Genomic DNA, 72,089 nt, shown 5'->3' with positions numbered 1-72,089 from the left:
TAACTGCTTTTAAGAGGAAATATGATGTTGACGTTGATTTTTTAGATTATTTTGGAATGTGTCATGCGGTTAAAAAAGCAGGTTGTCAAGAGATGTATGAATAATATGGAAAAGTTTTGTCAACCAATATCAATATTTCAAATTTGGTTATAAAACAACGTAAAGGATGTTCACATATTTATGCTGTTTTGTTAAAGAATAGAGTTCACGCATATCAATGTATAAGGATTTTTAAAATGGCGACAATTGATACAACTTGAAAAAAAGAAATGGCAATCTTTTTCGTTGGACCCGTTCAAGAGTACGGAGGATGTTAATTTACGATGGTTTCAGTTTAAAATAGTTAATAGAATTTTATATACAAATAAGATGTTGAATAGAATTGGGTTGGTTGAAAGAAAAGAATGTTCATTTTGTTATGTGTATGTTGAGACTTACATTTTTTGAGTGAGTGTCAAAACGTTGATAGCCAAGTTGTGGGTTGAAGTAAGAGAATGGATTAAAAAACACGGGGTTAGAAATAACATTCACGACGGAAAATAAATTATTTGGTTTTGGGGGTATTAACAATTCGGCATTGAACTGTATTACTATGCTTCTGAGATATGAAATTTATGTTTGTAAAATAAGAAAAATAATACCTCGTTTTGATCTATGTAAATATAGTATAAGGGAATATTATGATAAAGAGAAATTCATTGCGCCAATATAGTTAGATTATTATAATAGCTGTGTTACATTATTTGTTACTAATGGCTTTCCATAGCCACTGTTATTGTTACGCACGTTGAGTTTCTGTGTTGGCCGCAAAGAGATTTTTCTCCTCCCCACCACTAGAGGGCGGACTCTACAATGGAGTCAGTGATTTCATGGGGGCCGCCATAGCTCACTTAACAATGGCGGACTTTGCGTACTATGTATACATTTCTACAGCGCGTATTACGCGAACTTCTGAACTTTTACGCGAGTACGCACTTGATTTTGGCTGCTCCTCGGTTGCTCCTTTGCTAGCGTGTTAGCACGAAGGGTGAGCCTACCGTTGTACCGCCTCGTTGTCATCCAATGCTCCCCCCCCCCCCCCCTTGCGCTCACAAAACAATAGTACCGGGCGTATGAAGACTCCGCACTCTAGCAGTCACTGGGGAAAATCTCTTTGGTTGGCCGTAAGCTCGTCTTGGCCACGGCAATAAATCGTTTCAACTACATCCGAATCGTCTGTTGTTTCCTTCTTCGGTAATGGCGTGGTGGCAGTTCGGATTTCGAATCTAACGCCGCAGTTCTGTTCTCCCAAGTTCCAAGACAAGGAGGAATCTCGCCCAACATAGTGGGGACAGGCGCTCCATTGATATTTTGGTGATAGTTTGGGTGTAGGTATACGATTGGAGTGATTTATAGTGCGTTTAGTCCCGTCCGTAGACATGCACGTTGCATCGACGAAGCGATGCGCCGCCGTGGCCGGGTCCAACTCCGGCAACGCTCCAACGCAGCGAAGCACTGCCGCTACCGCAGGGGCATCAGAGAGATGGTGTCCGGTCGGTGTCGCGCCGAGCGACGTTTGGAGACCCCGGAATGAATTTCCGTGTTTCCCAGCCAATGTCCACTCGAGTTTGGACACAACCGTGCAAATAGGGGTTAAAAGTGGTTCGACTGTAAACCTCATTAGACAAACTACTGCAGATGCTTTAGGCCTCGATGTGGTGGTGGATGATTTTGGTTATGGTGATTATTTTGACCTTGATTCCTCCACTGACATCTTGAAACAAGGCATTGTAGGCCTCGCTTGCTTTTCACTTGTACACAATCAACAAGACATGTGGTTTGATGGTCTAGTTATTGATGATGACACCATGGAATTGTACACACATGACACTGTCATTGATGTTTTGGCTGGTGCTCCATTTATGGAGGAAAATGATGTGTCGGTAAGACCCTCTAAGCATGTCATCATGTTTGGTGATAGTTGTGTTTTTAGTTACGGTGCCGGTACTACGTCTGGTCAGGATGGCCACCCTGGTGTTCGGTCAGATGTGGCGGATGTTGTTCACAATACTGACACTGAACACGATCGTGTGATGAACAGCGAGTGTGTGAATGGATTTGTTGGTGGGTATGAACATGAGATAAACAGTCACAATACACACAGAGAGACAAACACAGGCAAAGCCACACATATAAACAAGCATGGACATACCGATTGTGATCACATGACACGTACTGTCACTGATAATACCTCTCACTCACACATGCATGGATATGATTGTGACCACATGACCTTCAACCATGTTGGCACAAAGACAGAGTGTGTGGAGAATGAGATGGGAATGGAGAATGAACATGATCATGAATGTGTAGAAAATGTGATGGGTACAGAGAATGAGCATGACCCTGAATGTGTGGAAATAGTGATGGGAACAGAGAACGAACATGTTGATCCTGATTGTGTGGAAAATGTGATGGGAACAGAGAATGAACAAGTGGATCCTGAATGTGTTGGTAATGTGATCGGTACAGAGAATGAATGCAATCCTATGCTCATACATAATGTGATGAAAGCTGTAGGTGAATGTGAGATGATCATCAAATTTACATCAACACACAGTGACACCATCACTGAACACACTGGTCTACACAAGGACAAACATACTAGTCTACACAAGGACAGGGATGATATTCATGACAACATGGAGTTGTATGTAAAGTCGTCAGAGTACTTCAGTTACCTGTCAGGTGTTGATATAGATTCATTGGGTAGCAGTTCCTCCGTTCACTTCCCACCTGGTGTATCCGCAGACGTTGGCTGTATCCCCATTTTTTATGACTCTGATTGTTCCTGCGCTGGGACAGATGTTGATAGCAATTGTCTGTCCACTGAGTGCTGTTATACTGCTCCACGCATCAAGCTTGCTGAGCATAGTGCAGATGCTGTTGAGAAGTGTTCTCACACCGACTGTCGTGTGGGTGACTGTCCCAGCCGGCGTCGCGATGCTGGCCAGCTGGGTCATGTGGGTGGTGCTGGTGTTACCCATGGCTACAGTGCTTCTCAGGTCTACAGAGAGACTGGTATGAGCACCCTGGACATCTTGACGCCGACCCATTCTCTCAGTAACATGAGACCGCCAGTTATACCTCCACGGCAACACCTTGATGGTCCTAAGGACAGTACAGGCAAGCCTCCCGACGAGACTACACCTTCAGAGGCAGATCTCACACCCCAAGGCGCATCTAAGCCTGGTACCCTGACTTCTCCAAATGCCGATGATGACACTGAATGCCTCCATCCACCTGGAATGGATGATGTTGGCTCTTCTGATAGCGACACACTCCCAGCTTGGAGTCCCCCCTGGACTAGTTGCCTTTGCCCACCATCATCACTGAGTGAAGGAGGTCCTTTCCCTCGTCCCCACCTTGGAGCTGCACATGCAGAAACTCGGATGATAGCCACTGCCCATCTGGGAAATGTCTTCTGCGCTCCTACCCGTAATCGTGCTGGCCCTGATCCGATGGACGTCCGCCATCTTCGCGTGCTCCAGTTTCCCCATCCCTCAGCACCCCCTGACTACATTGGACTGCCAGCAGTACTCCATTGCCCTCCCATGCCCCCGTTGACCCCTGGTTGAGTGTGGCACTAGTTACATGTACCTAGTTTCCTTATACACTGCCCTGTAAACTCCACACTGAAGTGTATTTGTAGTTTACATACATATGATTTATTGGGTATGTTATTTGTACTTGCACAGAGGACATTTTAAGTACATATACCCAAATCATGATAGTTAATTAGGCCATTTGTTTCATGTTTTTAGAGATTTTTTTTTAGTGTACAGTGTTTTTTCAAGACTTTGACTACTTATTATTTTTATTATAATGATAGATATACATGTACATAAGTACATTGTAAATGTATGTGTACTTTGTTTATGAAATACACCAATATTTTTGTTAGATTATGTGTGGTCTTTAATATTCCGATACCATAAGTGGTGTAGGATAATACTTTATTTCTGGGCCACATGATGTTTGTACACCTTATTTCTACAATGCGATACTCCTTTTGTGAGACTGGTACGCTGTGGGTTTTCACTAGCTGGAAATTCAATTTGTTACATTAATTGTTTGTTTGTTTGTTTGTTTTTTTGGTCATGCAACAACATATTATGCATAGTTTCTTTAACGACTACTTTCGAGGGGACCTCATATCTGCGATTTTTTAGGGTAAACAGAAGATGGTTAATATGGATTTCAGTTGATGTATATTTTATTGATGTGGCTCATCCAGTGTACCTATCCCACTTTGTATATTATTATGCTGGTTATTATGTGCATATTGAATTTGTGCTTTTATTTTTAAGTATAACCTTAAGGGCACAGGTGCTTACTAGTGGTTGTAATTCATATGCTGCTTTTACCCTGGTTGCAGGCTGTCATGAAGGGTTTCTTTCCACTCCGTATGTTCTTTTTATGAAAGGATTATTTGTACACGTTGCTTGCTACACCAACACTTTGGTGGGTTTTTTTTTTTATTGTCTTTGAGGGCATTAATTGCTCGGGCTATATTATTTACGTTGTAACTACAAGTTTTGTCCCGGGCATATCCTGTGTGCCAGCTTACACGATACACAGCATATACATGTACCTTTGTTTTATTATGTATACCTGCCTTCAACATTATTCGTGTACCTGCGAGTTTCTATAACTTAGGTTCCAACGCCCATAATCCTCATTCACCCACATAGATTTTTAAAATGTTAGTTAATGTATTGTTGAATTTGAAATATGTACAACGTGTACACCTATTTTCCTTTGCCTTATGTTTTATTTTGTGCCTTTCAAGTGGAGGGGTCTGTGAGGTTCATGGTCATACCCTCCATAGTTCCGAACTGTTACCTATACACGCTTGCCATGTTGTTTATAGTATTTGTGGGTTTTGTTTTTTAATTATGCACACATTTTTGTAGTCTGTGTCCTTTTGCATGCACTATGTCCCATTGGTTGTGACAGATGTAGTCCCCTCCCCTGAGGTGAAGGGTAGGGAGTAGGAAAACTAAGGTGTGTTATTAGTTGTGACAGATGTAGTCCCCTCCCCTGAGGTGAAGGGTAGGGAGTAGGAAAACTAAGGTGTGTTATTTTGCCATCTTTAATGGTGCAGCCTCACTTCCTTAGATAAATATGCATGACAGGTCAGCAATATGATTATGTTATTAAATCCAGTTTTATTCAGGGTTTTGTATTATAAATGCACATATATGTTTGTTTCGTACATATATAGAGATGAGAACGTTGATAAGGTGATTTTATTTTTGATCTATTATATGAAGATTGTTTGTATACGAACAGTTATTGGTAGGTAAATTATTATTATATATGGTAGGCGCTGTTTAATAAAGAGTTCCTCATTTCTGTTAGTGTATAAAACTAGTTGGATCCATAATATTGCCGTGTAGAAATGGTTTCAACAATTTGTAATTTTTGGTAGGGTAATGTGATTGTTAGAAAATTTGATTTGATTTATACATGAGTATATATTTAGGTTTAGAGATTGAAGCCTTAAATAGTCGTTTATTTGTTAGGCGTAGCAAATCACATAGTGGAAATGAAAGAGATAAAAAGGAAAGAAGAAGCCACGCCAATATAGTTAGATTATTATAATAGCTGTGTTACATTATTTGTTACTAATGGCTTTCCATAGCCACTGTTATTGTTACGCACGTTGAGTTTCTGTGTTGGCCGTAAGCTCGTCTTGGCCACGGCAATAAATCGTTTCAACTACATCCGAATCGTCTGTTGTTTCCTTCTTCGGTAATGGCGTTGCAAGAAATAATCATAAGTTGCAAGTGTTTCAGAAAAAAATGGTGTCTGTTTAGACACCTGTTTTCTTGATATGTATTATATTGTATTGCATTTGAAATAATATGATGTTATTTGAAATATTATGATGTATTACGTGTACAGATGAAAGAGAATAATAAACATCCCAGTGAGGGAAATTCTGGATAGATCTCATGATTATGACTGATCTCTATATACGATAAGAGATCGGTTAATTGAGTATTTATAAATGATTTATTAACCAGAGCTACATGCGTCTAATTTCATGTGGTGCATGTTTTACAACAATGGAAGTAGAAATCGGAAAAATGCCGTTGGACCTCAGTATAGATCAGGGGGGAGTTTCATAAAGCTGTTCGTAAAGTTACGAACGACTTACGAGCGACTGGTGATCAGTTCTTGTGCTGAATTATGGAAATTCTGATAAGTGTAGCACATCAGAACTGATCACCAGTCGCTCGTAAGTTGTTCGTAACTTTACTAACAGCTTTATGAAACACCCCCCAGGAGCCATACCTCTAATGAATGACAAGTAAAAGGCTTAAAAGATTTATTCGTAAATGATAAGAATCGCCCCTTACGCGAAAATATTCAAGACTATCAGCAAATTTACAGAAAGATAAGACAACCTTTTGGACAAAGGACAGTAGAAATGGATGTCAAAATCCATAAACTCGTGGGTGCAATAAATATCTCCTGTTTAGAAGTAACTAAACTCCAAAATCCACTGTTAAATAAACAGAAATCCAGTATACACAATATGACAATCCGTTGTTTCTGCTATAAACAGCGTTGGAAAACTGCACACTTAAAGGGGCATAGTCCCGGTAGTGTAGAGGGCGCTGTTGATGATACTGCCAAAGAGATTTTTCTCCTCCCCACCACTAGAGGGCGGACTCTACAATGGAGTCAGTGATATCATGGGGGCCGCCATTGGTCACTTAACAATGGCGGACTTTGCGTACTATGTATACATTTCTACAGCGCGTATTACGCGAACTTATGAACTTTTACGCGAGTACGCACTTGATTTTGGCTGCTCCTCGGTTGCTCGTTTGCTAGCGTGTTAGCACGAGGGGTGAGCCTACCGTTGTACCGCCTCGTTGTCATCCAATGCTCCCCTTGCGCTCACAAAACAATAGTACAGGGCGTATGAAGACTCCGCACTCTAGCAGTCACTGGGGAAAATCTCTTTGTGATACTGCCGATCACCGTTAGCATTGATACGAAGATTACCGAAGTTGAGCTGTCCTCAAGAGTAAAGTGCGTAGGTGTTGCTAAGTAACGTTGCCTTCGTTGTCCTCTCTGCGCATCGCGCAGTCTGTAGTAATGCCAAAGATAGTAGAGATATAAGATACGAAGGCGCGCGATAAAGATGGACACAAAATGGCTACCCTACATGACGATACAAAAGAGAGCTAAGTACAAACTCAGTACACCTAGGAACATCATTCATTTCCAAAGGTATAGTGGTATCTTTATCATTTTAAAAAGATTTAAAAATTATAGTCGTAGCTTTTTTTCGATTAAGGGTATTATTTTGAAGAATGGGATTTTAAAGTAATAAGGCTTATTTCGTGGAGGTAAAAATTTGGCAACAACGTGATCTCACAATCAAAGACGCTTGATAAACAACAACATCTTCAAAGACAGCGCGTCTCAGGCAAAGACACACATCACCTGAGACGCGCTGTCCTGAAGCCGCTGCTGTTGTTTATCAAGCGTCAAGGGAGCGCGTCTCAGGTGATGTGCGTAATACGCTTGAGGTCCGCGCGCTGTCCATTTGTTTTGTACAGGATTAGCGCGCACTTTCGTGTCTTATTATTTGTTAGTTAAGCGTCTTTGGTAATGCCAGGGTGAGTGCATATGCGCTTGTTATTATGACATCACAAAAGAAGTTTGCTAAAGCTGCCATCCCCCTCAGCCGAATCATGAGCCGAACTGTGATCCGACCACTGACTACAGTGAATCAGACTTCTTCGGACTCGGGGAAAGTGGGCCAAAGCGTAAGCGCTAAAGAGGAGTCAATAGTGTAGGTCTCTATAGGAAACTTGCGCCGTGCGCCCGCGTACGCATTTGACTAAAACACCGGGACCATGCACCTTTAACTATAGAACAAAAATAAGAGAATATAATTAAACGGATGGCTCAAAGTCCCCTGAAAATGGGGGTGCACTTTAACAACCTTTTATTTCCACCGAACAAAAAATAACAAAATCATATAAAATTCAATATGTATATAATTATGTTCCTATATATCACTTTTATTGACTTGGATATTGCATAAAAACGTGCATACTATTACGATAATCATTGCCGACTATCTCCCCGAGCCCTATGAAAAGAGGAAAAATTGCAAATTATTTTAAGAGAAATAATCGGCGAGAAATTGTGCATACATTTTCGTTATCGCGCGGGTTAGCTCACCCCCCTCCTTCCACTCAGGTTGATACTTATCACCGTATATATACGCGCTTCCGATTTTTCGAGAAGAGGGGTATAGGGCCTAATAATAATAGGGGTTAATCGTCTGCTGGTATATAGGGTTTGGGTATAGGGACCTATTATTTTGAATGGATTTGAAGTCAGTGGAATCACGGGAAAAGAGCTGGGCCATGGACGAACTAAGGCGAGTGTAGGCCTACATATCGGAATTGTTTTGAATAAGGCAAAATATTGTACATTTTTGTTAGAATAGGAAACATTTTTCGAGAAAAGTTGTAAATTGGAAGAAGCAAAATGAAAATTACTTCCTGTTAAACGCACCCAAAGAGACGTTTCACAATAAAAATATTAATTGAAAAGAGAATGAAAGAATCTATGTTAGGCCTACATCCACTGCGGATGGGAAGTAAAAGTGTACAAAACCTTAAAGAACTTCATAATAAGCCCTATGGATAGATATGGGCAGCTGCCCCACTTGTTGGAGTACCAGAAACATTATCTTTAGACCTCATCTCTGCCCTATACAAATGATTATCAATTATCCCTATCATTTAAAAAAAAAAAAAAAAAAAAAAAAAAAAAACCACCAAAACCCCAAAACGTATCCGATACGTGTCATGGTTGAAAGAGCTTCACAGTGATGCTAATGCATGTGTTTGTTTGTTTATTTGTTTGTTTGTTTGTTTTTTTTAAATAATATTACAGAATGTTTGCATGTTGACACTCCATGGTATAAGGCCTAGGCTTACTGTTTGGGCAATTGATGACGTCCCTTTTTATGACGGCATTTTCCAAAGAGTGCATTGTTTGTGAAATGATGTTACAAAGCAAGTTTATGACATCACGCACCCTTTGCTTCGCGTGGTTCCTTTGTGAAAATGTTACAATCATGACTTAAAAAGTAACTAACGTCGTGCGCAGCTTTGTACATTCACCAAAGAGATTTTATATAAATAGCTGCCGGCCTATGGCATCCAACACACTCACAAATCTCGCCTCATTTCCTCCTTTTTGTTTATCTTTTTTTTTTTTAATTCAAAATATTTTTTTTTTCAGTTACTGGTTATAGTTTGTAGAAAGAAGAGACAATACACTGTATTTATTTTCCCGGGGTTAGCTGTTTTAAATAAGGCTTAGCGCCTTCTCTTAACCCCTTCACTTGATAAACTTTAGTTGTTTGTTTGCTTGTTTGTCTATTTTGTCACTTTTCATGTTATACTTGTTATACTATTGTCATATTTTTATGTATGCATGTTTTATTAAGTGAAAATAAATGAAATGAATGAAAAATAAAATAAAATATCCCCTACTTCATTTCGAGTTTCTGAATAAAAAGAACTGTTTACTTCGGTGCCACACAGAGGGCGCTGTAATACTGCTGCCATAGGAAGAATTCGCCTTGATTTCTTTTTAAATTGGGATCACCAGTGCTCTGTCATTTAAGTTCGTTAATATTGTGTTTCTACCAGCTTTTAGTTGAGAAACTGTTTTCTCAAGTTATTATGATATACAAATGGACCCTTTTTTTAATATTTCTTATACATTGAGATGCAGTATGGAAATAGAAACAAGATATCGCACTCATTAATACAATATTGAATACGGTGATCTCAAAGTATAGTATCAATGGGTTAGATAATAGAGACGAGTTTATTATAGTTTGTATATTATGAAAGCAAGTTCCGTTTTTTCAATATAACCTGGATATTATAATTATTATGTATGTATGTGTGTGTGTGAGTGTGTGTGGGTGCGTGTGTTCGCATGGGTCTCTGCATGTGCTGGATTTCGCATGCAGATGCGCGCGAGCGCTTGTGTGTATGTGTGCATGTGTCTTGACATAATGTGCTAGACTGTGGGCATGCGAGTGCCAGTGTGGATGCGTGATTATGCCTGCATTGGATTAAAGGAATTATGATATAATTATATATATATATATATATATATATATATATATATATAATATATACATATATATACATATAATTATTTTTTGGGTAAAGAATTATTGATTGAATCATACTCATACAACCTTACACACTGAATAGATTTTATGATTTTTTTTGTTTTGCTTTTTTTTTCTGTGGAGTAAATATGTGGTAATTTTTCATGCGATATATTTCATGTTTAATTGTGATTTCTGATGCGGATGTTATGTACGGTTGAATGTTTTCTATTTAACTTGGAAGTATTTATAATAATTTATGTCATTGCAATGTATTTTAGCCTTTTTTTTAATAAACCAAATAAACCATTCTAATAATTTCATTACTCTGTTCAAAGTTTAAATCCAAACTCTAGGCTACAGAGTACATTTTTGTATGTAGGGCCTACTCGTAAAAAGGTTAAAAAAAAATGTGACCGATGCCGATTTGAACAGTGCCACTCTCAATCAAAACACTAAAATCAAAAGAAGGTCATAACTTTCGAAAATCCATGCTGTTGTTTAGTCTAAAGAATTAAGCAACTAGAAATTCATGCAGAGTATACACTGCAGTAGTAAACCTCTCAACCTCATTTATAACATGCCCATCCGGATGCCCACGAATGCTGTAAAAATGTGTTTTATCTTTTGTATTTGATGACATTAGATAAATTGAGAAATGGGAAATTATTCCAAGATGAGCGCCATCTCACTGCGGATAAATGTACATGCCTCTTATCTCCTCTCCTCCGCGGATCCGCATGTTTGTCAGCGCGTTCTGGCTGCAGCTTTTTGACAAGATCTGCTGAGGCTCTGAAAGGAGACTGTATAACAGAGTGATTGAAGGCGAGGCAGAGTAGATATTACAACAGCAGCAATATTACACCGCACCGACCGAGAGAGATATTCATTCCTCAGACATGAGGTCTTGTCAAAAGGCTACCAATTGAAACAGGCTGATCAGAGTTTGCCATCAGCATGCACCAGAACTTATTTGCCCCAACCGTATAACAGCAGACACATAGCTCGCATAAAAATGATTGTAAAAAGTTATTTTTTTTTATATTTATTATATGTAAAATAATCATATTATAAAGATAAAGGTGTAAATATTCATATTTGAATGACGCGCCTCAAATACAAAAACAATAACAACAACAACAACAACTGTACGCAGCTTTCTTCGTTTTTGTATTTTGTTTAATGAGTATAGAAATTTTTGAAACAATTAAAGTTGAATTTATCCCCAAAACTTTATAAAACTAGGCAAGAGTTCCATATTTACCCCCGCTATGCATTGTGTATAAGTGACGTCATGATTAAGTTTAGGTGGTTTGGGGATTAGGATTAGAGTCTTTTCAGTTTATGATTAGGGTTAGGGTTATAAGGGTTAGAGTTAGGGTAGCATTGTTCTCAGTGTCCTATAGCTATAAGGTACAGCTGTGTTTCGGACTTCAGAGGAAGCTCTAGTATAACGTAGGTTTAAATAGTTGGGGGTACATATGGAACTCTTTCCTAAAGCTATTCATAATTATTATATGATTTCAAGTATAAACAAGTCCCTGCAATTAATTATAAATAAATCCACCGTCCATAGTTGAAAAAAAGGCAAACGTATTAAAACAGAAATAAACACACCATTCCAAAGAGATTTTCCCCAAAGTGGTACAAATCTATTTGATGGCAGCCGCAATGAAATCACTAACACCATTGTAGAGTCTGCCCTCTAGTGGTGGGGAGGAGAACAATCTCTTTGTAAACACATGCAACGTGCGTGGTGGGTGTGTTGTACTTGTGTGTAACGCGTGTGTGTGGTGGTGTGCGCGAAAAATCTGAAGGAAGGTAGATTTTCCCGGGAAATCTGATTTGATGCTAGTGATAGCTCTTCAAACGAGAAGGTGTGTTAGAACGCTCGTGAATTCAACCGGTTAGGAACGCCCCCGCTGCTTTTAACCTACAGCGAACAGGACCCAGGTAGGTACATACCTATTCATTATGCTGTAAATGACTAATGAACACGTATACCGGTACCCGAAGTAGCTAAAAATACCGGTATCCCTGTCGCGCGCTGTTTGTTGTTGCGCTGTCTGTACAGCAAGTTGCGGGACGCCGTACCTGAGAAGAACGGTGTCTGGTCGATCGATCGGCGCCCGCCGCCGCCGCGGCCGGGCTAGTTGTTTCCTACTCGGCGGTGTATACGTAAATTTACAAGTGTTGAGGTCACTGGTGCGGTTTTAACGTTAGATTCGCGGGTCCCATTTCATAAAAGTTGATATAAAGTTTATGCATGAGTGCGATAACGTTTGTCATGGAATGGCAATTACTTTCCATACCAACAGCCATTCAGGAAGCTGGATTCTTGTCATTACCTTCCATATGACAATTGTCATTCCAAGCTAAGCTATTAAGGCCTGCCCCTGTTTTTATGAAGAGTTAAAAATAAAATTGATTATATATTTATAGAAACCTATATCAATCATTGTAGTTAGACTAACAGTTAGAGTCCGTGTCTAACAGTTTAGTTTGACCTAGCTAAAGATCGGTCCTGTATCTGGTCGTCGGGGATATGTTCCGCGTCGACTGAAAGATTCGGTCTGTATCTGGTCGTCAGGGATATGTTCCGCGGAGACTGCGTCTGGCTTCACAGATCCCCTCTCCGGAGGAGCGAGCGATAATGTAAAAAAAAAAAAAAATACAAAAAATAAATTAAAATGAATAGAAAAATAAATAAAAGACTCCTCCGACACCGGACTGATGACATATCTTTCTGTCTAACGCTAGACTCGTAGACTTAACCACAGAACTCTAGGTAGAGTTCTGTGAGCCAAACTGGTAATGGGGTACGTGGATTAACCCATTCCTTCCGCAACTCTCTGAGTGCCTTAAAAACCCCGAACGAGATTCTTTTTGCCTGTCGCAGCCAGGTTGGTAATCCACCTGTGTGAAGGCAGTCAAGCGGCACATTGTATCCCACATTCCACGGTCAACTGCATGTGCCAGTGAACAGTGGAAATATCGATCGGGTGCGAGGTATGAATAGAGCGTGCGCTGATGAGCTCAAAGAATCTTTTGTTCTGTGGTAAATGGAAATATGCGGTCTGTTATTGTTGCGTCAATGCGTTGATGCGCGTTGTGACCATGCCAATGACGCAGCTTGCGTGTGGTTGGCATCGTTGGCATGGGCACAACGCAACTTTTATTTTCATGAGATAAGATGACGCAAATTTAATTGATTCTGGACTTTGACTTTGACTTGTGAGACAAATGGACGTGGACATAGTCTCTGCGAGCTCTTTGGTGTCGAATAACCAAAAGTTCGACTATATTTGTTATTCTGTATAGAGTCTAGTCTTACTGGCGCATTGAATATACGCATGAGTATAATACGGAGTAAACGGAGTTTATACATGTATCGGCAGACTGAGACTGTTTGATTTGTTCAGTAAAATCTATGCAACGTCAACTGGAGACTGTCAGTGTCATCATTAACCCGGCTTACAACAGTTCTACACAAAACCAGGCACCTGACTAGGGTGACTGGGGTCAGCGAACGCAGAAATCTAACTCAACTGATCTCAGCCTTGATCGCTATATGTGCATGTTCGTACGAGTTTACAGCAGAACAAGCGAAAACTAAATCAGGAAAAAGGTAAATAATACTGTGAAATACGCATTTTTCAAACACAAGGAGAACAAATGCTGATAGCATAAACTCTGATCTTTTTATCAAACCCACTTTTCTTGGCATTTTAACACAAAGAAATATGAATTTAAGCCACGAAAGCAGGCACTCTTGTTTTCATTTTGCTATACCAGGTTCCCGTATATCAGTTGCTCCCACGGGAACCTGGTATACCAGGTTCCTGTAAGAAACAAAAGGGAGAGGTAGGACCAGGGAAGGGATGATCTCAAGGACCATAGCAGGGCAACCTGTGAAGGTGAATAATAGCTTGGATGAATATTAATGAGGCAACGTCATATTCTGAATAATTAAGGCCACCCACATGACCCATTGTACAAGGGTGTAGGACATCCAATGTGGGCATTTATAGACAGTCATGAATTTAGTGATACTGTGTTACATCACAATAGCTGTGAATTATCAAAACTTACAGGGCGTAGAGTTGGGTCAGTCGGTAGCACGTCTGCCTCACGATCACGTGGCCCCGGTTCGAACCCGAGTCTGGACTGAGCAATGTTGTGTGTAAGCATACCGTCCCCTCTAGCAAGAGGCAAAACACTCTGTCCCTCGGATATAGGACATAAAATGGAGGTCCCGTGTGTGAGAGAGTAACAACTCATGCACGTAAAAGATCCCGCTTCATTCATTCATCGCAAAGAATCAGGGTGTTTAACCTGGTGAAGTGGTCCCACCTCATATCCAACTGGACCCCATGGAAGACTAGCTTAACGTAGCTGAATATGGGCTATCCAGCCATCTTCTCAGATGGAAATGAACAAACAAATAGTTTATGGGGTGGTTTACATTTGTATGTGGCAAACAGTTTGTGTTTTGCTCTGTCTGAGCAAATTTGCATGACACTTATCATACATCCCTCCTAGAGCTACGAGTATGAATACTGTATGCTTTTCAGATATATATGCATAATATGTTGTGAGATCTACTTGGTAGTCAGTGAGGATGAAATACTCTTTTCAGTGGAAAGGACATGAAATGCAGGTTGACTACATGTCTATGATGAGAGAGTCACAAATCAATTAGGCACATTATGCATGACAGATCATACATGTACATTGCTCTTATGCGGAAAGTAGGGTGTGAACCCGGTGAAGTGATCTCCCCCCCCCCCCCCCCCACCACCACACACACACACCCACATACACCAGAAAGCAAGTTAGGGATGCTGACCCCATGGGGTTGCCCAGGTAATAACTAGCACTGCCCTTGTAGGCAAACACCTCAACCAGGCACATTAATTGTGCTGTCAATAAAGATTGATGAAATGATGACGGTGCAAATATTTGCATGCAACCATACATGTACTTTGTGTTGTGGGCTGCTGGTTTGCTATTGATCATACATGTGTAGATCAATTCCTACAATCAGTCACTATGTTACCCCATGTAATTTTCTTTGTCTATGTTCAAGAGATCACAAGTTGACTGCGGCCACTTCTGAGGTTTTTGCCCATCACTGCAAGCCTGTGTAGCTACAATGCAGCGTGTCTCTCGAATGAAACGTGAGCTGGCCATGCTGGAGAAGGAACCACCTCCAGGTATCAGCTGCTGGGCGAAGGCAGATAACGTCACACAGCTAGAGGCTCGTGAGTAAATGATACATACATGTACACTCAACCTTGCTTAGTCGACTTTGCATAAGTCATATAATCGCCCAAGTCGAAGGTCTTTTCAAGCCTCCTCTCCTTATATTCTATTGGTGTTAATCCCTCATAAGTCAATTTTTCTCAAAGTCAAAGCCATTTCCTCAGTCCAAATAGATTTGACTTCGAAGGCAAGGTTGACTGTGGGCAGCTATGTCAATGCACATTACAGTACATTTTTCATTTCATTTTTATGCTTTTTTTCACCCTATACGCCTTTCATTTGACTTAATTTAGACAAGTCTGTGAATGATTTTATAATTATTCAGCATTTATTTTTATTCAATTTAAAATCATGCTGCTGTTTAATACTTTTACAACAGCAATAACAAAAACACCACCACCACCACCAACAATAACTTCTACTGCTACTGCATCCATTGCTTTTAGGGCTTTGGCCCAAGATTGAGTGATACACAGACTAAGACTTTATTTTACAAGCCTCTTTCTGTATTTTCGTTCTGTATCCAGAGATCGTGGGTGGAGATGCCACTCCTTACGCTGGAGGTGTCTTCAAATTAGAGATTCAGATCCCAGAGCGGTGAGTGCATCAATGCACAAATCTAATATTCTGCTCAAATGTTCAATACAGCTAGGGTTGCCAACTCTTCAAGAAATCAGTGTTAGACTCGCGCAGTTCACCCAATATTTTTCCTGTCTCAGCTTGATAGACGATTATCTCATGCTGAACCCTAAAACTAGAAGAGAAAAAAAAAAATGTCTCCAAAATCTCTGATATTCTGAACATTTCATATATCCATGCCTAATGTTTCAAGGTGTTCCAGCAAGTGCACCGGCTCTACTTGTGTGTTGAGATCATGACTTCAGTACCGGTATGCACCAGATTGAAACATTTTAAATTGAAAATGATCAAAGCTCCCTCCTGTGGAAGTGGTGGGGGGGGGGGGGTGGGGGAGGGAGTTGGACTTACAGAATTTACAATGTCCCACTCAAGCCTTTGGTCTTAGCAGAACTATTTTTTTTCTCTTTCCATCTAATAGATGATGTCTTTTTGGGATAAGTAATATAATTGAATAAGTACGATATTTTTGCAGATATGTTTGCACTCCCCCCCCCCCCACAATCAATCCATCAGTACCATGTGAGTCATATCTTAAATTACTGATTTATGTATTTCTTTTCTGTACATGTACTGTCTCCCTTGGAATACAGGTATCCCTTTGAGCCGCCAAAGGTGCAGTACGTTACTCCCATATACCATCCAAACATTGACACCAGTGGGCGAATATGTCTAGATCTACTAAAAATGCCTCCAGCAGTAAGTTGAGATTCTCTTTGTTGTGTCTCCTTTGTTTTGAAATTATAATTGTGTATTACATACACACACACCCACACACACACACACACACAAATAACAACAAAAATGTAAAATAAAGCAACTCAAATCTAACTGTGATGATTAAACATTTGTTCAAATGTGGCCAAACATCTTGCTGGAAGTAGATTTTGAATGCGGTCAATACCATTATTTTGAATAATATACTATGCAATCCAGATTACCCTTTCTGTAGCATTAAGAGGACAAGCTCACCTTCATAGACATGAGGATTGAGTGAATGCAGCAGTATCAGTATAACACATCAGTGAGATTTTGAGGAAAATTGGACAATCCGTTCAAAAGTTATGAATTTTTGAGGTTCTGCTCAGTCACTGCTGGATGAGAAGACTACTATAGCTTGTGATGTCACATGTGTAGAACGATGTAAGGAAAATATAAAGAAAATTTAACATTATTTTATTTTTCTTGCGTAATAAAAGAACACTTGACTTGCCTCTTTCAGAAGGGGGGGGGGGGGGGGGCAGATGATATTACCCTTAACTCTTAATGTGCCAGGCCCAAAACCCCTAACGTGCCAGAGGTTTTTACCTAATGCCAGAACGTTTCGAAACTGGACTTACAGTGAAATTTAAAACCGCCATATCTCTGAAACTATTGACTGTTTTGAATTGAATTCTACACAACATATATCAAGAAATGTTTGTTCTTTCGTGTCATGCAGTCAGTTTGCCACAATATCTATCTGAACCTGAAATATTGCAGAAATAATTGATACCCGTGTGTGAGAGAGCAACAACTCATGCACGTAAAAGATCCCGCTTCATTCATTCATCGCAAAGAGCAGGGTGTTTAACCCGGTGAAGTGGTCCCACCTCACATCCAACTGGACCCCATGGAAGACCAGCTTAACGTAGCTGAATATGGGCTATCCAGCCATCTTGTCAGATGGAAAATGAACAAACAAAAACAAAAACAAAACATGAAAAAAAATTATTAGAAATGTTTGTGTAGTATGGAAAAAAAGAGTCAGTCGTGTTTTTTCTTCAATGGAACGCTCCCTTGACTCTGTGAGAAAGTTTTAGAGCAACATCTCATCTTTCAAATGATAACAAAATTGCCTTCTAGAATTGCATGATTCCAAAGATACTAGCAGTTTATTCTGTCTTGGCAATTTCTCTTTCTGCCTCGTAATTCATTCCCAAATCTGAGTCCTTTAGTCCCAGATCCTGTATTTGAAACTAAAGTAATTGTCCCGGGCTCTGGAATAGTGTCTTTTGTCCACCTGAGAAGGAAGAACCTGCTAATCCTCCTTTTGTCTAAGCGGACTGCGGGCGGGCGTACTCTATTGAAATCGGCAGGCCTTTGTCCACGCGCAATTCCTATGCTAGCATGGGGACGATTAGTGACGTTCACCAAAACAAAAGGATGAAAGACTTGACCGACGAACAAAAGCTGACCCTCTTTGAGGGACAAAATGAAAGCAGCTTCCCGCAGGACAGTATCCAAGCGGAACAATGTGAGTGGAACCGCATAGACAATTACAGTACACGCAGATTCAATAGCATACACACGCGTGGTTTACCTATGAGACTTTTGATCCATACACATCTCGCAGAGGGTGCGCCCGCTGAGGATTTTCCCGACGCGAAAAAAATACATCTAGCTGAAAAATTGTGTATTTACTCAAAATTTTCCAATGTAAGCATGCTCATGTTTTTAGTGGAAACGATGGCTATGCTAATCAGCTACCAGTACATATCATTGGCAGTTGCTTGGTGTAACACATTACGGTACCACAAGAACTTAAATGATCAATGCTTTTCTTGCTCTTCTTAGTCGCCGATCGGCGACCATGGCACGTCAGGACTAAGGTCGCCGTTCGGCGACCTTAAGAGTTAACATGCGTCTGTGAAAAGTCAAGAAAATGTGCACTTTTTTTCAAAAAATGAAATTTTGTGTTAAAATTCTCTTTTTATTTTCCTTATTGCATGTGACATCATACACTGTAGTAGTCTTCTCATCCAGCAGCGACCGCACAGACACTTTTAAAAATTCATAACTTTTGAAAGGTCTGTTCGATTTTCCCAAACCTTTCACGATGTGTTCTACTAATATTGCTGCATTCACTCAATCTACATGCATATGAAGGTGGACTTGTCCTTTAACTGTGAGAATGCCTCATGAGACTTGTTTTCTGTTTCATCTCTCAGGGCAACTGGAAACCAAGTCTGAACATCTCCACAGTCCTCACGTCTCTGCAGCTTCTCATGGCCGAGCCCAATCCTGACGATTCCCTCATGGTGGACATTGTAAGTTGAGACTTTTCTCTCCTCAGTATCTCAAGAAGCAGCCAGTCTTCCAGTGCCACCCTAAAGTTGAAAAAGTTTCAGTGAAATAAAAAAAAAAAAATATCATTTTATGTTAATTCCAAATCTATGAAAGGAGTTAAGGAAATAAGCACACCATCATCATCATCATCATGCAGTTTTGATATGGGTCTGTCAGCAACAACAGGGATGGCTGGATTTACCTCACTCTAATAGCAACCGCTTTCACTCCTTCTTGCCATATCATCCAATTTTTGGAGCATCCTCTATTCCCAAGCTCGTCATCCACCTGTCTTTTCCATGGTTCCTGTGGTTGTCCACACTTTTGTGGCTCATTCACTTTAACTCTTTATGTGCCACGTTCGCACGTCCGACTCGGTCGACGGCGTGCCAACTTCGCATATTCTGCTCAACAAACAAAGCCGCCAAAACCGATCGATAAATTGGCTAATCACTGCTAATCCCGCGGCACAATGAAAGCGTTTCTCGTGCTTTTGTTCCTCTCATATACAGCTTGCATTTTATGTGGTGATTGACTATCAAGCGGTGTTCCCAACTACATTTACTCGTACATTCTAAGATACTGTCTCGGTTTTATGTGCAAAAGTCATGCCTTTACAGTAATGTACCAAGTGGTCATTCAAAAGAAAAATTGAAAATAGATTCGTCAAACAATTTATATCAAAACAAAGCTTGGCATTTCTCTTTAACTTTGCCTGCTATTATGCCCATCTTAACAGAAATTTGTAGAAGTTATAGAAATTGGAAAAACAGAATTCTTTTCTCAAAGCATGACTACCTTCCTGTCTCCGAATAACGTGGCACACAGGGGGTTTCCACCGTGGCACATAAAGAGTTAAAGACTCTAGCACTTCTCTCAGAACATGATTATCATTCTCCCTCAGATCATGCTGATACCAATGCTTTCCATTCACCTCTGCCAGAAACCTTATCCTAGAAACTTCTTTGCTATATATTGTGACATTCTATCTAGCTGTCAATAAAGATTTGTTTGCTGTACGTGTTATAGTCTGAGACAAAATGCTTTGTGGAGACTTGCACTTTACAGTCAGCAATGCTTGGTTGAAAACAGTTCTGATATTCATGCTGAACACTTAACCCATGAAGTCCAGGAAACCTTGTTTTGTCGTTTGTCACTGTTACCTGTTGTTCTGATTTTTTGGCATCCATTTGAAGTGCTTCATGAAGTAGAATTTAAAAAAAAATCTCTGTCAGTTTTACTACTTTGCTGTTAATGCCAGATTGTTGTTTCAGCTGCAAAAGTTTTTATATTTTCTCAATTAGCTAACTTTTAACATTCTTCGATTGACAGCACAATGAAAGATTCCATTTCCTGTTCTGTTTCCAAATGGCACAATTTCTTCTGCACTATAATGATTTCATGCAGATCCAGTGAATTTTACCACTTCCATTCAATACTTCTTCGGCATGAAACATGAGGTGAAATTCAATATTTCTATTTTTTTTTAAAGATATGAAATCTGAGAGTATGCCGTTGTCCCCATCAATACATGTACAGCCAAATGATTTTGACCAGGAACTTTCACAGTGAAAGTTCAGGTTTTCACAAGCTAGTAAGTAAATCTGGAATATGTGCTCTTTGTGACCATAAGTGAATAGGAACCAGTGACATTAGGACTGTAAAGGAGATTAACATGGCTCTAACTGTCACAAAAATTTTTCATCTCTATTTGCAGTCCACAGAGTTCAAGCACAACCGCCCGCTGTTCTCCCAGAAGGCAAAAGAGTGGACCAAGAAACATGCCACACCATCAACTGTAGCACTGGTCAGTATCCTTATCTGTCTCTCTGGCCCTCTAGTGGTCAGTCAGGTGATCTATCTACTGTAAAAGTGGTTTCTTTTTGCATACAGATACTTTCGCGGTTTCCATCGGTGCCGACTTTTTCTTGTGTGTTTAAATTCGCGGTTGGCAAAATCTGTGAATTCACAGTTGGCAAAAACTGTTTTATTTTGCACATAAAAACCCAAACTATAATCCAATTACTAGTATTCTTTTATTTATTAGATAGAAATAAAAATCAAATGCAGGCTTACCTGAAATCCTGTCTCTCGAGTACTTTATAACATGGTATCGCTGTGTGTGTTGACCATCAATACGCTCAATGCACGGAATCTTCGTGTGTGCATGTGCGCAATAGCGTTGTAACAAGCGGCGAGTTCAAGACATTTCCTTGCACGGTTAATTTTGAGCGACTTTTCAAAACATTTTCGCTTGATGTTAAATTCGCGGTTCAACCTCAAAGCGCGAAAATGAAACCACCGCGAAAGAAACCACTTTTACAGTATCTTATTTTCTAGAGTCAGAACCTTTCCCTTTCTTGACCACCAAAGAGTAAGGAACAGTTCATGCATTTGGTTATATCACAAGGGTGATCCACAACTTGAAATGTGAGCATGTTGGAAGCTGAGGATTTGAGAATATTGCAGAAATTGTATGCGTGCGGAGCGCACGTTACGAGCAAGGAGTACGCAATATTTTGCAGCTTATCTCTCTCTTTGTGTTGCTTAGGTTCAGTGCTCTCTCCCTTTTGCACACAAATATCTAAGTGCCAGGTAGTTTAATGTTTTGCAAGTTTTGCACATGCTTTTAACATGTTTGAATACATTTTATTGAATACAGTTTGTTACAAATTCTTGAGGATGTTGCAGAACATGTTGCTGGCGTTTGAGGATGTTGCACAAGAATTTCAGCATGTTGCAATGACGTGCTAAAACCTCTGTGAACCACGCTGATCACTCTTTTCCACTCCCAAAGAAATGGGCTAGGGGGAGGATAGTCTTTTTTCAAGGTCCTGTCAGTGGAATAAGTGCAAGTATAGGGTGAGCAGAATAACAAGAACCTTGAAGATATAATCCCAATAGCAGCTTGTCCAAAAGCTATTATAAAAAAAACTGGGATGGTTGTAGCTTGCAAGCCAGAGCCATGCCCAATTGTCATGTAAATGTGAGGGAGTAAAGCAGAAACTGTGCCGATGAATTTCAAGCTTTTAAGACCAAAATATTTGTTATCTTTCTGAAGGTTTCGGCGAATAAGACAAGAACTTCGGCTGATTCCAGCGACTCATCTGAAGACTCATCAAGTGATGACAGCGAAGAGGAAGAGGAGACTGCTAAACTGGTGAAAAGAGATTCTCTGACGTCGAGTGTTTCAAGCCGTGAAAATGGACAGCATGTGTCGACATTGGCCAATGGCAGACCATTTTGCAAAGATGCCTCGTCCAGGGGCAGTGAAGCAACCAATGAGAGACGAGGAGAGAAACGATGTCTGCAGGAAGCGAATGGAGAGCCAGGATTGGTCAAGAGGTCTCATGTGCAGATTGACATTTAAGTAGAACGGAAAAAAGAAATGCAGAAAATTTATCAGTGGAGAGAGGGAGGGACAGAGAGAGAGAGAGAGAGAGAGAGAGAGAGAGAGAGAGATAGTTTGACAAAGGGAGAGCTTGACATAGAGAATCAGCATTATAATAGAATTTAACTAGTTATACATAAAGCAAAAGAAATTCATCAAAACTCATATTTGCCAAAAATGTATTTTTATGCCTCCGCAACGAAGTGGCCGGAGGCATTATGTTTTCGGGTCGTCCGTCCATCCGTACGTCCGTACGTCCGTACGTCCGTCCGTCCCGTTTTGTTTTTGTCGATATCTCAAGAACCGTGTGGTGGTTTTACATCAAACTTGGTATGAGGGTATATCCTTGGGGGATAATACTTTGTGTGGATTTTAGGGTCACAGGGTCAAAGGTCAAAGGTCACAGGTTATTTTGTGAAAAAAACATTGAAATTTCATGTTTTTCTCCATATCTTGCAAATGGTTCAAGGTATTCTCATGGAACTTAGTATATATGCTTGTACCAATGGGCAGTGATTATCTAGGGAAGTTGGGGGTCATGGGTCAAAGGTCAGGGGGTCAAAGGTCAAGGTCAACTCCTCAAAATATCACTACTTTCCTTAAAATGCAATATGCCTGAAGGTTTTTTTTTTTTTTTTTTTAACTTGATGTATGGCATGTATTACCCAATATATATTTTTGGGGAAGTTTCTTGCCAAAAGGTCAAAGGTCAAAAGGTAAAAGGTCAAGTGAAAGTGCTAAATTGCACTTTTTCCTCCATATCTCGAAAGTAACTCAAGGTATCATCATGAAACTTACATATTTATGCATGTTTAACCTAACAGTGATTCTCTTTGGAACTGTGAGGTCAAAGGTCAAAGGCCAGGTTTAGATAATGCTATTTTCCCATTTGATACTGAAATTATACTTTTTCTCAATACCTTGAAAATTACTCAATGCATAAACTTATAAAAGGGTCAATAGTCAAGTAAAAATCATCAGTTCCCCAAAAATCTGCACTCTGACATTTTAATCATTCATCCAATTGAACCTAGTTCTAGGAAAGTGAACATTCAGCACATTTGTGTCAAACCTGTCATTTTAATATTTTGCCAATTATGTTAAACTGTCATCACACATTGTCAAGACATTGTACTATAGACCTATTAGGAGAACCATGCATTATGGCGGAGGCATATCAGTAGCCGTAGCGATATATCTAGTTTTTTAATGAAATTGTATATTGCAAAAGTGTATAGCTTATAGGACAAGTTCACCTTCATATACATGTTGAATGAGTGAATGCAGCAAATACTATTGGAACACATCCGTGAAAGTTTTGGGAAAATCAGACAATCCATTCACAAGTTATGAATTTTTAAAGTACTTTACGAGCTGAAATTTTCGCGTACAGATATTTTCGCGAATTGCTACTTGGAGGACATTCGCGCGTGTTGTTAATTTCACGGTTGCGACGGTCTAACTGAACTTAACTATTTGCGCGTTGTTATTTTCGCGGTTCAAAGGCGATTCGCGAAATTCGCGAAAATAAAACCACCGCGAAAATTTCAGCTCGTACAGTATTTGTCAGTCACTCCTGGATGAGAAGACTACTACAGTGTATGATGTCACATGCGTACAACAATATAAGGAAAATATAAAGAGAATTTCACATATTTATATTTTTTGAAAAAAAAGTGGATATTTCCTCGACCTGTCACTGACGTATCTTAAGGGGAATGCTATTAATCCTGCCTTCTGAAAGAGGGAAGTCAAGTGTCCTTTTATTATGTGAGAAAAGTGAAAATATGTTGAATTTTTTAATGTTTTCTTTATATTGTTGTACACATGTGACATCACAAGCTGTAGTAGTCTTCTCATACAGCAGTGACTGAGCAGAAACTTCAAAAAATTTTAACCTTTCAACGGGTTGTCCAATTTTCCTCAAACCCTCACTGATGTGTTCTACAAATATTGCTGCATTCACTCAATCCACATGTCTATGAAAGTGGACTTGTCCTTAAAAACAAATGTTTGTGAAGTACATTATGGCTGCAAAGTGTCTCAGTTGTTATTGATCAAATACATGTATTGTGAGTTCAAATTTTGCTGAGCAATGTTATGTGTTATGTCATCTCCACCCCACTAGGAAGAGGTAAAACACTGTCCCTCGGATAGGACATGAAATGGAGGTTCTGTGTGACAAAGTCACAGCCCACACACACAAAATGTCCCACTTTACTCCCAGCACCAATTAAATGGTGACGAGATGGTGATTTCTACTGCAGAAACCCCTCTGGACATGATGGGCTAATGTGAAAAATTTCTCGAGGCTTCTTTAGTCCCACCAATTGGATTGTTATGCCTTCCCACTTGCCAAAACAAACCCAATCGCTGTAGCCCTTTCATGAAGTCTTAGACAATTTAAATGAATGACCGTGAAAATGAAATTAAATATATATATTTTTTCATTTACTTATTCATTTATTTGTGCAGTTTTCTTTCGTTGTATTGAAATTTCATTATAACCAAACCGAATGACCATGAAATTGAAATCATATGAATTTTTTTTTTTCATTTACTTCTTTGTTCATTTATTGGTATGATTTTGTTGTTTTTGTTTTTCTTGAGGAGTGAGCACAAATGTACAGTTGACTCCCATTGGAAGAAAGACCTCGGGACTGGCAGTTTTCTTTCGTTGTATTGAAATTTCATTATAACCGAACAAATAAACATAAAAAACACAGAGCAGATAATGTTTGGGCCTGAACTTTTACTCTGTTGTAGCTAGAATTTCATTATAACTGTGTTTGTTATTACAGGAGTGCTGCATTCAAGTCACTCATTTCAGTAAAAGATAGATTTTAATTCTTGGAATGCAGGCTGTATGCATGCATTTTTTGGTGCTGCGCTGAGCAAGCATTAGAACAATATTTCAACTGTCAAGAAAATGTCTGCATAAAAGTTGTGAACATGGACCACAGTTTACTGTATTTGACACATGTTAGTGCCCCTGTGTTGTTATTATCCCGTTATAACGAAGTCCTCCGGACTGGTGGTTTTCTTTCATTATACCAGAATTGTGTTGAAGCTGAACAGTATAGTGTATAAAGGTATATAGATGATAATTTTGGGACCTGAATCTATTTTGATGTAACAAGAATTTTGTTATAACCGTGTTCATTTAAACGGGAGTGCACGTACTGTATGTACAATCACCCGTGAATTGTGAGGATATCCATCTTTTGTAGTATAAAAGCAGCAACTTTTTTTTACAACTGATTGGAAAATATATATGCATTATGGAAATTCATATAAACTCTTTTATGGTACAGAAATAATTTTTTTTTTTTCCACTTGTGACACTTTCTCAAAAGTTCAGAATAAAAGAACATATATATGCATGTGAAATAAATTGTGTAGACAATTGTAATGGATTGTAACAGTTCTTTCATACAATGTTCTGGCATGGTGAAGGTGATGGAGAAAGAGGATGGATGGATAGATAGTTTGATAGATGGATGGATAGATAGTTTGATAGATAGATGGATGGATAGATAGTTTGATAGATGGATGGATGGATAGATAGTTTGATAGATAGGTGGATGGATAGATAGTTTGATAGATGGATGGATAGATAGATAGTTTGATAGATAGATGGATGGATAGATAGTTTGATAGATGGATGGATAGATAGATAGTTTGATAGATGGATGGATAGATAGATAGTTTGATAGATGGATGGATAGATAGTTTGATAGATGGATGGATAGATAGTTTGATAGATGGATGGATAGATAGTTTGATAGATAGATAGATGGATAGTTTGATAGATGGATGGATAGATAGTTTGATAGATGGATGGATAGATAGTTTGATAGATAGATGGATAGATAGATAGTTTGATAGATGGATGGATAGATAGTTTGATAGATAGATGGATGGATAGATAGTTTGATACATGGATGGATAGATAGATAGTTTGATAGATGGATGGATAGATAGATAGTTTGATAGATGGATGGATGGATAGATAGTTTGATGGATGGATAGATAGATAGTTTGATAGATAGATGGATGGATAGATAGTTTGATAGATGGATGGATAGATAGTTTGATAGATGGATGGATAGATAGATAGATAGATGGATGGATAGATAAGATAGTTTGATTGATAGATAAGTGCATGGATACACACATACAACTGTACACACATACATACAAGTCAAGCAGAATACAGGAGTTATACATTACTGTATTTAGTTTACATGCAAATGGACCCAAAATTAATAAGGTTGAGATACTTACAATGTATACATCCATATGTGAAACAGTGGTACTGGTACCGCATCACTGACAATATTTCATACAATACATTATACAACTGTATTATTCGAATAAGCAGAGGCACGTACAGTTTGCCACAACAGTTCTATTCTAGCAATCTCTTGTTTGAACAAAGAAAATATTAAATATCTTTTAGGAGATGTAAAACCCTCCCATAACATAGTCAGTTTTGCAAATCTGTACATCTCTATTAAAATTGAATTCAAATTAAGGCAGGGTATTTCTTCATTGAATTCATGTTAGTATGTTTAAAAACAAAACAAAAATATATAGTGAAGATTTGTGTACAAACAAATGGGAGACAAGTAGTGTGATGTTGAGTCAGTTTTTAAAAGGACACATCTGAAACTTAAGAATTCTATTACATTGTACTTGGTTAAAGGGACTGTACAGTACTGGTTGAGGTGGGGATTCATGTTTTGAACATTCCTAAGTGAGATAGTGAAAAGCCTCTTATGAAATATGAAAGAGCATGTAATTTCAAGAAGGATTCAATGTTTATTTGATGAAAATTGGTTTTCAAATGGCTGAGATATCCAAAAAAGTGCTAATAATAAAAGGCGACATGCCACAACTTTATTAGGATCTCTGTTTCACCTTGTTTTTGGGTATCTCAGCCATTTCAAAACCGATTTTCATCGAATAAACTTTTGATACCCCTTAGAACTGCATGCTCTTTGACATCTCATAGAGTGGTTTCTGAATATCTCGCAAAATGTTAAAAGCTAAATCTTCACCTCGACCAGAACTGTACACACCCTTTAAAGTCAGAAATTTCATCATCTACTGCTTTCAGTTATGCATTTCACAGTAAAAAAAGAAAAAAGATTAAAGCTCGAGTGAGAAAGAAAGAGAGAGAGAGAGAGAGAGAGAGGGAGAGAATTAGAGTGAGAAAACGGAGTTATGGGAAAAAGTTTATAGTATAGAAGAAACACAGAAAGAATGTGATGAAAAGTAATAGCAAGAGAGGATCGAGGAACTTGGCATTTCAGTATCATAAGACTGGGTGCTAGGCAAGGGAATAGGGCCATTTCTCACACAAAGGCCAGAATTCTCAAAGGTGGAATAACTTTATTACACAGCTTATTCTGCCAATCTATTACGCCTCTTATGCAAATGATGTGATTTATTCCCTGGGATCTATTCTCAAAGGTGGAATGATTTATTCCCTGGAATATATTCCGCGGAATAGTTATTCCAGCTTTGAGAATTCGGGCCAAAGAGTTACCAACTTGGGGGATCAAAATACATGTATGAAGAGCTGCATCGAGAAAAAAAAAAAAAGATACAAGCACTGCTTAAAGGACAAGTTCACCTTCATTAACATAAGGATTGAGAGAATGTAGCAACATTAGTGGAACACATCATTGAAAGTTTGAGGAAAATCGGACTATTCGTTCAAAAGTTATGAATTTTTGAAGTTTTTATGCAGTCACTGCTGGATGAGAAGACTACTGCAGTGTATGATGTCACATGCGTACAACAATATCAGGAAAATATAAGGGCCATTCTCAGATTAAGTGTTCAATTCCATGTGAGTAAAACCGAAAAATCAACCACAAAGTAATACATTCAAAGATGTGTTTTCGGAAACTTCAAAACCGGTCAAATACGAAACAAAAAGTGGAACATTCTAAATGATGGCCATTCATTGAGTAAAAATGAATTGAAATAGAGCATCATATATGATTTTTGATCACCAATCAGATACGTTACCGCAAATTTACATGTTGTAATGGACTCCTAACTCTGAATTAAATATATTGTTTTGATCCAATTTCTGTTCAGGAAAAGACATCTGTCCCTCCTAAAGATATTGGGGTTTTTCAAGAGGTAAAGATGTTGTCATCCCTTGCTAATTGGTAGAAATTATTTCTGTGTGGTAGGTTGAAACATGCTTTTTGCTGAAATGAAATATAACCTTAAGATTCACTTTGTATTTTTTGCAAATTTCGCTTACAAATAAAGTTTCGAATCCCACAAATCATGCAAAGGGAACGATCCGATCTGGAATTTCCACAGGAAACAAATATGAATTGCTTTCCTGGGGAAATAACTATTGAAAAACATCGAATCACCTTTGGTAACGTATCTGGTAAAATATAAGTAATAATTTTAGTTGTGTATGAATAAATGAATATCGCCTGTTTAATTATTTACCTCATGAATTGATGTAAAAATGATTGATGTAAGCCCAAATTAACCATTTTAAACATTGTACGTAATATTTAAACTATGAAATGTAGTGGAAAAGAGCCCTAAATGTGAAAGCTGAGTTCTTCATTCACAGAATATTCTCATCTTACGTCTGAATGTATTTATCCACCTGACTATAAATATTCATTAAGTTTTGATGGATAATGCAAACAAGGTTTAAAAAATATATTTTTGCAGGCACTTAGAAGGAAGTAGGTACAGTCTCTATGAACTCGATATGCTAAACAGTTGTTTGACCTATGGTAACGTATTTGGCTCATCCCTTTTAATGAAAATGAATAAATAATTGTTCAACTTATCAATGAATCTTGAGTAGTTCTTCATATGTTGAAAAACACTAGAATAAATATGCAACAGAACACTGAAACTTTTCTCGGAAGCGTTTCATAAACTACTTTTTACTCTTTCAAAGTTTTGTAAAGTATCTGGCGTACCGTAAATGAATCTGTCGGTGAAGTTACAGAGCAATTTCTACTGAATATTCTTCATTTGAACATAACTTTAATTTTTTTATGGAAGCGTCATTCTATGCAGAATTGTTTTATGAACACTTTGTTTTACATAACATTATTTGTCACCGTGGGTGCCCTGAAACGTATCTGCTAAATCTGAAAAGCGAAAAACTGATATGCTGAATCTTAGCTTCGTCTTGTAAAATAAATGTTCAAAGTTGTTGCACAGTACAGAATATGAAAGTGGCTGGGTTTTATAGAATAGAACTTTGGAGTTTATGAGCACACAAGGATTTGTTTGTACAAACATTTACAATTTCTTTTCAGCATTTTGATTATGTGGTAACGTATCTGTCGGAAAACTTGGCAGTAAGTTGTGAGACACTGACGCACAAAGAAAAATCATGTGGAAGCGTTGCTCTTTTTCACCTCTCTGTCCTTTTGGTGTAAGAATATAATCCTGAGGTCCAACAAAACGAAGCATGTAATGTGTAGGGATGAATTTTGACCAGATTTGATCCCTAGAAAGCACAAGACCAATGAGCAAAATTCGTATCTGGGGTAACGTATCTGTGGTAACGTATATGGTCGATCATATTATTATGAGAGCGATATCTACCAAATATTTCTCACTTGTACTAAACTTTAATGTTGAATCGATGCGTCATTCCGAGGAGTAATGTATAATATACAATTTGTCTGACATTGCAATGTCTGTCGCTGTGGATGGCGTGAAAAGTATGTGACGTATCTGTCCAAATAAAAGTGTAGAAAACCGATATTTCAAACATTGTACCGTATTCTCAATAAAGAGCTGTTGCACAAAAAATCTAAGTACTTGCAGTGTATGAAGTATATCCTCAGGGTTTCATATACACGGGGTCATTGCATAGTCTTGTTATTTTCGCAATGCTGTAACACTAAAGAGACTGGTAACGTATCTGGCGGTGAATTTGGCGACAGGTTTCAAAAGGCTATAAAAAAAAGACGTCAATAAAATTTTTTGAACTTTTTGAGTATTGTGATTAGCACATATGATATGCTCATCGTCCATGAAAATGATATTTGGAAAGTATGTTTGTGGACGGAGAGGAGCAATAAAACATAATTCTGAAATAGCCGGCGACACTGCGTTTTGGGGGTCTTAACGAAGTTTAACAGCAAAATTTTATACAAAAAGGCAGACAACCGCATTTGATCGTGTTTATTTTTAACAAATAAACTCCTCATGATATATTATAAACATTTAAATAGCATCTAATAGGTTTCAGGGAACCGCAAACTGTCATGGAATGTCGGCGACACCAAAATTCCGTATTTGAACGCTTTTACTGAGAATGTGGTATAAAGAGAATTTCACAAAATTCCATCTTTTGAAAAAAGTACACGTTCCCATGACTCGTTACTGACATATGTTATGGGTAATATTATTCCCATTGCCTTTAGAAAGAGGCAAGTCAAGTGCTCTTTTATTATGCGAAAAAAGTTAAAATCTGTTGAATTTTCTTTACATTTTCTTTATACTGTTGTACTCGTATGACATCACGAGCCTTAGTAGTCTCCTCATCCAGCGGTTCCAACACAAAAATTTTAAAAATTCATAACTTTTGCATCGATTGTCCAATTTTCCTCAAACTTTCACTGATGTGTTCTACTAATATTGCTGCATTCTCTCAATCCTTATATTTATGAAGGTGAACTTGTCCTTTAAGGTAAGTCATCACAAGAATTGACTTCCAAACAAAAAAACAACAACATGTTCTGATTGTTACATAGACGTTCGAAAAGTGATCTTAATTTTTTCATATTCTCACACACAAATTATCCTTTTTGCTTTGTTCTGTAAAAATCATTATTTTTAGGTGTGTTGGGGTTATCGATGCTCAATTTTCAAATGTTGGGAGATGAGAACTAAGGGATAATACAGTATGATGCAATTTTTTCAGTAGTTTATGTTGTACAGAGGAAACTCAGTATAACAAGATCCTTTGGACCAAAACAATTTCTTTATATCAGATATTTTGTTATATCAGTAGTCAACAAACAGTACAAAATAAAGGAAATAAATTCATTGGGACTGGACAAATTAGTTTGTTATATCAGGTACATGTATTTTGTTATATCAGATCTCTTTATATGGAGTTTCTACTATACAAGTGGAAATCATATTTTGCTATGGGGTATGTATGTCATCATCATCAACACATTGCCAAAATTGCCATTGCCAAACCTATGACATTTCTCTTGCCAAATCGGTCGACAAAAGGGGGAAAAAAATGTCTTCACATTTTTTTTTTTTGCTGCTACTTCTCTCCAAAACTCGTCCGACTACAGGTACACACACAAAAACCCACACACAACAACAAAGAAACAACAGCAACCCCCCCCCCAAAAAAAAACAAACGAACAAACAAACAAACAAACCCTCTTCACAGATTTATGCTAACTCTGGTGACATTGGACTGACCCTGACACAGAGTGCAATAGGACCATTAGGCCTACTGTGTGGGTCTGCACACATGATGGCGTTTTTTTTCTATACATATCACATTTTCACTTGGCAGCAACACACACACACACACACTCACACACACATACGCACACACACACACACACCCACACACACGCACACGCACACACACACACACACACACACAAATCCACCACTGATTTTTAAATACCAATCACTATTACGCAGTGATATGCAAATTTTCCAAGTTCTTCAAAATTCTTCAAACATTGGTACCGTATTTGCCCATACATGTACATGCCCACACCGATACTGTATGTGGTAAAGCTGTACTAAAATTTTTTTTTAATCTGTATCATACATCATACACACACACACACACACACATACATACACAAACACACACATACACACACAAGCAACAAAAACACAAAGATACAATAATCAATCTGTCATTATACAATTATCTGGGTTCTTTTCTTACTCCAAAACCTCACAAGTAAATTATGTCTTCTCCCTTGTCATGTGAAAGGGAGTTGCAAATTACTGTAAAACGAGAAATGTTCGCGTGCATTTTAATTTCGCGAATTTTGCGAGCGCCAAGATTCGCGAAATTAAAATGCACGCGAAATTTCTCATCTACATTATATGCATTGAACGCAAGAGGCAATTCACGAAAATTTCTTGCCGCGAAAAAGGCCGTCGGCTCCAATTCGCGAAAATTTCGTGCCGCGAATATTTCATGTTTTACAGTAACTCTTCAAAATCTTTTTCACTGGTATATCAAATAAATAACTCGGGCTACTCTGTAAATATTTCTGTGCTGAGCTATGATCCGGGTTTGCTCTATACCATGATAATATTGCCCTGTAGGTTCCTCTTCCTACATGTGGCTTACCCCAGCAGGTTGGTATCACTCATTTCCTGTCTGGATCCAAGCTGGTGGAGATAAAAGCGTCATTTCAGGGTTTTGAAATGAGTTCTAGGGCTGGAAAACTGATTCATTCACAAATACCCTATGATGCTCAATGTCCTCAGTGTACCTGCACTTTTTGCATGTTCATGTAATGCATAGTGTATTCTTGGTACATGTATATTTTACAAAGAAAAGTGACAAAGTCAAACACAGCTGCTACAGTACAAAGTCCCCCTGATTCTGTACAGTGCACTCCCATTACAACGAACACGGTTATAACGAAGTAAATCTTCTGGTCCCAAAATTATCACCATTAAAGTCTATGGTACAAAATTCGCTTATAACAAACACAGTTATAGCAAAATTTCCGTTATAACGAAGTCTTTTCCGAGCGCCACAGACAAAGAAAAACAAAAGAAATGTGCTCCGTTATAACGAAATGCGAATTGCTTTCAAAAATACGTAGCGGAACAAGCATTTATAGTGTCTCTGCATGGGTGAACGCTTCATACCACTGTGTGTTCGCTCCTTGTGTCAAGCACAGTATCTGGGGGAACTTGCGTTTATTATTGTAATACAGTTATCCCATCACATTTCACATAGCTTTCCAGTGTATGATGAGTATTCAGCAAACAGAATACATGTATTATATACGTGGTTTCCTTGTTTTCGTTATATATTGTTCGGTTATAACGAAATTTCGTTATAACGAAAGAAAACTGCCGGTCCTGAGCATTTCATTATAACGAGAGTGCACTGTAGTAGGCTCCATAAAAATCAACTTTTCTTTCATGTTGACAAAAGAATATAAAAGCCACTCAAGTTCAGAATTTTAATCTGCTTGGATGCATGGAAAACACAAGTGTCTCTCCAAATGAAGAGTTTGTTCGCAAAAACCGATAAGTCCATTTTTTAAGATTTTGAAGTACGGTCTCTGTCATATAGTACAAAATAATACCTTTTAAATGATATATTGGTCACTACATATAAAGGTATATTTTTGAAGTTATGGTCAAAAGAAGCAAATATTTTCTTATTATTCTCTTTATTTTTCTTAACCTTTAATCGCAAATATCTCCATTTGGCAAATATGGACTTATCGGTTTTTGCGAACAAACTCTTCAAATGCTCTCAAGAATCTCCTAGAATTTGATTCTGTGCGATCTGTCTAGTAATTGTATGTACACATACATATAGGCTTACCATGTAATGTATGCAGCTGAAGTTTTGTTGTGTGATACATTTACAATGTGTGTGCATTATGTATGTGTGTATGTATTTATGTATCTCTCAGCCTTTCACCTTTGACCTTTGACATGGCGCCCTTTTTAGAACTTGTAATTCAGAATGCTGTACACAAGCCTTCAGAGAAGTGACCTTGCCCTAAAAAGATAAATAATATAAACTTCTGTAATATTAATGTAACCCTCAATTCATCTAATAATCTCAATTTCATATGAACTGCATGAAATAAAATGGAATTTTCATAAGACTACAAAAAGAACAGTAAATGTAAAGAAGTAAAAATATGTTAGGTAGATATGCAATAAAAGATCTGTATACATCAAATCAATTTGCTTGATTTATGAACTCAAAACAAACAGCCTGTAAATCCACTTTTCTGGTATTACATAAAATATCTTTATATTTCATACACATGTACAAGTACACTATTACGATATATTTTCCCCCCCAATGACACACGAGTCACATACACAAACCAACTCTTCACATACCATAATTAATATTCAAACATGTAGGACAACAATTACGGGAATGGGGTCAACAGTATGTTACTGTAAGCAGATCATCTACCGTGGCAATCAGTATGTACGATAATGTGCTAAAGGAGCCAACCAACATTACACAGTCTTGGCTCCATGTGTATACTGTATACTGTTTGCATTGTAAACCATGAGTGAAATAGAATCATCTTCAATGCTGAATCTGTCGCAGCACGAGTCCACATGTTTTAACAGTGTTCATCAAAATTGCATTACCGACTGTACAAAATACAGTACAACTTGTTTCATGTGCCAGTACATGAATCTTCCATCATCACATACGTACAATAATTGTATGCGGGGCACGACACATTGTTTTTTTTCCGCTTGCCTGGATGGGTACACCTGTATGTGGCCTCATTTTTTTTTTTTTTTTTTTGAGGGACAAATAACCATGAATTTTTACTTGTCACAAGAGTGAGTTTTAGTTGTTCCAGGCAAGTGAGAAAGTGGGTTCATAGCATCCTGGGCCCCATTTCATTAAAGATGTCAGGATAGCAACTCTTGCTAGAATTGCAACTTCCCATGGCAACAGCCAATCGGGGAAGCTGGATTCTTGTCATTACCATGACAATTGCCATTCCAGCAAGAGTTGCTATAATAGTGCTCATCTTTTTATGAAATGGGTACCTGGTGGGAGTTGATGATCACACATAGGCATATGTGTAATACAAATGTAGGCATGTACAATGGTAATGTAAAAATGTTTATAAAACTACATAACATTTGAAAGCTGACAATCACTAAAATAATCAATAGGAATATGTAGCATCTAATAGTATAACAGAGAATACTCTAGTCTATACATGTACATGTAACTGTATGATCCATCTGTATGAATAAACAAATGATATGCACAAAATGATACTGACTATACCTAATTCATTATCCAACGAGAAGTAGAATTTTAGCCACAGAATTGCACAATTCAAACAAACATTTTTTTTCCCCCTATCTGGTCACTGTAGTGTCAATGAGTGTGACAGTGTACACAATGCATCATGTAGGCAATTGGTTGTATCTTATATGACACACACATTTATTTTGTACCACAGTATAGACCTATTTTTCTGCAGACCTGTACAGAAACTTTCATTTTACACACAAATGTAAATGACTGTACACCTGTATTAGGGACTTTTCGATTTCATCTCCTGGACGTCGAGGTAATGACGTCAATTAACAGGAACTGCGCATGCTCCAGGTTCTCCAGCATGTCCAACTTCCAGAATTGCTCATTAAATGCGTCTTCCAAGGATTTCATGGCCACCTAGATTCAGCATGTGAATGACGTCATTACTTGATGCAAACAATCACCAGCCCGCTTTAAGGGACGGGGCCATGACATCATAGCAGTACGTTGTGCGAACGGCATGCACCGAAAATTGAAACGGGTGATAACACTGTGGACATGACGAGTGGACTGCAGCAATTTGGAACTGCTCTTGTATGTGAAATGTGGCCACGTTCACACAATAGAAAAGTCCCTAATATTACACTCTGGTAGACTAAGTTTTTTAAACTATTAAAGTTGCCCCTATCCACATGTATAATCATCCCATTATTTATAATACTAGCCACTCCAAATGACTACCGGTACCACAGTAGTGCAAAATCTTTACCATCTATGTATGGTAGTAGAAATTTGAACAGCACATAAGTGCTGATAAGATACATATATACTGTATGTTGTACTAACTTCATGTCATGAGTTGTGCTGAAAGTGGGTAAATTTACTTGTCAATGACACATTCTAACACACCTCAACATTACAGAAATATCATTTCCTCCAATAGCCTACAGGCAGCATCAGGACAAGTGCCCATTTAAATGTCTTACCAAACAGGAGTTTTAGATGCCTGGGTGAGCAGGTTAATAGGTAATTTGGTTTGTTGCCCACGGCACATTTAAGAAAACAAAAACAAATGACCAAAACCCTCCAGACAGATAAACAAACAAAAAAAGACATAACAAAGACCAGAACTACAAGATAGAGGGAGAAATAGAGAGCTACCGTAATAAACTAAAAACCAGTACATTACAATGATGCATGAATATCCATATTGCTCAATTTCTGATACATTGTACTTTGAACCATACTGTCCTTAATCCATAGTACTTTACTTGACACCAAGTTTATTATGAGAATTCACAAGTTCACCCCCTGCATAAAATCTTTACAATGTAACAGTTTTCTCTATTAAAGCAATGATCACATGACATATCACCTTATCTTCAAATTAATGACAGAAAAAAATCAGTAAATATGACTTATGTTCTTGAATAAAAGTTTAAACTGGATTGTTGAAGCGAGGCCTTGCCCACTGAAATCAGACTCAATTATTCTGCAAACTGTTTTCAATTTGGCAGTTTATCTTTGCTCTTACTTTTCTCCCCACTGTTCCTGGGTGGCATGGGTCTAAATTGTTATCGAGACGGATTTTTGAAGTTTGTAATACCATGACAGAGAGTACAGTGTACATAAAATATTGGAAACTGACCCTAATTAAGATTTGTGGGTATTTCTGATCAAAGCCAAAACACAGATTTTCCAAAGAAACCTGTTAAAGTGTCTGATTTCCATCATTTTTATGCATTGCATTTACGTAGGTTGATTAGGGGAATTTCTCAACTCCATTCATAAATACTTTGTTTATCTGTCATCACCCATTCAGGTAACCATACACAATTTAACCTTACTTTTGTGTCCATATTACCACCCACTAAAATAAGTCCATATCATGCTGTGTCCATGTTTGGAAGGAATGCTTTTAGAAGAGGCTTCACCACACCACCCATGATTCTAATCCACTTGGTACTGCCGGCTCTTGTTCACTTTGTACTGGTAGATGGAGAAAGCAGCAAAGAGCACATAGATGCCTGCAGCGATGAAGCAGTTATTAGAGACTTGAGTGTATGAATGTTCTAGATCTTCCTTGGTCAGTTCAGCGACATCTGGGAGAGAGATGTCCTCAACGAAGGCCAGAGCATTGATCCGGAAGAAAACCCCCATTAGCACCTGTCATAATATAACACATAATGCTGTGTGTTAGAAGGAGGGGTTTGCCTTCAATGAGTAAAGATCTATTCGTGGCTGACAAGTTACAATACTGAATTTTTAATACGGGTAATGAAAATGTTCACTGCAGATATAGCATTTCAATATCACTGACAGCATAATTGGTGTAAGTCAATACCAGTATACAGTGTAGTATCGTGTCTGTTTGTTCATGCATAAAATAGAAAGAAGAAGGCACCTGTGTGTGTGTGTGTGTGTGTGTGTGTTCTTGTGCATGAATATATGTTAATTTGGTATTAAGGGGTTTCATCAGGAAGGAAGGCAGTATCAGCTCCGGTGTGGGTACATGTGTGTGTGTGTGTGTGTGTGTGTGTGTGTGTGTGTGTGTGTGTGTGTTTGTGTGTGGGTGTCGGTGTACATGTAGCCTGTGTGCTTCTGGTTTTGGGTGAATTGGGGGGTTGGTGGGACCAAAGCTCCTTGGTGGGACTGGGATTTGATTTGAAGGAGGATTACTATAAATTGTATTAAGAAAGACACTATTTGGTAGGATTAGCTAATAATTATTAAGGATAGGCAAATATCTGGTTTGGTTGGGAGGGGGAGGGCTGGTTGGTTGTATGAAAGATTTCATTCTAGATTTGTGGATGTACATATGTATAGTTGTTTTCATGTATACAAAAAGAGGAATATGATTTATATGAACCCAACATATTCAAGGGATATATGTTGGCATTATGAAATTATGTAAAGTTTATATTTTTTTTTTTTGTGAAGAATTTACCAATGGGATTGATTTATAACTGAATAATTATCCATGCTGAAGAGAGAGATTATTTTCAGTATGAATTGAAAATTAATTTGTTTGTGTTTTTGAATTGTGTGTGTATTATTTTTGTTCATGTGACACCAAAAATGGATTAAAGGGACTACATTGTATACAGTACTGGCTAAGATGATGATTCAGGTTTATAACATTCGCAGAGACTCCAACTCTCCCGTTTTCGACGGGAGATCTCCCGCCGAAAGCCTATTTTTGCAAAATCTCCCGTTCTCCCGCTTGAGATTTGATTTCTCCTGCCCTGTGGCTCTGTGTCTCCCGGTGGAAAGCATTTCTTACTTATTGCTATCGTATGTTAAAAAAAATAAGCCTTAGATAGCACCAGAGAACATCTAGAACTCTAGGAACTTTGCACACATCAACTTGGAGTCTCCCGCTTGCTAGGGGTTTCGGGCGGGAGAATCTCCAGATCAGAAGGTACTTGGGGTTGGAGTCTCTGCATTCGTAAGTGTGATAATGAGAAACATCTATATGAAAGAGCATGTAATTTTATGGATTCAACATTTATTTGATGAAAATTGGTTCTAAAATGGCTGAGATATCCAAAAAAGTGATAAAGGCGACAGGCCACGACTTTTAGGAGGATCTCTTTGTTTCACATTGTTTTTGGATATCTCAGCCATTTAAAAACTGATTTTTATGAAATAAACTTTTGATTCCCCTTACTAATTTGCATGCTCTTTGTCATCTCATAGAGTGGTTTCTGAATACCTCGCAAAACAAAACATCACGTCAACCAGAACTGTACAGTCCCTTTAATTCATGAATGATCTGAATGAAATTAATAAACATCAAGGGAAAAAAAAAAGTTAAGCAATTTGGGTGCCTCAAGTAGACACATGTCATGTGATACTGTAAAACAAGATACAAAATGGAGCCAAAAGAAAGTCTTTTTCAAGGCATGAAATTACATGTAAATGGTAAAGAAAGATGTATCGCATATTGCCTCTGGCTTTCAGTGCATATATTTTACTTCTAGTATATCCAAGAAACTTTTGTGTGCATTTTCATTTCCTGATTCTTGGCTCTCGCGAAATTTGTGAAATTAAATGCACATGAACATTCCTCATTTTAGCTTAGAGTGACCATGGCAATGGGGGGGGGGGGGTGATGGGTTTCTGCAAAGCGACAAGTTTGCTTATAATTTATACAACAAACCGTTAAGTGTGATATCATTATCAATTGTATCAGAAAACGGCATGGAATTTGCAAGGGAAAAGCAGTGATGAAATGCCTTGCAGTTACAGTATCTGTGTAAAAATTGTAGACTGTGTAGACTGTCTAACGGTTTAATCAGACTCTACACTAGAATCTACTACTAATAGTACTACTAGTGGTAGTACTACTAGTACTACCTAGCATGACTAGATTCTAGATCTAGTCCCTCAAAGTCAGTTCGACCGGGCCGGTTAGGGTTAGTTGACTGAAAAATCGGTCTGTATCCTGCTGTCAGCCGTCAGAGCAATGTCACATACACCTGTATGTGACAAATGCAATCTAGACCCTACATGATCTAGATCCGTGGTGACTAGCTACGTCTGGCTTCACGGTAGACAGAAAGATCTATATATCCATCTGTCCGGAGGAATCTTTTATTTTTTTGACGTTATCGCTTTCTCCTCAGGCTCAAGTCAGACGCAGTCTCCGCGGAACATATCCGCGACGACCAGATACAGACCGATCTTTCGCCATTCGGTCAAGCTTCACGGAATCCCCCCAACAGAGGAGAGACAAAAAGGTAAAAAAATGACAAAAAATTCCACTGGACACACAGATTTTTTCTGTCTAACCAATTAGGAGACCCTAGTACAGTAGTAAATTTACAGTACTTTTTCGAGATGTGCTGGACAAACTTGGCTTTCACTCAGTTTCAATCTCACTTATCGCACGAGTCTCATGAAATGTGATTATGATTTGACGTTTTATACTGAATAGAGTGCTATCTAGACCCCCTTGAATAAATCCCAATCTTTCTAACATAAATTTAGATCTACTGAATTTACTACAGCCAGCAACTAACCGCACCATCACTCCTCAAACGTTAAACTCCATTAGTAGACTCTTATCATCTAATAGTATACATGCCACTACTAAAAATATAGCAAATTAGGCAGGAAAAGGCAAACTTACCAACATGACAACACCCCATATGCTCAGAAGCGAGCAGCAGGTCGAACATTTTGGACCACACACTTTCACCATTTTTACAAAATATTTTCAGATCGGCAGAAAATTGGACAGCTAGCTGGACTCAATATCACGGCAATATAATAAAGATGTTCGGCTCAAAGCCTGGTGAATTACTACGACCACCAGAGTATTTTACCAGTCCTGCGTGTTGACAGGTACAAAATATGCCTCTAAAATAGGAGAATCTAGACCAGATCATCGAGCGAGCAAGAGAACGAAGTATCGACGTTACGTATTGATGAACGATGCAGACTTTTACACAGTGGACACACCACAGTACACTGTGTGTGTAGGCTATGTATGTGTGCAGATGCGAGTTTGTCATGTGACTGAGCACTGTAGATTCGAGATAAGAGTCTCAGTTTTATTTTAGTACAAAAGTGTGTTCCTGATTCTGCGAGCTTATTAAAAACAGAAACCCTTTCCCATTTGACTTAAACCAATGATATAAAATACAATTACTAAAATTTCTACAGAAATCCATGAAAGTTTAATATTTTTGTTACTTTTCTGCATTTGTTTGACAGAATCTCTTGAATGGAAAAAGGTCATAACCCTGATCATGTGACCAAAGGTTACTCCTCCTAATCATTCCAGTATAAACATGGTTGATCGACTGGGTGAGTTTACTTCCGACAGTTTGTTTCGGTATTTCTAACCTTCCTCTCAGATCTCGCAACGTAAATTTGTATTAAGCGGGAAGTGTGAAAGTTGTTGTTTGTATCATGTGCCGCAATTTGTTATTTTGTCGAGATTTTGTCTTTTGTCCGAGTAAATATTTTGCCAAGAAAATGATCGAAGATCAGTGTGAGATGCATGTGTATTATTTTCGTGTGCGTAGAGTTCGAACGCCAGTGCTAAACGTACTGTTCGTGGATAGCCACGCCGCCGTGTCGGCCCTCGCGCTCGCCCGACCGACCTACCCTACCTAGCTAGTATACCTGACGTTACCTATCCAACCAGATCAGACCCAACACAATTAGACAAGATCAGACAATGGCAATGCTCGTTTTGCAGCGTTCAACACTGCTTTGCTTTGCCTATTTCCATGTGTTGAGATTTGGCAGTGAATTGCAGCATTGACTCTCAGCATCTAATTTTGCATTGCAAATACAATAAATGTGTAACGTTAGCATGGTTTAAAGCTCTAACGTTAAAATACAACTCACAAGTATGATTTTCTTTCACTGCTCAATCAATGTTTTTTCACATTTTTAGTGTAAATTAAAATCTTAAATTGTTTTGAATTTGTTTATTAAAGGTCTAACACTGACTTTTTTAAATTAAAAGAATGAATCGGTGACCATGGATGGCCATGTGTAATTAAGTCTACTAACGTTAAAGATACAAGTTAGCCTGACCAGACCGCTGTGCTTCGCACAGCAGTCTGACATGTGTATACTAGTTTTTTTAACGTTGTAAACGACCGTTGCTTTTGACGGCAAAATCACATAAAATGTCTTTTATTTTGTTTGATTTTAACAGTCAGATGATTTTTACCACTCACCTACATAGTATTTTGCTGATGGTTGAGTTGAATTTGGTGTTTTGTTGGTATCCAGACCGTATTGTTGAATTTTTCGGAGTAGATTGTGCGATGATTCACAAAATCAATGAAGTACCACGAACGCTCAACCGGAAGTACCGTGGTAACATTTTACGTACGCTCGTGCGTTTTGTGTGTTCTGTAAAGCTTGTCGTCTGCTACGTATGGTTGAGGGGTCTAGATATCGCGCACGAAAATTTGAAATGCTCTTATAATAGAAGTTATTCCATAATCGTACCTGAATTTCTCAATGAATATCACGAAAATGCAGAAAAATCACCTCCCAGAATCTCCTGATGATACGATGACGGAGTAGTGCGCTGTCGCCGTTTGTATGTCGGACTTTTTTTTATGCGTTCAATTTCTAGGGGTATGTAAAGATCGCGCAGCTGCCCTCTGTAGTTTTATGCGTGAAAGTGTCTGCCCCTCTGCGGCTGTAACGTGCTCCGGCTTTCGTAGAATATTTTTTCACTTGATATTAAATTTGTCCCTGTTAAGCAATAGCAGTTTTACCTATTACTTGTGTATATTATTGTTATTATCATTATATGTGTTATTATTATTATTATTATTATTATTATTGTTATTATTATTATCATTATTACTATTATCACCACCACCATCATCGATCATCATAATCACCATCATCATTATCATTTTCATTATTATTATTATCACTTCCACCACCATCATCATTTTATCATTCTTATTATCATTATTTTTATCATCGATATTTTCATAATCATTAATGATTTTCATTTATAAAGTTTTCTTACAATATTTCTAATCACTTTAACCAATAATATACACGTAATATAAAATGGAAAAAAGTAAAATATGAACATATATTTTGCGTGTGTGTGTGTGTGTTTGTGTGTGTGCTTACCCATTCGTCACCCTCTCTCTCAAAAAAAAAAAAAATGTTCGTCACACATTTGTCACACTCTCATCTAATTTGTTTTCTTCAGTATCATTATGGCCCTCCCCTGTCACAAATATATCACAAGTTAGCGCAAGAAATCACAAGCAAATTCAAATTGAAATCACACTTCAACTTCGATAGACTGAAATATTTATTCCTTTGTAATATTATAATCGTTGTGTTAAAATTTGACTTAAAACAACATTTATTAACAGTATTTCAGCGTAGCTGGCAGCATACATTGTTCTTATGTATGATGACGTCACGTGGTAAACGATCGATCGAACAAATTACGAATTCTATCGACTACGAACGAGACAAGCGAGATGACACATCTAGGCTACAACATCCTTAGAACAGATTTTAAGGGAAGGTAGGTTTGTACAAGGTAAAAAATTAGAAATTTAGTGGAAAATTTGTTGGAAATCAAAATTTCTTACCTGCTTCCTTCTCATGTTGAGCGGTAAGTCAGGTACAGTTATTCCATGGGCGTATCGGCAAATTTTGCACTTAGTCCTACGCGTAATATCGCTTGCTATACGCAGTTACGCTATGCGCGATCATTAGGTCCCTGCGCGAGACCTAGTACCCTTACTATACATGTATTTCCGCGTGTGCTGCTCTCATGATCTGACCTTTGCATGTGTCACTTCCGCTCCGACAAGGTCATGAACTTTTCCGACTCACTACATTGTAGTATATGAGAGTGATTGCCATTCAAATATTCGAAACACGCAGAAGATGAGGAGTGCTGCAATACAGACGCTTACAGACCTGATTTTAATCACGGATTTAGTGGGTTTTTGACGTAATTAAAAAAAAAAATCACATACCGATTATTGAATGAATATCATAGACTATGGGGATTCCGTATATTTTAGTTTTCTACAATAAATAAAGATATTCATGAAGGAAACGTACACCCACTGCTGAAAATGACGTCTACAAGAGGGTAGACGTGCAGCCGCTGTCGCTTCGCGACAGCGGCTGTGTGTAGTTAACTACAAGTAACTACAAATGTACATGTATGCATGGTAGGTGTCCAACACAGCGACGCTGTACAATGTACATTGAAACCGACACCCCTCTATTGGCTCTGTAGCATTCTGCACGTACACAGAACGAACATTCACGCATGACTCTAGCGCAGTGGTATTGCATTCTTCACTTGGGATTTGAAGATATCCAAATATTACTGGAAAATCCAATAATAAACAAGATCAACAGCAAAACACCAATACTGAAATGCACATCAGAAAAGCATTACGTGCATTTCACACATAGTGTCAATAGAGGGTAGGGATGTTGGTTTCAAAATTACAGTGCAACTGCGTGCGTCAAAATAACACCCCATGCGTTCGAAGCAGTTATCTGGGAGCGTGTACTGCAAATCGCAGTTTTAATGCACGCTTGTGAAATCAGAGTATTTTCCAGACATTGTAAGTAAAATTTCAGGCAAATTGTGAGATATTTTCTATGATAGAAACACATTAGAGTGTTGATGTATTGGACACCCAACCATACTACTCATCGACCACCCTCGCGCAATGGTTTTCTCGCGTATAAAATCAAAAGTATGTGTGAGATGGGGCGAAATACGCTGGAACATTCGAACATGAACACAAACCAAAAGAAATTAGATCTAGGGGGATACAGGTAAATAACTTGGAGGAAACAGCAGGAGAATTAAAGAAAATCCTCATTAGTATAAATACTCATACCAAGGTAATTATTGTTAACACGTCTTTGCCATTCACTAGATTTAGTATACGCGTGCTTTATCAATGGGAGAATGGATGGTCGATTAAAATGATGAGCTTGCACCGGTGCACAGTAAAAAATGTCACTTGTGTTTGTCACCAAGAATTTGGTGTGTATGATTTGGGAGTCAACAATCTGAGCATCAGTGTGACGTCATAGATACAATGGGTTGAGCGCGGCGCAACCGATTTGGGTGGACGGTGATAACCGGGTTAATGTGTTCGAAATTTGTGCGATGAGCCGAGGGTCGACACTCGCGCATGCGCAGTACGTAAAAACTGCGTCATAACAGGGTGACGCCTGGCTCAACGTGCAAATCGAAAAGTCCCTAATATCCCCCCCTCCCCACCCCCCCCCCCCCATCCCCGGCCTGTGGCAGTGACAAGTCCCTAATATTCACTGAGATACGGTATAAATCACATTATCAAACTCTTCCACAGCTGTATGTACAGTTATCTGGAAATATTCTGCTTTAAATGGCTGAAAAAAAAAAATCATTTGATGTTTCGATCGTGATTATTCATTAGAATTTTTGCCTCTTTGAATAGAATAGGGATTTGAAAGGTGAGAGCCACGGCATCCCCCTTCTTGTTACATTAAGTGCATATTTTGGTTTTGTGGACATTAAGGATTTGATACTCACAAGTTTTATGTGATCCCTATCATCTTCCAAGTTGAATTATGAATTGCATTTACAATTATTTTCAGAAAAAAAGCATGCTTGACTATAACAGTAAATGAAACATAATTCAAGAGCTTCCAGGAAACGAATAAATGTACATATATATGTAATTTGTATATGAAAACATTTGCATAGCCATAACAATGAAAGATTTAATCATTTGGATATTACTATTTCCCTTACTGTTCACTTTTTTTTTTTTTTTTTTTGCACAATTGTCTGGAAAAACTTACTTTCCAATCCAGTGGATGTAATGAACAATACCTGATCTCATTCATTTCTATATTGTGGCATCATATCTTTATTGTTCGACTGAGACTGCAAATTGTTTTGCCTGAGTGGACCAGCAATTTTACAATCTGGTATAAATTGGAAGAATTATCTGATTTTATGATTATTTTCTTTAAATTTCAGGTGCTTTAAAGTGATGGTACAGTATTGGTGGAGATGAGAATTGGGCTTTTAACTTTTTGCAAGATACCAAGAAAACACTTATGAAATAGTACAGAGCATACCATTTTAAGAGGAATTCAAAGTGTATTTGATGAAAATCGGGTTTGGCATGACTGAAACATCCAAAAACAAAGTAAAACAAAGCGATCGTAAAAAAGTGTCGGTCCCACACTTATTAGAATCGCTCTGTTTTGGATATCTCAGCCATTTCAAAACCAAGTTTCATCAAGTAAACGTTGAATTCCTCATGGAATTACATGCTCTTTCATATTTCCTAAGAGGTTTCTCATTATCCCACCAAAAAATGTTAGAGGTTACCTGAAATTAGGTCTCAACCAAAACTATACAATCCCTTTAACTGTGACTTTCTCTGATAGACCATAACGAATAAATCATGTTTTGAGATGAAACTCTTCATGTGTAGGTACATGTAGGTATTCACACATCCACACATAGGGCCTACGCACGCACATACACACACATTATTATATGTATGATATACTTGTAATATTGTCTGGCCTATAGTTACTGCTTGTTCCACTTTACCCCAAATGTCCCACTTCTTCCAGGGGGTGGCCAAATTCACCCCATTCAGAAGCTGTTTTAAGATCAGTTGATAATAACACAAATATGAGACTTGTAGGAGTATGAACTTACAATTGTAACAACCCATCCTGTGGCCTAACATCAGTCTTTTGGTCCAAGACATGAGTGCCCCATTGGCATTCTAAATACGGTATCAGAAAAGTTATATGAGAGAATTGATCAAAATACAAGCATTATCACAATTTTTGTCCCTCTTTTACACATACTGTACTTTTTTTTTTTTTTTTTTTTTAAAATGCCTCTGCCAAGAAGTAGTGCCAGAGACATTAATAAAATGTTTTTGGGTCATCTGTCTGTCCATCTGTAGTTAAATTTGTGGATGAATTAATTTATAGAACAGTTTGAGGTATCCAAACAAAACTTGGCATGTGTGAGTGGACAAAGCTGTGCCTATCAAGCTTTAGGTGCACATGCCCAAGGGCAGAGGTCATACATCGTAGGTCACGATCAAATTCTAAAATTTTACTGTTTCTCCCTATATCTTTGCCATGCCGGAATTTTTTATTTATGAAGCTTAGTGTATTACCAGATAAAGATTCTCTTTTGAAGGAATGGAATCATAACATCAAAGATCAAAGGTCCAGTTTCTAGATGCTAAAATATCACTGTTTTCCTTCATATCACTGAAATGTCTCAAGGTAATTTGAAACTAGTGTATTGCCTGTAATGGATTGTTTTCAGTCATGACACAGGTCAGTTGAAACTGCAAAAATTTCACTTGTTTTCCATTTTGAAAGAGGCTTGCAGTTGTGTTGTGAAAATTGTTGTACTAGGACGAGAAGGCCGAGGCATACCAGTCACCATAGTGACATTCCTAGTTTTACTTCCTCTTTCCCATTGATTGCAATGGAATTTTAACTTTCAAAGCAATTAGCAAGTGCAGTGCATTTAAAATAGGCAATTAAAGGTATTAAACATTGCATGTATGCTGACATGTGTACAGTGTATAGTACATACAGTAGTACACACTGTATGAGGTACAGTACATGTACACTGGTAAGACTCTAGAATGTAATTAAGCTAAAATTGCCAGTGCTGAAATGTGTGAGAAATACTGGTTGCACCAGTCTACAGTGTATATGGTTAAGTGTAGGCATGATCATTGTTTAAATGTTTGTTTGATAATCATGGTTTTTAGTATTAGACAAATGGCACTGTCCCACTTTATTTTCTTGATGGCTAGTGGATATTTCATTTTTTTTTTCTGAATGGAATGTTCGCACCATGTTCCTTCTCCAGATATTTGAAGAAAAAAAAAGTTTGTTGATACATCTTTCAAATATGGGAGAAGAGGAATACCTTTGCAGATCATATCAATTACTGTGTACACTGTATGTAACAAATTTGTGTCCCTGTCTCTGCTGAGGGTCTCTCTATACTAAGATTTTTAGTTCTTCATGTTCTGATCAAAGCAGATGTTCTATTAGACCAGGCTGAGTGACTTTGAAATTATTTTCACCTACTGAGGTGCATGTACAAAAATGTAACGTTGTAACATCTCTCTGATTTGTTTCATTGAACCTCTCCGATACTGATTTGTAAATGTTGGCAGCCATGATGTTACCAGGAATCTTATTTTGAAAACGTTCATCTTAAAGGACAAGTTCACTTTCATTAACATAAGGATTGAGAGAATGCAGCAATATTAGTAGAACACATCAGTGAAAGTTTGAGGAAAATTGGACGATCGATGCAAAAGTTATGAATTATTAAAACTTTTGTGATGGAACCGCTGGATGAGCAGACTTCTAAGGCTCGTGATGTCATATGATTACAACAGTATAAAGAAAATGTAAAGAAAATTCTACATGTTTTCACTTTTTTTGCATAATAAAAGAACACTTGACTTGCCTCTTTAAAGGCAATGGGAGTAACATTACCCATAACATATGTCAGCAACGAGTCAAGGGAATGTGTACTTTTTTCAAAAGATGAAATTTTGTGAAATTCTCTTTATATTTTCCTTATATTGTTGTACGCATGTGACACCATACACTGCAGTAGTCTGCTCATCCAGCGGTGACTGCACAAAAACTTCAAAAATTCATAACTTTTGAACGGATTGTCCGATTGTCCTCAAACTTTCACTGATGTGTTCTACTAATATTGCTACATTCTGTCAGTCCTTATGTCAATGAAGGTGAACTTGTCCTTTAATAGAGCATATTCTGACGATGATTTGCTTTAAACCTCTTTTAGTCTTTTTTTTTTGTGCTGTTTTTATGCAATCTCCAATGGCTTTTTTTTGGTGAAAAAAATTATCTTTCTGGAAGTGTCCATTGGATATGTTCTTACCAGTACAAACAGATTTGACATGATTTTCATGTAAGAAATGTGGGTAAATCATTTTTCTGATATTTGTCAGGGTAGTCAAAGCTGATTTCAACAATGTGTAATAACACATTTTCGTGAAGTAGAACTTTCTTGCAATGTCTTCTGTTCAAACAGGTATTAAAAGTTAAAATTTTGTATTTGCCGGTATTTGATAACATGTTGCTTGTGAGTGCATGGCAGTTTTATATGAACGGAATATGATGAGCTATATTATGTGTCGTTTTTTTTTTTTTTTTTTAACTGGCTTTTGTATCACATCATGCAAATTGAACAGAAATATCTGTATCTGTGACACTTGAAATATTCTTATTTATATTAATTGCAGTTATGTTAACATACTAATAATTTCATGTCTATGGTTTTAGCTACACCACTAAAACAACTTACTGTGTAGTGTGCAGTAGATTCCAGATACAATGTTGTATATTGCATGTCAACTGGCAGCTAATATAAAAAAAATACTTGCATTACATTTCTTTTCTCTTCAGTAAACAGCGAAGCCAATCGGAAGAGGATTGAGCAAGTTGAGCTTTGCTTCGGCAGCTCTGGACAGGTGAGATTGTAGCATGTGGGTAAAAAAAAAAAAAGAGGTTCTACATGTATAGGTAGATAGGAGCATTTTGCACAAAGTACCCTCTTTTTATGCCTCCGCCACGAATTGGTGCCGGAGGCATTATGTTTTCGGGTTGTCCGTCCATCCGTCCTTCCGTCTGTCCTTCCGTCCTTCCGTCCGTCCGTCTGTCCGTACTTCCGTCCGTCGGTAATGAATTTTGTGGCTAGTGTAACTAAACTTGGTGTGTATGTGTATTAGGGGGTGACGTTGTTTTTATCAACTTTTGGGTGCATATGCTCAAGGTCAAAGGTCAAAAGGTCAAGGTCAAATCATAAAATTTCACTATTTCCTCCATATCTATTGCCTGGCAATATTTTCTTGAAACTTAGTGTATACATGTATTACCCAATTAAGTGTTCTCTGGTGAAAGTTTGGGGTCATGAGGTCAAAGGTCAAAAGGTCAAGTAAAAATATTAAAATTTCACTTTTTTCTCTGTACCTTGGAAATTGTTCAAGGTATCTTCACATGTACTGACTGGCAGTGATTATCTAGAGAATTTAGGGTTCATGGGGTCAAATGTCAGGGGTCAAAGGTCAAGGGCAATACTTCAAAATTGTACTATTTCCCCCATATTTATGCAATGCGAGCAGGAATATTTTTTTTTTACACTTGGTGTATGCATGTATAACCCAATAGAGATTCTCTGTTAAGTTTCTTTTCTTTTCTTTTTTTTTCCTCGAAGGTCAAAAGGTCAAAGATCAAGTGAAAGTGCTGAACTAACTGTTTCCTCCATAATAATATCTAGGAAATGGTTCAAGTTATCTTGAAACTTACTACATATTTATGCATGTTCTGCCTGACAGTGATTATCTTTATATGAATTTGAGGGTCAAAGGCCAGATGAAAATGGCAACAATTTACTATTCAATACAGAAATTGCACTTTTTCTCCATACCTTGAAAATTACTCAGTGCATAAACTTATGAATGGATCACAGTCAAGGTAATAAAGTTCTTAAATCTCCAAATACATGCTCTCCTATTCATCCAATTAAACCTAGGTCAAGGAAGGTGAGCATATAACACATTTGTGACAAACTTGTCATTTTGATATTTTGCCAATTTTGTGAAAATGTAATCACACATTGTCCACATGTACTATAGACCTGTTAGGAGAACCATGCATTATGGCGGAGGCATACCAGTCGCCGTAGCGACATTTCTAGTTTTACTATATTTTGTAGAATAAAGTCAATTGTGCCTTACCAGGTAAGGCATAAACTGAAAAAAAAAATGTCTTGGAATATGCAGGTAAGAATAAAGATGAAATAAAGTGACATTAACGATTGCAAAAACTGCAAATATATGAAATTTTACATGTATTCTTATTGTCTTTTTTTTGGGGGGGGGGGTAGGGGCATAAAAGAAATGCAAAGTAAGATAAGTAAAGTCTGTATTGTGTTTAGATAAAAAAACAACAATAGAGCTGTGCATTGTCATGCTATCTCGAACAAGATTTCTGACATATGCTGTCTGAGATGGTATTATCATCAGTATGAAATCCAAAGAACACCTCCTCTGTCCCACTTGGAAGTGAGGGAGTGATGTGTGAGTGTTTGTATTCGCCCATATTCCCTGGACTTTGTGACTTTACATCCTCGCAATAGCAGTGAACATTTTCCATTTTAGAAAAGCCATGTACATAGCTTTATTCTTGCCACAACTGAAGTTAAAGGCATAATTTACCATTTGCAGATGAAACAAAACTCACTATTAATGTGTTAAAATAGTTCTAAAACCCTAGTTAGGGTTAAAAGCAACCACTATTAAAATTTAAATCTACGTAATTCATGTCAAATATTGTTGAATACACAAAATGTGAACAATAGCTATATAATAAAAGGTTTCTAGATTAAACCATGTACAGTTATGGTTTATTGAGAAAAATAGTGATATCTCCTTTATATATTTTAGGCTTTATTGTGAAATTTTTGTATGGTAGGATGTTTTGTGATACGACAGACCTACACATACATTGTATGCATCAAATGTGATACACTGTTTTATATCTTGAAATCTTTTAAAATACTGCTGCCAAAGGTAAACAGGACCTTTAACAATCATCTCTGGATTTTTTATAATCATTTTATGATTTAGTAAGTTATGATTTGATCATTAGGCTTCCAAAGCTATCAACTTTTGAATATCAAAAGTATGTTAGTCTCATACACTAGAGTTTTATTTTGACACCCTAGAATTTTTTGTTTTTTTTGTGAGATAACCTTTAGTGTACAAATGTGACCCTGTAGATCAGTGATTTGTATCTGAAGAATGACTTCATACATGTTGAATACATCAATCATAAGGCATTTGATGTATGCAAGGCCAATACGGAAAAGGAAATAGAATTGACTCATCTGTAGTCTGGATGCTAGACACATTGTTAGTGGTTTTTAGCATACACTCAATTTAATGCTTACATAGAATTATAGCAGTAGTATCAATGTAGTAGTAGTTGTTGTGATAGGAGTAGTAGGCCTACAGTGTAGTAGTAGTGGTAGCTGTTGATATGATGTAGTACTACTAAAAGGGTGCTAGTTGTCATAGTAGTAGAAGAAGTTATAGTAGCTGTAGTAGTAGTAGTAGTGATGGTAACAGAAGGGATAGAAGTGGTACTTAGTAGTAGTTGTGGTACTACTTCCTTAATAGTAGCTAGAGCCCTTCAAAATAGGAAAAAAAAAATGTAATGGAAATTATTGTGTTATGGCTATTTTATTGAGGAAGTGAAGTAGGACATGACAACAAATGGCAACATCCATGCTTTACTGGCACCCATACTAAACCATATCATTTTTTGTACAGTGTTTTTATAAGTGTCATAGCATGGTGAGTTTTAATGGACTATAAATAATGCTACGTGTATAAGTATTTGTACTACACTACTGTATGAAGTGTCCTTCTAGTGTGTCATAGTACTCCAAGCTCCTTTGCACTTTGAGATATATATATCAAATAGAGATGTTCACCTGTCAAATTTCTAGTCATTTATGGCCATGATTTGTCAGTGATGGGCAATCCTCCTCACAAGTGGTCTAAATGGTTTGCTGTAGAGGAAACTGAGTTGACTTGAGTCATCACATAATTAGTCTTGGCCAATATGTTTCCAGACTCAGTTTAGGTCATCTCCGTGTAGTCCTGCAGGATTGTACATGTAATATGGACAGTTTTTAAGATATTCTCTGTGGGGACTTGTGGTGTAGGAGGGATATCATATTTGAGAATTTGTTAAAGTATGCTTGTGACATTTTAAAGGGACTGTACTGTACTGGTTGAGGTGAGGATTCAGGTTTATTAACATTTTTTGGTGAGATTAAATGAGAAACCTCTTGTGATATATGAAAGAGCATGTAATTTCAAGAAGGATTCAATGTTTATTTGATGAAAATTGGCCTTGAAATGGCTGAGATATAAAAAAAAAGCAATCCTAATAAAATTGCCAGGCCGCAGCTTTTGTTTATCTCTTTTACCTTGTTTTTAGATATCTCAGTCATTTCAAAACCGATTTTTATCAAATAAACTTTTGATTCCCCGTAGAATTTTGTGCTGTTTAACATTTCATAGAGTGGTTTCTAAATATCTCGTAAAACGTTGCAGGCTGAATCCTCACCTCGATGGTTTCATTACATACATGTGGATGTAGTTTTTGCCCTGTATGAAGTGTTATGTGTATTTTCAGAATGGTAACTATTGTATGAATGTGTTTACTTGATTTCTTTTTGCTTTTATAGTGATCAATATTTTATTGATTTTTTTTTGTGCATGTATGCGATGTGGTATGACTTTACAGAAAATTTCTTACTTTAGTGTTTTGATGTGTTTGGATGCCTTGTATGTAGCCACCAAAGAAGCACTTACAATGTAATTTGCTTTGAACAAGCTGATATTGACAGGGACTGACCGGTTTTATGCCCCATCTCAAGGTCTAGCTGAAAGAGAATAGAATGTCTTGCCTTGGGGCTTGGCAGTTGCTGCTTGGGGATTTGAACCAGGGACCTTATGATTGATAGTCTGTGGTCTTATCCACTTTAAATAGTCACCATGATACCTTTTGATATGAGTTGTATTAAAGTGTTTCAAACATCAAGCCAATCACCTACTCCCAAGTGAGAAAAACAAGAGATGAGGCCCTAAGCCACCATCATAAATGCTGAATAGTCTTTGAAACAAACCATTCAAAAACAAAACAAAACAAAACAAAACAAGTAAAAAAAAATAAGAAAACGAATATTGTGTGCAAAATGGTGTGCTCTAGACCTGTTTAAAGTGTGATCTAGTGTCTCAAGCAAGAAGGAAGTGAAAAAAAGAAGAAAAAGATAAATGGGCAAAGTACATCGATGTTGTCTGTACACCCAGAATACCTCAGCGCAGTAAGAGTGTTGATTTTAATAATCTAAAACTCATTCAGAGTGAAACCAATATTGTTTGGCATGACAGTGAAGAGATGGGGGTGGGGGAGGGGTAAGAAAAAAAAATATGCCCATTTGCTGTTGGCCAGTTTTCAGCCAAGTCATCCTGATTCTGCAGGAGACTTCCTGTAATATCATGACTATGTCTTCTGGTCCAGGCAGAAGAATACATTATATAAAACATTCCTTGATGTGGGAATTATCATCAGCCAATATGCACTATGCTACAATGAGTTTTTATGTACCTGGAATCTGTTGAAAACCCTCCTGATGTTGATGTGTGAATGTTGGCAGCCTTTGTTAAGAGAATCCAAGTGACTGCTTTATTCTGTCTGTTTTTTTCCCCCAGTATTTTTTCCTGTCCTACAGTGTACAATTGCACCTTCAACAACAACAACAACAACAACAACAACAACAACAACAACAACAACAACAACAACAACAACAACAACAACAACAACAACAACAACAACAACAACAACAACAACAACAACAACAACAACAACAACAACAACAACAACAACAACAACAACAACAACAACAACAACAACAACAACAACAACAACAACAACAAGTCAAGTTATAATAATCTTCTATCGTTACCAAAAGAAAGAGTGTACAATGTACGATGTAAGTTAGTCTCATCGGAAAGTTAAAGGGATAGTACAGTTTTGATAGAGATGAGAATTGGGTTTTTAACTTTTTGTGAGATACCAAGAAAACACTTATGATAAAGTACAGAATATGCCATTTTAGGAGGAATTCAAAGTTTATTTGACGAAAATCGGGTTTGGAATGACTGAAACATCAAAAAACAAAGTAAAACAAAGCGATCATAATTAAGTGTGGGTCCCACACTTTATTAGAATTGCTGTTTTTGATATCTCGGCCATTTCGAAACCAATTTTCATCAAATAAACGTTGAATTCCTCATAGAATTACATACTCTTTCACATTTTATAAGAAGTTTCTCATTATCTCACCAAAAATGTTAGAAACCTGAAATTAGGTCTCAACCATAACTGTACAATCCCTTTAAGTTCAACTCTAGTGTGATAGGTGGGTGTATAATCTTGCACTTTTCAAGTTATTTTTTTGTCTTGAAAATAGAAGAATTAGATGTACAAAATGATGAGAGTTAAGTGAAATTTTCCCTTCCCCTGGAATGTGTAAAGCAAATGGAGCAGATGAGAGGAAAGTATTACTGGTACATAGGGAAAATAAATAGCTGTGGTTAGTCAGTGAGGACTACTTCTACCTTGCAATCACATCATCCTGTCTATCTTGCAGCCGTTAGCCGTACCAGGCAGAGTGCTGGTGGGTGAGGGCGTCCTAACCAAAAACTGTCGGAAGCGCTGCAAACCCCGACAATTTTTCCTCTTCAACGATGCCTTGGTTTATGGTAACATCGTTCTTAGTAAAAAGAAGGTGAGTGAACTCGCTCGTCAGTTACTCAATGAAAAGCTTCATTGTGTATTACTGTGGTTATTGTCATTATTTCAAATTTACCTTCACCTCATGCCAAAGTTACAAATAGTTTGTGCTATGTGATACATTTGAACAAGAACCAAATTACTGCACTGTCATTCCTATTCTGTTTTCCAACCCCCCCCCCAAAAAAAAAAAAAAAGTGAACAGAATGACAAATTCAAGCTGACTGTATATGTCCTTCCAATTGGAAAGGAGATCTAGAAATAGATCTGGTTTTTGTTATAACCCTGTGAACTTTTATTTTAATCAGGTACAGGTATATTGTATGGTACCCCAATTATTTTATTTTATGCAACATTCAGTTCAGTTCAAATTTATTTCATATTTCCACTTTCTCAATGATGAGATTACAAAATTATTGACAATAAAACAAGAATACAAAATATATACAATCATGTCTTTTGATTGAAGAAGGAGAAGAAAAAAAAAACATTCTTGACACAAATGTACATGGTCATATCATATGAAGATGTCACAAATAAGTATCAGAAATATGATGGGGCCTACATAAAAGCTTTAACGCTTGTAAAACTGTAGGTTCCCAAATTCATAGGCATATAATTATACGGAGAATGGATATGTTTGTTTTGACCAACTAAAATTATACCAGTACAAAAATCGATTAAGAATAAAGTAATGAACCACATAGATATCGCACAAACCAGACTGTATACGGATCTTGCGGTGTTTGAAAAAGAATGCTATATATTAAAAGATGTATCAGTACCATTAAATATCTTTAATAACTTGGTGCTGCGGACAAGGACAAAAGACTGGGAGTATAAAAAAAAGTTGCTAAACACTTGGTAGTGTGTATCCACTAAGTAATAACTGTTTTAATTTGCGTTTGAAAGTGAATAAAGATAAGGAAGAAGTAATTATCTTGAGGGAGATCATTCCAATATCTGGGTCCAGTAAATATAATTGTTTTCTTTGCAAAAATGGTGCGAGTACTGGGAAGGTGATAGACGTCACTCTGGCGAGTGAGATAACAGTGGATAGAGCGATTCCTTTTGAACATGTGGATAAAAACAGATAGTAATTCATTAGTTGTTAGTTTATACATGAAAATTCCGAGATTGTAATAAAATAGGTCTGGAATTTTCAGAATTCTGTTTTGATGAAAAAAACAGTTGGTATGAGTGGGCGTGGTTTATGATTCTTATTGCGCGCTTTTGAATACAGAGAAGGGAATCTATTAATGAGTGAATTGCATTTCCCCACGCCAAAATTCCATAATTGAAGTGTGGAGATATTAAAGAAGAATATATACTCTGCAAAATACAAACAGGAAAGAAATGTTTAAAGGGAAGATAAACCCCAAGAGCAATGTGGATTGAGTGAAAGCAGCAACATTAGTAGAACACATCAGTGAAAGTTTGAGGAAAATCAGACAATCGATGCAAAAGTTATGAATTTTTAAAGTTTTGGTGTTGGAACCGCTGGATGAGGAGACTACTAGAGGATATGACGTATGAGTGGACAACAATACAAAGAAAATATAAAGGAAATTCAACAAAAAATTCACTTTTCTAGAATCATGAAAGAGCAATGGACCAACCTCTTTCAGAAAGCAGGGGGAATAATTGCTACCCTTAACATATGTCAATATCAAGTTGATGGAATTTGTAATTTTCAAGAAAAATGGATTTTTGTAGAATTTTCTTTATATTTTCTTGGTATTGTTGTCCACTCATACGTCATAACCTCTAGTAGTCTCCTCATCCAGCGGTTCCAACACCAAAACTTTAAAAATTCATAACTTTTGCATCGATTGTCCGATTTTCTTCAAACTTTCACTGATGTGTTCTACTAATGTTGCTGCTTTCACTAAATCCACATTGCTCTTGGGGTTTATCTTCCCTTTAAGCTTATTCAAAACTCCGATATCCATTGTAGAATGTGCATGTTTGTTTTTCATGAAAAATGTGTATTTTACTGCGGGGTGAAATGCTTGACAATATTAAAATGGAATTATCTACATCAATGTGTCCAAGAGATGACTTTTGAAGCGGTACCCATTGATGATTACACACAATGGCATTCAAATCCTCAATAGTTCATGTGATCCTCACTTTTGTCGAAATAACCATTTAAGTTCTGAACCCTTGTGTGCAGCCCTCTCAAGCCTGATGAATAAAAAAAAGAAAGAAAAAAAAAACCCACTTTATATACAAGTAGTTCTCCAATAGCTAAGAGAATTAATCCATTCAGTCTTAGGAGATTTTGGGTGCAGTAATTATCACCTCACTGAATTGGCAGCTTGGAATTTTACTGCAGGTTTACATGTATATTGCAGATAGTAACTGGTTCAACTCATATCTGAACAGAATCAGAAATTTACAAAATTTTTTCAGCATTTATGAAACAGAACTTTGATCTTAGAAAGTGTGTTGCTATTTTGAGAATTTTGCAATGAAAAAGCTTTTGAAAAATCTGGAACCGAAACAAATAGTTTCTGGTATGCGGGCGTAATATGAGACCTAAGTCATAGACTATGCTTTCACATACTCATAGTGAATACTATAAATTATGATGGAAAGTTACACCACGCAACAACAAAAAAGTTGTTTCTGGGTGTGATGGGTCATGCAGTGATACTAGAGGCCAGGCTATTACAGACGGCCTAGCTGCTGCGTGTTTCTTTCTTTCTTTCTTTTATTTTAAATAGGTAAATTGCACAATGCATGCATGTCATGTGATTGTTGCCTAGCTACAATGTGTTGCCTGAACTTTGAAATTTGCCAACTGTTATATTTTCATTTATTTACTTAAAATGCATTTTTTTTCTTTCTGTACTCTCGTGCAGTATAACAAGCAACACATATTGCCTCTGGAAGACGTGAGGTTAAAGTCTGTGGAGGATGAGGGAAGTAAGTGATACCATTTAACCTTTTGACTTACATCTGTTTAATCCTTTAGCTTCCAGCTGTTTCTTGCGATGCCAACATCTGCTCACTGGTGAAAGTGGTATATTTCTCACCTTTCCGGCACATTTTCAGACAAATTAAATGTGTATTTAAGGCGAAGAACATGCAGAGTACGGACATTATGGGGATGACATTAACCATGCATACACAAATATTTGCACATAGTGCAGCCCCCAACACACATGCATAGTATGCATACACAAATGCACAGGCTTAGTATGCACACATTAAACGAGCGCTTGTGATAGTATGATATTAAAGAGGAAGCAGGATTTATTTTGGCAGCAGTAGGAGGAAACAGTCTGCAGTGCCCAGTGGAATAATTACATTGGTCTATTTTAAGGTCACATATATTATTTTTTCATATGCAAAGCTCATATTACTGTTTACTATGAGCTAGAAAATTCATATTTTGGCTCTGATTTTACCCAGTCCAACCATGTTGTGGTTTGTTGCGAAATAGTTGAAGTGACTCTGTTTCTCTGAACAAGAAACAAGAGCATACTTTCTGTACACAGCTGTCAGATAGTGCGTTTTTACATTATTAGAATGTCCATCATGGTTTTGATGCCATAGTAAAACATCTCTGCTTTCCTTCAAAATTTTGAGTCACCATACATTGTGTGTGCAATTTTCACACTGCCTTGCATCACATGTTATGTGATCTGTAAAGCTTGGCTACCTTTGATATTTTCAATATAAGTGCATGGAAACTGCACTTGAACTGATCATTCGATATGAGTCAAACATCAATGCATGTGATTGGGGCCATAAATTGAGGAAATCATCTCCCAGCTGTTAAAGATAGGATCAAACATTGTTTATCTCAATAAATGTCTGAAGGATTACCACAGGTGTCATATGTCTTCCATATGCATTCTACACAAAGACTATGCAATGGCGGAAATTTATAGAATGATGCATTGTACAGTACACATGCAATGACATTGTACACAATACTATGTCTTGTGAATTTACCACTTCAGGTGTAATTTCTTATACGTATAGTGTTCTGACAATCCACTCAACCTTGGAGTTTGTCTTTTATTAAAATCAGGGAAATGTGATATGGTTTTTTTTTGTTCTTGTTGATGTTGTTTACCTGTCTATGAGTGAGTGTTGCATTCTGCTGAATTGTGATGGCAATGGAGAGGATTTGTGTGACCTTGAACTGTCTCAACCAAATGGCCCATTTTTATTAATTTTTTTTTTTTTTTTTCTGTGCCAAGATCTTTGAACAATGTGTACAATGCTATGGGGTTCTCTGTGCTGTAAGTACCCAAAACATGCATTGGGTGAATGAATTTTACCAGTTGTAGGGTTGTGGCTATTTTTGCCCAATAGAATACTGTTGATACCATCTTTCATTTGTCCTTTCAAATTCTGTTGCTGTCACAGTGGCACTTGCAGCCCTTTTCCCTTAAACCAGTGATAAAAGCCTTTTGATTAATAATGGTCTATTGTAAAAGTGGACATTTTCGCGGTGTTGAAATTTTTGCGCATTTCGTGCAACCAGAAACTAGCGCGAAAATAAAAGCACGCGAATATTTTTGCTTGCCATATGTTCCTGTGCGTGATGTCTTGATTCTGCGGAATTAAAAACATGCGAAACTCTTTTGGCCCCGCCAGGCGCGAAAATATCCACTTTTACAGTATTGGATTAGTGGCCATTGATAATCAATTCCGTGGTCAACATTTGCTCACAAGTGGCTGTCATACTCAAGCTTTAACAGTAATCGCAATGCAATGTATGTTACAAGCACTGAATATGATACATGAAGTACAGAACTAAGCAAATGAATTTGATATCAGCCAAAAACACTAATTCCCAACCTATCAAGTCAGATATGCCCACATAAAGTGGAATCGAGGGTCTGATTATCTGATCAATAGAACGTATAACGACAATTTTCCCTCAGAGGCAGCTGGGCTCATGTTTTCATAAAATATTATTGATTTATTGTTGCTGATGACAGACCTCAAGAATGGCTGGCAGATCATCAGCGCTACCAAGTCCTTCACTGTCTACGCTGCCACGGCAACAGAGAAGTCAGAATGGATGGCTCATATCAACAAGTGTATATCGGATCTCTTGGCCAAGAGTAAGTCTGGCGCCCTCTTTGTTGATGAAATGCATGCATGGGTACATGCATGATTTCATGATGGTTTTGCTGAAGGGATATTAGTGTGCTGTGGAATGTTGTGTGGTATTATTCTCAGTCGTAACCTCTAACGGGCATGTGCAATCAGTGTCAGCTTCCAAGATTGCTTGACAGGTTGGACATTGTTTCAAGAGGGCAGAATACCATATTTACTGGTGTTTTAGCTGCCATCTGCAGGATCCTCAAAATGAGGAGTGTGCTTAGTACTGAAGAATCACAAAATGAGCTCCCAAATACCGGTTATCAAAAAAAAAAAAAAAAAAAAAAAAATCAAGAGTTTATAATCTATGTACAAGAAGCTATTGGTTGCCAAAGTGAATAGGTGGTATTCTGAGTTACAATGTATGTTGAATAGGTGGTGTATCAAACTATAGCTCTTGATTTCTAATATTCATGACTTAGAATAGCAAATCATGTTCTGGTGCCTGTAGAAAACAAGGCAGCTAACAAACAGGCAAACAGTGTGACAATCTTGAAAACAAGAGACGACCTTTTCATACTCTTTGATTATTGCTCATTGTGGATGTCAAGGACAAGTTCTCGGCCTGTCCTCATAAAGGTACCTTGATGTGCATGACTTTAATCACACTGGATGCTGGAACAAGTTTTCACTCTGTCCCCATGAAGGTACTTTGGCGTGTATTACTTCAGTCACACTGTGGATGAAAAGAACATGTTCTCACACTTTCCCCGTGAAGGTACCTTGATGTGTATTACTTAAATCACACGTTGGCTGTCAGGAACATATTCTGGCTCTTTCCTCATGGAGGTACCTTAATGTGTATGACTGTAGTCACATTGTGGATGATAGGAACACATTCTAGCACTGTCCCCATGAAGGTACCTTGATGTGCATGACGTAATACTCATCACCTTTTCCTCACTCAGTTTAGTCATATTTTTGTATTGTCTTTGCACTGCTGTACAGGTGGTAAGAAACCAGCCACAGATCTAAGTCCTGTATGGGTCCCAGATCATGACGCCCCTCACTGTATGCTCTGCAACAAAAGGTTCACTACTTTGTTTAGGCGGGTGAGTTGGAAACAATTTTAAAACTTTGCAAACTTGGTAACTTACAATTAGTGTCAGCACATTGCATAGAAATTAATCTTTTACTGGCAGCATATCTATGTAGTATTTCATTTTTAGAAAGAAGCAGAAGAATATTGGGGATTAGCAATGTGAAGTCAATGTCTTATTGAGCTGATTCTAATTGTGTCACCAATTGATACACTGTAGCATCAGAGATGCACTACATACCTTGTAGGAATGTGTAGATAAACTCGGGGTTTTTAATGAAAGCTTTTCATTCACCTTAGTTAGCATAATTTATATGTCAAACTCTTAAATGATATACGTTTAGCTCTGTCGGTTATGATACAACTGTTTCTTCGTATCGCGCGATGTCATCTTATTCTAAGCAAATATAGCGCAGATGATTATGACTGTAATGTATGACTGTAAAGTCATAATCATCTGTGCTATATTTGCTTAGAATAAGATGACATCGCGCGATACGAAGAAACAGTGGTATCATAACCGACACACATACCAGTAGTCAATACAACTTAGCATTTTATGGATCAAGTGTTGGGATGCCAACTATGTCTTTTGTGGGATTTTATCGTAGTTTTTGCCAAAGATACTGCAGGTTTTATTGAAAACACTGATTTTCCCAAAATATAAATTCATATTATTATTATTGTCATTGTTGTCATTGAAGGATAGGTAAGAAATTCAGTTTTTCAACCAAAAAAGTTACTTTTCAGCCCTCAAAATACTGCCATGCTGTTTATAAGGTTAGCATCCCAGCAGTTGGCAACTTTTGTAAAAGTGATGGTATAGTGTTGATTGAGAATAAGACTTCAGGTTTCTACTTTTTTGCTAGATAATGAGATAACTTCTTATGAAATATGAAAGAGCATGCAGTTCTAAAAGAAATTCAAAGGTTATTTGATGAAAAGTAGTTTTGAAATGGCTGAAATATCCAAAAACAAAATTGTCTTAATAAAAGGTAGGACCGACCCACCTTTTTATTAGGAACATTATGTTTTACTTTATTTTTAGATTTTTCAACCACTTCAAAACCAATTTCAATCAAATTCCTCATAGAATTGTGTGTTCTTTGATATTTCATTTTTGGTGTCTAATTATCTAGCAAGAAGTTAAAACCTGAAATCATGTCTCAACCAAATCTATACGATCCCTTTAAAGGCAGCCAGGTTTTAAAGCAGCTTTGGATGAATGAATGTGTGTTGTTGTTATTGTCTCTATGCTCACCATGATAGCACCACTGTAGGAAATGTGGCAAGGTGGTTTGCCAGGCGTGCTCTGCCAAGAAGTTCATGCTGCCCCTTCAGTCGAACACGCCGCTGAGGGTATGTGACTACTGCTACCAGCAGCTCTCCTCGGAGAAGAATGGAACCAGGGAACGCATGGAAGAAGGTAACCTTTGACCCCCTATTCCTTATCCCAATGCTAAAGGGATTGGATGAGTTCTATTGAGTTAAGGATGCTTAGCAGCTTTATGGATCTTGCCCAAGGCTGTAATAAGCCATGTTATGTGTCGCAATTTGATGAGCAGACATGGCTATCTTTGACTAATGAGTTGGTCTTACACTATTTCTTGAATGCATAAAAGTTATGATCCTTGCATTGAATTTGGTGAAAGTTGATTTACATGCTGTATCTGCTAGATCACTTGATACTGTACTTAATTCTTGTGAATGCTTAAGCATCATTTTGTCAGGGCAAACAACAAACTGATTGAAACATTCAATTTTCTATTATTTTTTCTCTGTGGAATGTCCTAAAGTATTTTGCATCATGTAGTTAATATAAAATGTTATCCACATCACCATATTAGATGGTATGGAAATGTAGGAAAATTCATGAAACCTGAATGTGTTACCAGAATTGGATGATGCACTGTTTGGATTGAACTGACAAAGTAACCACCGCACTATGTACACAGGAGTAAGTATCTGCAATAATCTATAGCTTGCCATGGTCATGTGCTGATTTTCATACAACCATCACTGCCAATACTCATGCAAGAAAGCTTTCACATTGTCATACTCTTGTTCAAATTGTCTTGGTCTTTGTTATATGGTGAGTATCAGTATTCTTATATCTGCTCCCACATGAATGTTGTCTCATTTATAGCATTGATAATGACAATGTTTATGTCATCAGTAGCACTGTTTCGCACATTTGCAATTTAATCTCCACTTGTTGCCATGGTGATTTTTAGGTCGCAACGCAGCTCCAGCCTACCAGGATTCAGACGATGATGATGACGATGATGAGGACTACGATGGAGTAACAAGAGAACAACAATCAGAAGACGTGGTGAGTCCTGGAAGTTTGCAGGGAGGCCGCCTCCCCTACCCTCTTCCCCCAAACATACACCCATAGGTCCGAATTCATGAAGGTGGTACAAATGAAACCATGGTTTAAACGAAATAGTCCGTGCAACACTTGGCGCTCCATGGTTTTAGTCCATGGTTTAAACCATGGTTTCATTTGTACCACCTTTGTGAATTCGGGCCATAGAGTTTGTTTGCCTCCTGTTCTTGCATTTCATTTTATTTCGTATATTTCAGTTTTAAACAAAGAGAGGGAGGAAAATATGCACACTGGATGGCATCAAAATTGTGTTGGACGAATTTTATAAATCAAGTAATAAAGTGAAAAATTTTAGACCGTTATACCCATGTCCTAATATCACCAGTTTCATGTGAAACTTTATGGTAGTGATAACTAATGCATGCAAAGGTAGAATCTAAATTAATATTATATGCATATATGTGTCTGCACATAAAAATGATATGTTACACCCATTCAGGGGATGGGGCAGGGTTGCTGATGCCACAAATTGTGAGCCTCACACATAGATACCCAGTGAAATGCAATGTATATGTGAATTGAAAGGCTGATTGTTACTGGCTTCTCTGCAAAAGATTTTATGTAGGTTTAAAACCCTTGTATCCCTCATCACCAAAAAATCACAGCGTGATATATATAAAGGTAAAATATATTTAGTACACCAAATTGCATGATTTACAGCTTAAAAATGCTAAAGCTCCTTAACTTGATATACCCACGATGTGGGCATCATATGGATTATGTGGTCAGTTAGACATATATATGAATGTGTTTTTATTGGTGAGTGTGTAAAGTAATGTAACTCCCAAGAAGCACAGACATGTGGAAAGACAATGCTAAGCAATGAGAAAAGTGTGACTCAATCATAAACTGGATCTGTGTTCCCTCAAATCTGAAAAGAGATTCATTTGGTTGATACAAGTAATATAGATAATGCAAGTAATTCCTTTTGTCACAACCAAAAATGAGACAGAAATTACTTCTAGAGACTTTCGTGCCTTGTGTAGATGCTTCCTCATTAGATGTAGCTTTTGTTGATGTAGCTTTTGTGGCCATCTTGTCATCAACTGAGGAAGTGTGTAGGCAAAGTCTCTAGTTGAGGTAATTTCCATCTTTGGTCGTGACAAACGGAATTATTTGCATTATCTGTATTCATTTACTCTTCATATTCATGAAATTCTTCCGTCGAGATGTTTTTTCATTGCAACTGATTGACAAATGGCCCTACATAGACATAAAGAATCACTGAATAGTGTTTTAGTAGTAGGCCATGATAAAAAATCATGGGCGTACATACTAGAGTAGGATTTGAACCTACGACCCCCTGATACTGGACAGGAGTCATCTCCTCTAGACCACCGAGCTTCCGCCCGACAGGAAGTGTTGGTTCTAATCCTTATAGTATGCAGCGGGTACTGCGTAATTATTCAAATTCATGAAATTTCTTCCGTCAAGATGTTTTTTCATTGCTTGACAAATTGCTCTACATCAACGTAAATAGGAGGTCGTAGGTTCAAATCCTGCTCGAGTATGTACGCCCATGATTTTTTATCATGGCTACCCTTGCTAAAACACTGATCAATTCAATGCTTATTTACGTCGATGTAGGGCAATTTATCAATCATTTACTGTTGTGCTGAATGGAAGCTTTGAATGATACGTCACTGTGTTTCCTTCACTCTGTGACAGCATCCAACCTTCTACGAGGAGAACTACCGATGAGTGCGTCGTCATCGAGCTGAAGACTTCTTGTGCCAACCGACACCAAACATGCTACGAGGGAGAGAAAAGATACTTCAAATCTGATTCCTTCTGGAACAACCCCAGCAACTCTTGGACATTTCCTGGATGCACAGTTCCCCGATGAATCCGTCGATGGATTTTGGCAGCCGGCATCCAGGGAGCAAGTAGCTCTATACATAGAGGACTACCTTCGTGGGAGCAGATATAGTAATAATGATTCTGCTTCTTCTCCCTTTTTTGTGACTCACATTGCTGATAATTACCTCATTAATTACAAGGAATTGTAGGTGTAGTGTGTAGGGAATGCTGTACTGCGAGTAGAAAGTAATGCCTTTGATTTCAGAATACTCATTTCTTTTTTCCCTTTTTCTTTCTTCCAGTTTTGGCTGCATAAATGTCCTGCTCACTGACTAGTGACATATGGTCTTATGTGGATAAGGAAGACAGTTGAGTAGAAGTTTGTTAAACCTCAAAAAGCGTATGGGTGGTGGCGGAAGGGGGGAGGTGGGGGCTAGATGTGAAGGGGCTCCCAGCCCCTACTGAATATCTTCCTCTGCCCTACCAGCTGCAGCTTTTATAGCCATCTTGTCAGACCTTTAGCTCGGGTATTTTTCACCACACATTTTGTTGCCCCATACATGGGGTTTGCATGTATTGTTTTGTTATCTGGTATTTTCCACCACACATTTTGTTGCCCCAACCATGGGGTTTGCATGCTGTTTTGTTTTATCATCAGATTACGATAACCGATCATGTCCTTACAAACGTGCATGTCACATACTACCATGCGCATTATCCTACTGTGAAGAATTGCTTATTTCTATAATTCATCACTTTCCATTAAACTTATTTACACTTTCATTAGTGCATATGATGCGATTCTATTTTCTAGGTACAACAAAATGAGACATCAGATTCAGAAAATATAAGAAACTAAAAAGAATTAAGAAGCAAAAACATATTTTTTTCAAAGCATCAAATGCAAAAAACCTGTATTTATTTACTTATTGATAATAATCAATTCTTAGGCACTGTTTACTTTCAATTACAAGAAAAAAAAATACACAAAGTTTGAGATATTTCACAATGTGCCTCCAAATTGACATATAATTTGATGTAATATATAAAGACAATCAAATATGGACTAAATAATATTGTACAGGATGAATCATAAAATTAATTCTCATTTATCAATCCATGCACAAACTGATTTTCATGAGATGACTTAACTGTTAGGCCCCAAACTCTTCGCCCCCCCAGCTTGGAGAATTTTCCACATACCCCATCCCATGTAGGGTTAAAGTGTCTAGTAGGGTATGAGTTCTGTGCTGCAAGTGGAAAATGCATAAGAAGAATGTGGATATATTAGTTTGTTGTTGTCTATGCTATTCCCTCTGTTTTGTTGTTGTTTACGCTCATACTTTGATTTGCTTCGGAAAATGCCTACATTATACATTATTGCTGTAGCAGATTCTTGTGTGCATAAAATTTTCAGCGAAGAAAATAAACAATTTACAGGTATGCACTCTTTCCTAATCTGTGGGTAGACTGCATCTGGTTGAATTCTGGAAGACTTGTCCCATGTCATGCATTAAAGCATGGTATTCTTAAGAAGAGGTGGTTGTTAACAGGGTATATTGTAGAAAAAAATTCTTAGCCCTATGAAGATGAATACTGTTCCTTTTTTGTTTTTGGTTCTGACAATGAAGGAAATTTACATTTTCTTTGTCCAACTTTGAATTCAAAGCACTGCAGTGACACCTGTGTTTAGTGCTTATTATGCATTCTTAAAATATTCGTTACTTAATGTGCATTGCTGTGCTTAATCATTTTGTAGTCTGTGTTGAACTCTTTTATTGAAGGTTTGATTCAAAGTACACTTAAAGGGATCTCCAGCAATAAAGGTTTGTGTCATCTCATATTCATTTTTTCATCTGCTGATGTTGTGCTATCCTAGCTTAATTTATATTTCAAAAATCCTGAAATTCCAGTCGAGCAAAAAAGCTTTTTCTCTTCAGCAACATTTTAGCAAAATAATGTCAATGTTGAAGACACATGTTATAGAAACATCATTTTAGATTACATTGATAATTGTAATGTTGTAAAACTTAATATTGTTGATATTAGGAGGTTTTGAATACATGCCAGTTGGGTTAGGAAGTCTTGACACCCCGAAAGATGATATGTCCAATCTGTATACTGTAAACGTTGATATTTTCTCGCAATTAGATTATCACACTGGGCTGCTCAAAAACGTATTCACAGGTTCTTGAATTCGCACTGTGCAATTGTCAACCCATTCAAAACATGCAGATAAAATTGTAAAGATAATTTCACGGGTCTTGGAATTCGCGCTAGCCAAAAGTAGCGCGAAATACACGAAAAGTTAATGTACTGCGAAAATTTCTGCGTTTACAGTAGTGTGCGAGTCCAAAGGGTGCGTGGCCTTTTCCAGCAGCAGGCAGTCTGCTCAAGTTTGTAGACCACCAAAGACCTATGTGTGGGACCAGTCAGAAAGAAACACCCGCAGGGGGTGGATATGAGAGGACATTTGATATTCTTTGTCTGTGTATCCCAGCATTACTTCTCTACCCCCACTCCCAGGTCTGACCACTCCACAGAGCTCAGTGGAGACTGGAAAGTGATTAACCTTTCTATAAGCGCTTGATATCAGGGATTTCATTTGATACCCCATTTTATACCCTGGAATAATACCTTTTACACTTGAATCAAACAGTACAACTGAGATAACTGCCTATACACATAGCTTATGTTTTGTTGGCATAAATGCTTGCTGCAACAGTGTGTATACTACACTCAACTTTAGGGAATTCCTGACTGCATGAAAGTGTGGTGAAATACTTTGGCAAATGGAGAATTCAAACAAGGCTTGGAGGCACTACCATGTCCTTGTAAATCCAGACTTGTGTTAGTACCATAGAACCAATGGGTTATCACATGCACCATTCGTGATGATTTGAGTCTGAAATGGTATTTGGAGTGTAGAAGCAGCATATAGCTGTAGGCAACAGCCTTGAACGGCATGATTATATTTTCTTTATGATCAGCTTCCAGGCTTTCATGGTAGTATAGGTCTATAGTTTTAACCTTGTACAGTAAAGGTATTGCTACTTATTACAAAGAAGGTACAACGTTCATTCAACTTCAGTTAAAGTGCCCCCCCCCCCCCCCTTTAAAAACTATGAAAAGCAAATTTGGGGAAAATTCATGCCGTCAATCCCTCGTTTGAGGCGAGTCCCCAACCCCAGTTACCCAAAGTGGGGTGCGTATATTTGTCGTTTGGGAGTTGGGAGTCGAAGTACTTGTCCATTGCAAATAAACTTTCTGCTCAGGCGTGACAAACCTGGAGGCCAAGCCAGGGTTTGATGACTCCAGCAGCTGTCGTATTACGTAAGAGCATGATAAGGATATCTGCCTGTGGCAGACCATTCAAAGTGAACTCAATTTTCTCTATCCTTTCTAAAGTTTTCAATTTTATATTCTATTGAGAAATTCTATGGTCATCCATTTTACATTTCGAACGAAAAAAATTGACCCGTAAATAACGAAAATACAGGAATAAGAAGGAGAGCATTGCCAGTTTGCCGGTGCTGACAATGTGCTATTTGGCAGTGAGTTACAACGGGGAGGTGAGACTACCTCCCTGGTTACAATCAGCCTGCTGACTGGATCATTGAGAAAGCAGCTGTCGTATTACGTAAGAGCATGATAAGGATATCTGCCTGTGGCAGACCATTCAAAGTGAACTCAATTTTCTCTATCCTTTCTAAAGTTTTCAATTTTATATTCTATTGAGAAATTCTATGGTCATCCATTTTACATTTCGAACGAAAAAAATCGACCCGTAAATAACAAAAATACAGGAATAAGAAGGAGAGCATTGCCAGTTTGCCGGTGCTGACAATGTGCTATTTGGCAGTGAGTTACAACGGGGAGGTGAGACTACCTCCCTGGTTACAATCAGCCTGCTGACTGGATCATTGAGAAAGAGAGAGAGAGGGAGAGAGAGAGAGAGAGAGAGAGAGAGGGGGGGGGGAGAGCGAGGGGAGAGAGGGAGGGAGAGTGGGGAGAGATGGGGGAGGGAGAAGGTGAGAGCAAAATGGAATGACAATAGTTCCGGTCACTACAGTACAGGCATGCTCTGTCTGCATACGCTGAATGTCTACACTCACACACACACACGTGTACACACACACGCACCACATGGAGCTACATGGCCCATGCCAAAACCAAAACAATCTCCTCCTCTCGCGGTGCCCCCCCCCCCCCCCCCCCCCCTCCTGTGGCGCTGTGGCGATGACTGATGCTTAGATTAGGCCAGGGTCAAGAAACGGGTGTTTTATATCTTTGACTTTAAGTCATTGATTGCCAAGATATGCACTGGCATTATTTACTGGGGTGTAGCCTCTTCAAACGAGAGATTTGCGTCATGTACACCAAAAAAGCTCCAAAACAGAACAGAACACTGCTCATGTTTGCGGATGGGCAGGCTTAATTTGGACTCTTTTTCTCATGTTATGCCACTAGAGATTGTGAATAATGGCCAAAAGTACCACATAGATTTAATGTATATCCTACACGTATGTCTGGACTTGTATGTAGGAAGACTCCAGGAAGTACAAGTTGTCCGTATTTTAAACACAACTGAAGACTTTATCAGAAATTGGTGTGATACTTGGGTGAGTTGACAGAGCTGAGTTGAAATTAAAACTCCTTACCTACCTTACCATTTGTTCTAGTGAGAAGCTCTTAAAGGGGAAGGCTAGTAACTGATCAGTGGGAATCAGTGGAAATGCTGGGAGATGATTGTTCCAATCCTTATGGGATTCATTCAAGAGTTCATTGTATATCAATTGTTGTGTGAAAATGATTTGCTTCAGAATGGTCTCATATTCAAGTAATGCGCAGTTTAATGTTTCCAGGTTAGCGTGCCTGGTCAGTGACGGAGCATTAATCTGCACATTACTTGAATATGAGACCGTTCTGAAGCAAATCATTTTCACACAACAATAGATATACAATGAACTCTTGAATGAATCCCATAAGGATTGGAACAATCATCCCTCAGCATTTCCACTGATTCCCACTGATCAGTTACTAGCCATCCCCTTTAAGAGGTCATACAGTGCACTGGTCTGAAACTGCCTGCTGGTCAAAAACTGTATCAATAATAGAAGAAGAGGTAACATCTATCTGGTGTGGCTTTGAGATAGACACAAACTGTAAAACCGGAATTTCTTTTTTTGTGTATGCGTGAAACTTTAGCAAGTTTCACACACAAGGAAGATTCATAGACTGAGGTAAAATGCAGGCAAGAGTGTTTGTCTGTACAGTGAATTAAATGCCAGTTGCATTCAAGTTTCGTGCCGCAAATGTTTCTGGTTTTACACTTGTCTGTAGCTGCCAGGTGTATTTCTAAGTTTCTCATATTTGTTATTTTGCTCTTCCAAATATTTTCGTGCTTGCTTCAGTTTAATGATACTTTATGTTTTATGAGTTAGTCAAGAACAAGTGGGCAATTGGATACGATACTCGTGATAAAGGACCAGTTGTTATGTTCGTATGTAGGCAAACATTGTGTTCAAGCAAATAGCAAAGAAGACTAGCCAATAGCATGATAATAGTTTCAAGGCAGGTGATTGGAATAGGATTTTATATTCCATTCAGTGCTGAAAATTCATTCGTAATGTTTACGGAAATGTGAGTTTGGGAAGCAGTGCAAAACTAGGTTTTTTTTTTCCCCTTGAAAAAACCCCCAAAACAAACTATACTGCAATAATAGATACCATACCACAGACTTTATCTTACCCATATATGATATGTTGTGACATTTCATTCAGGGAATGCATAGAATGTCTAAATGCTTTGGCTGTAGCATTCTGTGTGTTCCCTGTTACACCACTCTTCATCTCTATTACCTGTCTTGCTAAGCACCCTAATGAGAGTATTATGTGTATATGTGTGTCATGCATGATGATATTTGTATTGCTTAGCTGCCAATGAGCTGGGAGACTCAGTTTGGGAACGTAATGAAAAAATGGAAAGAAAAAAAGAAAAGGAATAGGTAAGTGGGGAAAAAAGTGTGGACAGATTTTGTGATATTCAGTCATGGACATGCTAATATATCAAGCAAGCAGATGTGGGTCTTTCCATGATAATGTGGACTTGCTGATTTTACAAAGTTCATAGTTCTTTATTCACTTTCTGCATTAGATTATGAATGATTGCCATTTTTGATAATCCGTCACTCTGTGTCTTGTCTCT

The 72,089-nt window shown here is 37.8% G+C and overlaps 3 protein-coding genes across 3 annotated transcripts; 2 read left to right on the top strand and 1 right to left on the bottom strand.

Moving 5' to 3' along the window:
• Positions 1–15,322: 15,322 nt before the first annotated feature.
• On the top strand, positions 15,323–22,535 carry LOC140226256 (ubiquitin-conjugating enzyme E2 T-like). Its single transcript, XM_072306748.1, has 6 exons — positions 15,323–15,480; positions 16,009–16,078; positions 16,711–16,816; positions 19,048–19,146; positions 20,883–20,972; positions 22,227–22,535. The coding sequence occupies exons 1-6, from the start codon at positions 15,372–15,374 to the stop codon at positions 22,533–22,535; spliced, it is 783 nt and encodes a 260-aa protein (XP_072162849.1). The 5' UTR covers positions 15,323–15,371.
• An 11,738-nt stretch (positions 22,536–34,273) lies between these two features.
• Positions 34,274–40,988, bottom strand: LOC140226547 (ribonuclease kappa-like). Its single transcript, XM_072306998.1, has 2 exons — positions 40,709–40,988; positions 34,274–37,740 (listed from the first exon to the last, which is right to left on the bottom strand). Exons 1-2 carry the CDS (start codon positions 40,778–40,780, stop codon positions 37,525–37,527), a joined length of 288 nt encoding a protein of 95 aa, XP_072163099.1. The 5' UTR covers positions 40,781–40,988; the 3' UTR covers positions 34,274–37,524.
• Positions 40,989–41,372: 384 nt separating this feature from the next.
• On the top strand, positions 41,373–66,712 carry LOC140226255 (pleckstrin homology domain-containing family F member 2-like). The gene is made up of 9 exons (XM_072306747.1): positions 41,373–41,388; positions 49,561–49,625; positions 55,382–55,519; positions 58,392–58,455; positions 60,489–60,614; positions 61,603–61,706; positions 62,963–63,119; positions 63,928–64,025; positions 65,751–66,712. The coding sequence occupies exons 1-9, from the start codon at positions 41,373–41,375 to the stop codon at positions 65,781–65,783; spliced, it is 801 nt and encodes a 266-aa protein (XP_072162848.1). The 3' UTR covers positions 65,784–66,712.
• The last annotated feature ends 5,377 nt before the right edge of the window (positions 66,713–72,089 follow it).

This window comes from Diadema setosum, chromosome 3, assembly GCF_964275005.1.
Source record: "Diadema setosum chromosome 3, eeDiaSeto1, whole genome shotgun sequence".
Taxonomy (NCBI): Eukaryota; Metazoa; Echinodermata; class Echinoidea; order Diadematoida; family Diadematidae; genus Diadema; species Diadema setosum.
Note: the sequence above shows the minus strand (reverse complement) of the source record. Positions and strands in the feature narration are given on the sequence as shown.

Excerpts from the sequence above, each read along its gene's own strand:
- LOC140226256 (XM_072306748.1), top strand. The coding sequence starts at position 15,372 with ATGCAGCGTGTCTCTCGAATGAAACGTGAGCTGGCCATGCTGGAGAAG. Across the intron at positions 15,481-16,008 it reads CGTCACACAGCTAGAGGCTC|AGATCGTGGGTGGAGATGCC; the intron begins GTGAGTAAATGA and ends TTCTGTATCCAG. Across the intron at positions 20,973-22,226 it reads CACCATCAACTGTAGCACTG|GTTTCGGCGAATAAGACAAG; the intron begins GTCAGTATCCTT and ends ATCTTTCTGAAG.
- LOC140226547 (XM_072306998.1), bottom strand. The coding sequence starts at position 40,780 with ATGGTGAAAGTGTGTGGTCCAAAATGTTCGACCTGCTGCTCGCTTCTG. Across the intron at positions 37,741-40,708 it reads TATGGGGTGTTGTCATGTTG|GTGCTAATGGGGGTTTTCTT; the intron begins GTAAGTTTGCCT and ends ATATTATGACAG.
- LOC140226255 (XM_072306747.1), top strand. Across the intron at positions 49,626-55,381 it reads GCTTCGGCAGCTCTGGACAG|CCGTTAGCCGTACCAGGCAG; the intron begins GTGAGATTGTAG and ends TCTATCTTGCAG. Across the intron at positions 61,707-62,962 it reads TCACTACTTTGTTTAGGCGG|CACCACTGTAGGAAATGTGG; the intron begins GTGAGTTGGAAA and ends TCACCATGATAG.